At 35.9% G+C, this 72,089-nt stretch overlaps 2 non-coding genes across 2 annotated transcripts; one reads left to right on the top strand and one right to left on the bottom strand.

Moving 5' to 3' along the window:
• The first annotated feature begins 53,480 nt into the window (after positions 1-53,480).
• LOC141680165 (small nucleolar RNA R71) lies at positions 53,481-53,587 on the top strand. Its single transcript, XR_012558276.1, has one exon. It is a non-coding gene; the product is annotated as a small nucleolar RNA R71 (small nucleolar RNA).
• A 2,399-nt stretch (positions 53,588-55,986) lies between these two features.
• Positions 55,987-56,093, bottom strand: LOC141681572 (small nucleolar RNA R71). The gene has a single exon (XR_012559006.1). It is a non-coding gene; the product is annotated as a small nucleolar RNA R71 (small nucleolar RNA).
• Between the last annotated feature and the right edge of the window lie 15,996 nt (positions 56,094-72,089).

Raw genomic sequence — 72,089 nt, 5'->3', positions numbered from 1 at the left:
ACTTTAGCAAGTTCATAACGTGTTCCATGTATCAATGTTAAGGAAGTGTAATCCGGATGCCAGACAAATAGGGGCATATGAGCGCATAGACATGCAACCAGACGTAACCTATATGGAGCAACCAGGAAGGGTTATAGATCAAAAATGGACAAGTGCTTAGAAGAAGGGTTATCATGCTAGTCAGGGTTTGTGGCAGAACCACAATGTGGGAAAATTGACTTGAGAGTTAGAAAGTGCAATGCTAAGAAAATATCCCTATTCATTTTCTATCTGATTCCGGGACGGAATCCTTTTAAGGAGGGGAGACTGTAATAACCCTAGCTTTTCTTTCACTTAAAAACATATTGTTCTCTTTAATTTTAGTATTTTCTTTAGTGAGAGACTTTGTAATAACCCCAAAAATTTTGGACTTTTTGTAAACCTTATGAATAGTGATTTTGCTGATTATGCTGAATAAGAAAACTTTTCATGCCACAAAATGTAGCAGTTCTTTTATTGATATTCTGAGGTCTTATTAGTACTCTATATGGTATATAAGTGTTTGTAAAGATCGTCAGAATCCAAATCCAAACACTTTGATTTTTCCCAAAAATCCACCAGATACCGAAAGAATTGAGTATAAGGTAACATGATAAAAAGGATTTAAATTCAAGGATTTTTAGAGAGGATCATAAAAGGAATATAAAATATTGAGAAAGGTTTAGGGGGACCTAAGTAATAAGATCCCAGGTATGATCCGTCAAACGATAAACGCGAACGAAAGTTAAGCAAACCGTATAACAGATAAGCGGTCATTAGCCAAGTAATTAAGGGTTAATCAAAGAGGTTAGTGGATGATGATGTCATCACACCAACAAGAAGAAGAAAAGTGTAACAAGATGACCTAAGCATGGTGACATAAGCATGACAAGTGGAAAGGATGGTTGGTTGATTGTGAGCCATGCATTTTTCACCATGGTAAAAATCAATTAACAACAAAAGAGTATCAACCAAGTCAAGGAAAATCATAACACAAATTAGAAGTTGACTTTTGCATTCCAAGAACAAAAGCTCTCGGCCAAAACCAGAGTAACAACTTCAAACTACCATATCTCTTTCAATACTCACTCAAATGTTATGTTCTATAGCTCGTTGGAAAGGTATTGAGATGACCTACAACTCTTGTTCACAAGTATCGTCCAAATAAGCATATTAAGACCCTCATTTTTACAGTTCTTTAAATCGGTCTTTTAGAAACATCAAAACCTAACTTTGTGTTCTTGATTTCTTTGGAAAGATCAAACTTGTAGGAGGTTAGATTAAGGCTCCCTAAGACTTCCTAGCAACTTAAAACCTACCAAGGAAGGTATCAACTTCAAACCCTAGCTTTGATTTTATGATTCCATTAAGTTTTATTGAAGCATTGTTAGTATTAAGGTTTGATCTTTGATTATAAGTAGTTTTGGTGGATTTGTATTGGTTTTGAATATTGGGTGTTTGATTGGTTGGATAAATTGGTAAAACTTGGAGTTTGGGACTGAGTTTGTAGTATGATGGTTGAATATTGTTGTATTGGTGGTTGTGAGTGAATTGATGATAATTTAGAGTGTTAATTAAATTGGAAATCGCGTAAACATAAACGTCATAATGCCGGATTTTCCTTAACTGTTCTGTTCTTAATTTTAGGACCCGTGAACTCACTGAAAGATTCTAACCTTTGCCATTTTTAGATAGTTCATGTTACGAGCTTCGTTTTGATATGTGGTTCGCTTGAATCCGATGTACGGTTTAGGAGAAACGACCGTTTTAAGTAACGACATTTCGCGAACGAACCATTACCCCTCGCCTTACTTTGAATCCTTGGTTAAGGCCCTTAAATGACTAATTGGAGTATGAATCAATTATGTAAAGTGGATTAGGCAGTTGGTAGAGTACTCGCGAAAGAATTGCCTTAAAATTCTTAATGGTTAATTTATTAAAAATGGTGGAGCCTAGGGTACTCGAACGACTTATGTGATTCGTTAAGCGTAGAAGTGACCATAAGTAAACATTAGAGTTCAATTGGTTAAAGTCTAGTTTCTTAAGCGACCGTGGTTTAATTCCGACTTATGTTGTTGTTCATAGGTTATCGGACCCACTCTAAGTTTAAGTCTAACCGGGAACACTCAGGCAAGTTTTCTACCCGTTATACTGTTGTTGTGATGTAAATATATGTATATGCATTATCTTGTGATAATGCATGATTGTTATTAGCAAATTTTGCGATATATTGGAGCATGCTGATATGGTATATATGCATGTCTGTTTCATAATCTTCATATCCAATTGTTGATTCAAATGCTTATAAGTTGCATAATACCTATGCTAGAGATAAGCAGTAGTTGCGTATACCCTTAGTATAGGGGACCCAAAGGTGAACATTTTCTAAACCAGGAGTCGATGTTCCCGAGTATAATATATATATTTATTTATATATACATAGATATAGTTTTCAAAACTATTAATCGAATAAGGTTTATTCGATAACTTTATTTTATTTAATGAAAATTATTTTGAATATTCATTCGAGGACTTATAACTCCGCTTATTTTATTAAATGAATATTATTTTGAATATTCATTCGAGGACTTATGACTCCGCTACTTTTATTAAATAATATTTTTTATTTTATTAAAGAATAATGTTTCGATAATCAAACTTATTTTCGATTATTCAAATAAAGATCGTACTTTCGTATAAGTATATCTTTGGTTATTTATTATTCATTTCAAGTATAAGTTTTAAAACTTCTACTTCAATTATTTTTATAAGGATTATCCTTGTGGGAATATTATTTAAATAATAATATTCAGATATTTTCTAATATATCGGGACTGATTTATTTCATTAAATCAGCATTACTCCAAACATTCTTAAAAATGTTTTCGAGTCTTCAAAATGATTTTAAAAGTTAGAGCGGATCCCAAAACTCGTTTTCAAATTTAAGATCTTCCTTTCGAAGGGGATTTAAATACTCGCTTTTAAATTAAGGGATCCGGCTCTGTGGTGTATTTTATATTCACAACGAGGTTGCTGTTTTGATAAATGAATTGATTACTTACCCAACGTTCGGGAAGTAAGTCCATCTAATTGAGTCGGCATAAGCGACAGGCCGGGGTTGTGATGCCCTCCAAACCCGGGTCAGCCAAAACACTCAACCTCTCGACGTTCTATCTTTGATACGGGGATAAAAGAGTCGGCACGATCAACATCAGTAGTCCTGATGATATGCTGTAACTCTCTGATCTGGGCCAACAAGGAAAAATGCTCCAATAGAAGAGCCCCATACCGGTAATAAGGAACTGGGGGCAATGTAGACTGGAATGGGGCACTCGCAACTGAATACCCAGTAGAATCTGAATCAGCTGGTGGGGGTCCTCTGATAGGTGGCCTCATGCCTGGAGGTGGAATAGCCTGCAGTGGTACGGGCTGCAACACAGGTGGAGGTAGAATAGCCAATGCTGGTGGAACAACAGGACGTGGATCCGATGATGGCGCTCCAACTGAAGGATCTAAGTGATCAGCTGATACGGGGATAAAAGAGTCGGCCATCGCTTCTATCTGAAATCATATCGCGATATAAGAATCTTGAACCATAACGCGAATTATACTAATACCTGTTATACCAAAACACTCAACCTCTTGACGTTCTATCTTTCTATTCCTTACTTCTAATCCTAACCCTCTACCCATTCCCGTCAACCTAGGCTTGTGTCAGTGACTTATAACCTGTAGCTCTGATACCAAACCTGTGGCGCCCTCCAAACCCGGGTCAGAAGTTTGGGGTCCACACACATACCTTATTTATAACCTACTTATAACAATAATAAAGATAATAATAATATGCAGTGACCCTACTTACATACCGATCAAATCCCCACCATTCAAACTCAAACTGAGTATTAACATTAATACAAACTTTTACAAACTTAAATTATTCCAAAAGAAGCCTGCTAGCTTAACTCGATCAACCTGAACCCCTAGCTCTCGCGCTGGACTGGGGATCCTCGCTACCAACTTGTTCCTTTTTAACTGGAAAGAATATAAACAATATTGCACAAATGAGCTAACTAGCTCAGTAAGTCACAATGACAAAACTGAGAATAATGATCATCAGGTAAATATGGTTATGATATCAAGTGAACAACGGATTATGATTTAGAATTGGATATTATATTTTCATTTTAAAAACCAAGATTAGGCTGCTGATCAGTCACGCACTAACCCCTAGCAAAGCACACAGCATTGCTCTAACTACTGGATCCAAGGCACACATTGGCCTAACTTGACCATTATATGGCCTGACCACGAATCTGGTCCACAATTTTATAAAAACAATCCAATTCTAGCATAATAACAGAATAAAAAATAATAAACAATAAACAGAATCATTAACAACATTAGATGTTTCATAATGAAAATGGTTTCAGAGTTCATGAGGATCAATATGGCATTTTCAAAGCTTGGTTGTTGGGTAATGAAAGAATTGGAAAACAAAGGAATCAGTGTTTCAAGGTTTCAAGGATTTTGCCTTTTAAAGCATAGGATACAATGGTTTTAGTGTGTTGGTAATTTGATTCAGTGCTCGGTATTTGGTTTGTATGTATTTGTGGAGTAGTATCGTATACTTGAGGTTCATATTTAGGTATGCAATAATCAATGGCTTAGAAAGAATAAGGTTTACGGCTCAAGAGCAATAACTGGAATCAGGGTTTAGGTTTCAGTGCTTCAAAGCACTTGCAATATCAACAAGACTACCAAGTACTACGATATCTCGAGAAAGTTCAGAACACTTGCCTGGTATTAGCTTACTACACTGTACTCGCTTCCAGTCTCAACCGTCTTACTCCTCAACTACCTGTTTCCCTTTCCTACGTCTTGACTCTTCTGCTCACATATCATAAGCATCTATCATTATTCAACTTATATGATTCTATTCAACACATACTTATATCTACCCTTCGTTCACCCAAATATGATTAACGGATTGAAAGTTACGCAATAAACAAGTACACATCGAATATACAGACCGACAGTCAATCAAAAAGTCACATATAACACATAATACGTCATATAATCAATGACATATCATTTATAAAGAAGTTTCGGGTCATAAATAGGCTTTCTGGTAATTAAAATGATTTTAAAACATTTTTCGGAATTAAAATGGGTCGTTGGATCAATTTTGAAGTAATAAACAGGGTTCGGTTGGCCAATTCTGGCTCCAAAATAATTTTATAATAATCATCGAGCCTTGAAAATAATTTAGAATAATATTTTAAAGCTCGAAACTATTTTTCGGAATTTTTAAATCATTTTTAAATAATTAAATCTAATTAAATAATTAATTAAAATCAATCAATAATTAATTAAATCAATTAATCAATTAATTTTCGAATTAATTGACCAATTAATCAATTAAAAATTAACTAAAATTAATAAACTAATTAATTCAGATTTATTTTTGAATTTAAAATAATTTTCAGAATTAAAATAATAATTTTTAGAATTTTCGGAAATTAAAAACGAATTTTTATAATAAAAATAAATAGGAAATATGATTTTTAAATAAATTGTAAACAGGAATCCTAAATTTGCAAGTTTTGGAAACCTGGGGGACCAAACTGTATCATTTTCAAAACTACAGGTACTAAACTGTAATTTTCCAGGGGGTCGCCGGAAAATAATCGGGGGTGGCCGGAGAACTCGCCTCCGGCATCCTCCCACCACCATCACCTCCAGATTTACTCTACACGACACCAGGAACTTGTTCATGCAATCAAATCATTCAAATAACCCCAGACTTGGCCGGAAATTGGCCAAGAACATCACCGGTTTCCGGCGAACATCGAAAAACTTCAAAACACAACTCCCTTCGTTTCACTAATCCTCTGTTAACGAGCTATATACCAATCGATTGCGAATTTCATAAGGAACACAACCCACTATAAATCAACAGCTAATAACCCCTGAATCAAAAACCCCCAAATTTCAATTAAGAACATTCATACGGGTTATAAACCCTAATTTTAAAATTCGAAAATCAAACTCAAATTTGAACATGTTATTGAACTGCAAATCAGACGTATAATATATCAAAATCATCAGGAAAACAAGCTCTACAACATGCAATCATCAAATCATACAAACAATCATCCGAACAAAAATTCATATTTTTAATAAAATTAATTCGAAAATAAATAAAAATATAGAAAATAAACCTTGATTTCTGCAGTAAAACGAAGCTCAGAATCTGGTAGAACACTTCAAATCCTTCATTTTGGTTACTCAAGCTTTGAAAACAGAGATCGGTAACGCCTTCGTTTTGCTGTTTGATTCTTAGAACAGTTTATGAAATTAGGGGTTTTCTCTGAAAATTATATAATTATCTGTCTGCAAATGATTTTGATACGAAATAAAATACAGTAAAAGGCTATTTATATTTACGAAAAATTAGTATCCCGTTGGATCATTCCGGATATAAAACGGTACGTTTATTTATAAAGACTGATCCAAACGGTATCGGTTTTCAGGATAATTATCCAAATCAGTACAATTTGTACTGCGGTCTTGGTCTCAGCGCCTGGTTACACGTATTACGAAGTGATAATTGTGATAGTTTAATAAAAAGCTCCCGTTTACCGAAAATACGAGTTTTATTGATTTACCGAAACGATTATTGTATCGAAAATGTTGCGCCGGGACCCGCGCAGGACAAACCGTACGCCGGATCGAAAAAGTCAAAACATGGAAAATGCTCGGAATACTACAATTAAGTTAGGAAGGAGTTCTCGAAAGAGTTTCAGGTTCCAAAAACGTAACAACGGATAAAGTCGGTTGGTTCCCGTTTTTATAAAATAGATTTTAAATACTCGGAAAAAGATTTTATAAATTTCATATGATTCTTATAAATTCATAAATCAACATAAAAATAATTAAGAAGATATGACAATTATCTACATTTTATTTTGGACATATAAAAATTAAAATACTCAATTAATATTATTTTTGAATATCCAAATACAGATAACACTTAACAATTAATTCACAGAATAGATACTGAACACAGATAATAATTATTTAATAGCAAAAATAATTACACGATATATCCCGAATATTACATCCTTCCCCCCTTAAAAGGACTTTGTCCTCAGAATCTCCTAAGAAAACAAGTAAGGGTACTTTTCTCTCATATCACTTTCTAACTCCCAGGTTGACTCTTCAACCTTTGGGTTTCTCCACAATACTCTTACTAATTTTACCACTTCATTTCTCAATACTTTCTCTCTTTCTTCTAGAATTTCTATCGGACTCTCTATATTTGACAAATCTGCCTGAAGCTCTATTGGCTCATATTCTATTACATGCCTGGAGTCTGGATTGTACTTCTTAAGCATTGATATGTGAAAAACATTATGAATGTGCTCCATGTGCGGTGGTAATGCCAACTCGTAAGCTACTCTGCCAACGCGCTTTAGGATCTCAAAAGGTCCGACATATCTTGGACTTAGCTTCCCTTTCTTTCCAAACCTCGTTAGTCCTTTCCATGGTGATACTTTTAGTAATACCAAGCTTCCTTCTTCAAATTCCATGTCTTTCCTTGACTGGTCCGCATATTTCCTCTGATGATCTTGTGTGGCTATTAATCTTTTCTGGATAATTTTAACAATTTCCTTTGTCTGCTGTACCAATTCAGGTCCAAGTATTTTGCGTTCTCCTACTTCGTCCCAATGCACTGGAGATCTACATTTACGTCCATAAAGGGCTTCATAGGGTGGCATCCCAATGCTGGCATGATAACTGTTGTTATAAGCAAACTCTACCAGAGGTAAATGCTCGTCCCAACTTCCTTTGAAATCAATAGCACAAACACGTAACATGTCCTCGATTGTCTGGATCGTTCTTTCACTTTGGTCGTCCGTATGGGGATGATAGACCGTACTCATATTCAATGTTGTTCCCAAACATTCTTGAAAACTTTTCCAAAATCTTGAATTAAATCTTGGATCTCAATCAGATACGATAGACACAGGAACTCCATGACGAACTACGATTTCCTTTAGGTACATATGGACCAACTTGTCGAGCGAAAATCTTTCATTTATAGGCAGAAAATTAGATGACTTGGTAAGTCTATCTACTATAACCCAAATGGTATCATGATTAGCCCTTGTCCTTGGTAATCCAACTATAAAATCCATGGCAATATGTTCCCACTTCCATTCTGGAATCTCCAATGGCTGTAGCAATCCGCTTGGTCTCTGATGCTCTGCTTTAACTCTCTGACAGGTATAACATTTGCTAACCCATTCCATAATTTCCCTCTTCATATCTGGCCACCAATAATTTTCCTTTAAATCCCTATACATTTTGGTACTCCCCGGATGGATGGAATATCTTGAACTATGCGCTTCCTGTAAAATTTCATTCTTCAGCTCCGTTACTGGTGGAATCCAAATTCTGGAAGAAAACCTCAGAATACCTTGATCATCCTTTTGTGTACATAATTCTTCACCTACCAAACGATTTAGATCTTGATCCATTACATCTTCCTGACATTTCTTTATTTTGTCCAATAACTCCGGTTGGAAAGTCATACTGTACATTTTCGCTTCCTCAGGCTTGCAAACTCTAATCTCCAATTCCAATTTCTGAAATTCCTTATATATCTCTTCAGGTATTGATAACTCATTTAACCTTTCCTTCCGACTTAACGCGTCTGCTACAACGTTCGCTTTACCGGGATGATAATTAATCGAGCAATCATAATCTTTGATCAACTCTAACCATCTCCTTTGCCTCATATTAAGTTCCTTCTGGGTAAATATATACTTTAAACTTTTGTGATCCGTATAAATCTCACACTTCTCTCCATAAAGGTAATGTCTCCAAATCTTCAAAGCAAACACAATGGCTGCTAGCTCCAAATCATGAGTAGGATACTTCTGTTCGTGTGGTTTCAATTGCCTTGACGCATCGCAATCACCTTATCGTGATGTATTAGAACACATCCTAATCCTTTATGAGAAGCATCGCTATAAATTACGAAATTCCCTCGATCATCTGGAAGTGACAAAACAGGTGCCGTGATTAATCTTCGCTTCAACTCCTGAAAACTTTCTTCGCACTTGTCATTCCATATAAACTTTTCATTTTTTCGTGTAAGTTTTGTCAATGGTGTTGCAATCCTTGAGAAATTTTGGACGAATCGTCGGTAATATCCCACCAATCCCAAGAAACTTCTTACCTCGGTGGGTGTTCTCGGTCTCTCCCAATTCGTAATTGCTTCGATCTTTGCCGGGTCCACTTTGATCCCTTCATTACTGACTATGTGTCCTAAGAACTGAACCTCCTGTAACCAAAACTCACACTTCGAGAATTTAGCATATAACTTCTTTTTCCTTAAAATCTCCAAAGTTGTCCTCAAATGTTCCGCATGATCCTCTTCCGTCTTTGAATAAATTAAAATATCGTCTATAAACACAATAACAAACTTATTCAAATACTCCTTGAAAATTCTGTTCATCAGGTCCATAAACGCTGCCGGGGCATTGGTCAATCCAAAAGACATTACTAAAAATTCATAATGTCCATACCTTGTTCGATAAGTCGTCTTTGGTATATCTTCTGGCTTGATCTTCAGTTGATGATATCCCGATCTTAAATCAATTTTGGAGAAGTACTTGGCTCCCTTCAATTGGTCAAACAAATCGTCAATTCTAGGTAACAGATACTTGTTCTTGATTGTAAGCTTATCGAGCTTCCTGTAGTCGATGCATAGTCTCATGCTTCCATCTTTCTTCTTGACAAATAATACCGGTGCTCCCCACGGGGACACACTGGGTCTGATTACTCCTTTCTCTAACAGCTCTTGCAATTGCTTCGCTAACTCTTTCATCTCAACAGGCGCCATTCTATACGGGGCCTTGGATACTGGTTCGGTTCCAGGTGCTAAGTCGATCGCAAATTCAATCTCTCTATCTGGAGGAAGTCCTGGTAATTCATCGGGAAACACGTCTGAAAATTCATTCACTACTGGAATATCTTCAAGTTTTGCTGGCTCCTGACTTCTTTCGATCACATATGCTACGAAATGCTCGCATCCTTGCCGTAATAACTTCTTGGCTTGAATCATTGTTAAGAACTTCTTTACTTGCTTCTGGCCCTTGAACGTTACTATTCTTTCGTCTGGCGTCTTCACCATTACCTTCTTATTTCGACAATCTATCTGGGCATCATGCTTAGATAACCAATCCATCCCTAATATAATGTCAAATTCTCCTAACTTAAATGGTATCAAGTCTACACAAAATTTACTACCTGAAATCTCAATCTCACAATTCCCACAAACTCGGTTAATAGATACACGCTCTTGATTTGCTAATTCCACAGTCATTATTTCATTTAAATACTCAACTGGACAATTTAACTTACTAACAAAATCTTGTGAAACAAACGATCGAGTTGCTCCCAAATCTATTAACACTTTGGCACATAAAGAATTCACATTAAGCGTACCTGCCACGACATCCGTATCCTGGATATCATCCTTCACAGTCATGTCAAAAACTCTAGCCCTTGGAGTCTCATTCACTGTTGGGGTAGATCCCATAATCCTCAATGCGTTACTAACTGGGGCTGGTGTCTTGCAATCCCTGGCCATATGTCCTGGCTTTCCATATTTGAAACATGTAAATCCAATGGCTGAAACCTTTACTGCTGGATTCCGGATAGACTGATTCTTATTTGCTGGCTCTCTTGCTGGCTGATTTCGGCACTCCCTCGAATAGTGCCCTTTCTGGTTACATTTGAAACATACCACATTTAACTTATTACAAACTCCTCCATGCTTCTTTCTACATACTTGACAATCTGGAAAAGTTAGTCTCAACGGATTTGGCTGATTCGCATTAACTGGACGGTTGCTCTGGCCTCCGTCTCCTGCATTTTGTCTCCTGAAATTAAAATTTCTCCAGAGCTGAAACTTGCCTTTCTTAAAATTTGGAAACTTCCCTGGTTGTGACTGGCCCTCATTCCCTTCAAATTTCCTTTTCTTGCTTTCCTTCTCCTTCTGTGACATCTCACTCTCTGTTTCCGCGATCATGGCCTTCTGTACCACTCCTGCATAGGTCTTCAATTCAAAAATAGCTACCTTCCCTCTGATCCATGGTTTCAAACCTTGCTGGAATCTTTTAGCCTTTTTCCTGTCAGTATCCACATACGACGGCACATACCTTGACAATTCCTCAAACTTACTCTCATAATCTGTTACCGACATGTTCCCTTGCTTTAATTCTAAAAACTTTAGCTCCATTTGATCTTGGACAAACTGAGGAAAATACTTTTCTAAAAACAATTCCTTAAACCTCTCCCAAGTAATAACATCTGTACCTTCCAATTTCTTCACCATTTCCCACCAATAGGTGGCCTCATTCTTCAGATAGTAACTCGCAAACTCAACCTTTTGTTCCTCCTTCACTCTTACTAAGGCAAATGCCTTTTCTATTTCCTTTAACCAAACATTTGATTCAATCGGCTCGAAGGAACCCTTAAATTCTGGTGGGTTTATTGCCTGAAAAGTTTTGAAAGTTACCTGGGGATTGGTCTGTCTTTGTTGTTGTTGTGCCAGGTGAATTGTTTGTTGGGCCAAGATTTGAAGAATCTGGGCTATTGCTGGGTCCATGGGTCCTGGGTTCACATTTGGATTTGTATCATCTTGGTTGTTATTGTTGTTGGCTTCTTCATTCTAGGTGTTGGTGCGGGTATTTCTTCTAGGAGGCATTTTTCTGTAAAGAATCAAACAACTTATTTAGCTTTTAAACCAAATTCTTTGTAGAAAAGAAAAGTTTTGTAAAACAAAAATATCTCCTTTTTGAAAACAGTTATAACTAAGTAAATTGCATGCTTCTTTACAGAATATAAACAGTTATGAAAAACAGGGTACATGGTATCACAGGGGTATAACTGGTGCAATAAATAAGGTAAGGTAAAACAGGTGCAATAAAGTAAATGACAGTGCTGGAAAGGAAAAGGTACTGATATATATAGATCAAAAGTTATGGGTAGTACAAGCATAAAGACGCTTCAGAAGTAAAAGCAAAAGGGTACAACAACCTACTCACTAGTCAGCATAACTAGTCTTATAAATACAACTCAAAAGTCTACTGATACACACTACACACTACTGTACATATTATATAACCATAACAACACTGCTCAACATCTCCATCTCTGAATCTCTGACTCAACTCCAAGGAAACTCTGGTCCTACCAGCCTCTCAAAGTCCTCTATCACCTCAGTAGCCTAGCCCATCAGTGCATCAGGGCCTCTGCCAGGTAGTGTAGCTCCACGTAGCCTAGCCTCAAGAACCCTCCGTGTCACATGAATCTCCTCTCGAAGCTCCCTCACACCACGATCAACATCAGTAGTCCTGATGATATGCTGTAACTCTCTGATCTAGGCCAACAAGGAAAAATGCTCCAATAGAAGAGCCTCATACCGGTAATAAGGAACTGGGGGCAATGTAGACTGGAATGGGGCACTCGCAACTGAATGCCCAGTAGAATCTGAATCAGCTGGTGGGGGTCCTCTGATAGGTGGCCTCATGCCTGGAGGTGGAATAGCCTGCAGTGGTACGGGCTGCAACACAGGTGGAGGTAGAATAGCCAATGCTGGTGGAACAACAGGACGTGGATCCGATGATGGCGCTCCAACTGAAGGATCTGAGTGATCAGCTGATACGGGGATAAAAGAGTCGGCCATCGCTGCTATCTAAAATCATATCGCGATATAAGAATCTTGAACCATAACGCGAATTATACTAATACCTGTTATACCAAAACACTCAACCTCTCGATGTTCTATCTTTCTATTCCTTACTTCTAATCCTAACCCTCTACCCATTCCCGTCAACCTAGGCTTGTGTCAGTGACTTATAACCTGTAGCTCTAATACCAAACCTGTGGCGCCCTCCAAACCCGGGTCAGAAGTTTGGGGTCCACACACATACCTTATTTATAACCTGCTTATAACAATAATAAAGATAATAATAATATGCAGTGACCCTACTTACCAACTACCACGGATCGCAACAGGTTTAAGTATGCACACAAGCCAAACACACTAATATATTACATACCGATCAAATCCCCACCATTCAAACTCAAACTGAGTATTAACATTAATACAAACTTTTACAAACTTAAATTATTCCAAAAGAAGCCTTCTAGCTTAACTCGATCAACCTGAACCCCTAGCTCTCGCGTTGGACTGGGGATCCTCGTTACCAACTTGTTCCATTTTAACTGGAAAGAATATAAACAACATCGCACAAATGAGCTAACTAGCTCAGCAAGTCACAATGACAAAACTGAGAATAATGATCATCAGGTAAATATGGTTATGATATCAAGTGAACAACAGATTATGATTTAGAATTGGATATTATATTTTCATTTTAAAAACCAAGGTTAGGCTGTTGATCAGTCACGCACTAACCCCGAGCAAAGCACACAGCATTGCTCTAACTACTGGATCCAAGGCACACATTGGCCTAACTTGACCATTATATGGTCTGACCACGAATCTGGTCCACAATTTTATAAAAACAATCCAATTCTAGCATAATAACAGAATAAACAATAATAAACAATAAACATATTCATTAACAACATTAGATGTTTCATAATGAAAATGGTTTCAGAGTTCATGAGGATCAATATGGCATTTTCAAAGCTTGGCTGTTGGGTAATGAAAGAATTGGATAATAAAGGAATCAGTGTTTCAAGGTTTCAAGGATTTTTCCTTTCAAAGCATAGGATACAATGGTTTGAGTGTGTAGGTAATTCAATTCAGTGCTCGGTATTTGGTTTGTATGTATTTGTGGAGTAGTATCATATACTTGAGGTTCGTATTTGGGTATGCAATAATCAATGGCTTAGAAAGAATAAGGTTTACGGCTCAAGAGCAATAACTGGAATCAGGGTTTAGGTTTCAGTGCTTCAAAGCACTTGCAATATCAACAAGACTACCAAGTACTACAATATCTCGAGAAAGTTCAGAACACTTGCCTGGTATTAGCTTACTACACTGTACTCGCTTCCAGTCTCAACCGTCTTACTCCTCAACTACCTGTTTCCCTTTCCTACGTCTTGCCTCTGCTGCTCACATATCATAAGCATCTATCATTATTCAACTTATATGATTCTATTCAACACATACTTCTATCTACCCTTCGTTCACCCAAATCCGATTAACGGATTGAAAGTTACGCAATAAACAAGTACACCTCGAATATACAGACCGACAGTCAACCAACAAGTCACATATAACACATAATACGTCACATAATCAATGATATATCATTTATAGAGAAGTTTCGGGTCATAAATAGGCTTTCTGGTAATTAAAATGATTTTTAAAACATTTTTCGGAATTAAAATGGGTCGTTGGATCAATTTTGAAGTAATAAACAGGGTTCGGTTGGCCAATTCTTGCTCCGAAACAATTTTATAATAATCATCGAGCCTTGAAAATAATTTAGAATAATATTTTAAAGCTCGAAACTATTTTTTGGAATTTTTAAATCATTTTTAAATAATTAATTAAAATCAATTAATAATTAATTAATTAATCAATTAATTTTCGAATTAATTGACCAATTAATCAATTAAAAATTAACTAAAATTAATTAACTAATTAATTCAGATTTATTTTTGAATTAAAAATAATTTTCGGAATTAAAAAAAATTTAGAATTTTCAGAAATTAAAAACGAATTTTTATAATAAAAATAAATAGGAAATATGATTTTTAAATAAATTGTAAACATGAATCCTAAATTTGCAAGTTTTGGAAACCTGGGGGACCAAACTGTATCATTTTCAAAACTACAGGTACTAAACTGTAATTTTCCAGGGGGTCGCTGGAAAATAATTGGGGGTGGCCGGAGAACTCGCCTCCGGCATCCTCCCACCACCATCACCTCCAGATTTACTCTACACAACACCAGGAACTTGTTCATGCAATCAAATCATTCAAATAACCCCAGACTTGGCCGGAAATTGGCCAAGAACATCGCCGGTTTCCGGCGAACATCGGAAAACTTCAAAACACAACTCCCTTCGTTTCACTAATCCTCTGTTAACGAGCTATATACCAATCGATTGCAAATTTCATAAGGAACACAACCCACTATAAATCAACAGCTAATAACCCTTGAATCAAAAACCCCCATATTTCAATTAAGAACATTCATACGGGTTATAAACCCTAATTTTAAAATTCGAAAATCAAACTCAAATTTGAACATGTTATTGAACTCCAAATCAGACGTATAATATATCAAAATCATCAGGAAAACAAGCTCTATAACATGCAATTATCAAATCATACAAACAATCATCCGAACAAAAATTTATATTTTTAATAAAATTAATTCGAAAATAAATTAAAATATAGAAAATAAACCTTGATTTCTGCAGTAAAACGAAGCTCAGAATCTGGTAGAACACTTCAAATCCTTCGTTTTGGTTACTCAAGCTTTGAAAACAGAGATCGGTAATGCCTTCGTTTTGCTGTTTGATTCTTAGAACAGTTTATGAAATTAGGGTTTTTCTCTGAAAATTATATAATTATCTGTCCGGATATAAAACGGTACGTTTATTTATAAAGACTGATCCAAACGGTATCGGTTTTCGGGATAATTATCCAAATCAGTACAATTTGTACTACGGTCTTGGTCTCAACGCCTGGTTACACGTATTACGAAGTGACAATTGTGATAGTTTAATAAAAAGCTCCCGTTTATCGAAAATACGAGTTTTATTGATTTACCGAAACGAATATTGTATCGAAAATGTTGCATCGGGACCCGCGCAGGAAAAACCGTACGCCGGATCGAAAAAGTCAAAACATGGAAAATGCTCGAAATATTACAATTAGGTTAGGAAGGAGTTCTCGGAAGAGTTTCGGGTTCCAAAAATGTAACAACGGATAACGTCGATTGGTTCCCATTTTTATAAAATAGATTTTAAATACTCAGAAAAAGATTTTATAAATTTCATATGATTCTTATAAATTCATAAATCAACATAAAAATAATTAGGAAGATATGACAATTATCTACATTTTATTTTGGACATATAAAAATTAAAATACTCAATTAATATTATTTTTAAATATCCAAATACAGATAACACTTAACAATTAATTCACAGAATAGATACTGAACACAGATAATAATTATTTAATAGCAAAAATAAGTACACGATATATCCCGAAAATTACAGGGGTACGGTCTATCAAAGTGTAAGTGACTGGGTGGCAGCCCATCAACGCGTAAAAGGCCGGGTGGCGGTCCAGCATAAGGTCCCAATGAGGCCAGGGTGATGACCGGTGGGGGATTCATCCATCTACTAGTAGAAAAGGTTACTTATTGGTATCTTTGCCTGATCAGCAAGATATCGGGTTTAAGCCAAAATTCTTTTCTTTCCAAATTCATTGGATATTGCAACTCTGTTCATACTTTACATGACAGAGGTTTTCAGGAAATGTATGAGAGATATATATGGATATATATATATCGGGACTTAATGAAGTATCTCGTAACTTCATTTTATTCAATAATATTTCAAAGATTGAATCTATTCAAGTCTTATCTTGTAGTCTCATCTGTGTGATGAACTTTTGAAACTAATTATAACTTGAACGGTGGTAGTTCAAGTAGTATTCGGAAAAGATATAAGTATATTGGAGTATCTTGTAACTTCTTCTTTTCAACTTATATCTAGTAAATGATTATCTTATGTATGACAAAGATTTTCAGAAAAATGTTGAGACAAGGTTAGATATATGAGATCACCTTGCAACGATATTTTATACAGTTATAAACTGGAACTCTGTGTATATTATACATGTCAGAGGATTTTAAAGATTTGAGAAGTATATATATATATATACTGAATATTTTGCGACTTCGTCACATTAAAATAACAAACTTGGTTCATATCTGCTTGACCAAGACTTTCATGAGTACTATGAGAATGCTCATATATTGTTAATTATAATACATATTATTTCGGTGGGCTTGTTGCTCACCCTTGCTTTCTTCTTTCATCACATAACAATAGATAGACAAGATGAACAGGATCAAGCTCCCAATTCATGAGCGGTTAGGAAACATTCCACAGTTTCCTGTAGGCATTGATGCCGTTGTAGCTGAGGTAGGAACTACCAATAGGCTAGGCTTTCAACTTTTGTTGTACCAGACTTATGTATATTTATGAATTGTAATAATGGCAAAGAATATGTAAATTTATTTAGAAACCCTTTTGAGGTGTAATGACTTATAATTGTGGAATAAAATGACTTGTATTATTTTTGGTATTCATCTCTGAGACTATAACTTGTGGTGTGTGTGTGTATATTGTGGGGTCACGGTACGCAGTGGTTGGTTGTTTATTAAGATTAAGAGTTGTTAAGGGAATTGGAACTCGTGACAACCCGGATCCCCGACCCTGGATTTGGGGGTGTTACAGACTTGAGTATAACACACAGATGATATAATTTAGTAGAAATATCATTTATAGCATCATTGCACTCAGCTTTAGATAAATGTGCTAGATTAGTGGTGATTACCTGATTGCTGGATGAACTGACTTCTGTTTCATCTGATTTGTCTATGAGTGCTAGATTTAGATAGCTTGTATCTTCGTCCTCTTCTAATCCATCTACAGCCCAGTCATTTTCTTGTGTGATGAAAGCCCTTTCCTTTTATTTGAGCAACTCAAAATATTTCTGCTTATAATCAACAGGCTCAAACTTCTTTTTACTAGAATCAGACTTTCTGCATTCACTAGCAAAATGACCAGCCAAGCCATACTTGAAAATATTGAATTTAGAAATATCAACCATGTTTCTGTTTGACTTAGTTGCACCAAAATTCTTCTTGAATTTGAACTTGGCAAATTTCCTGGATAGAAAATCAAGATGCTCATCTATGTCATCCATGTCATCTTGACTAAGATGGTCTTTATGTTCAGCTTCTAGCCCTTTTCCTTTGCCTTCATAAACTTTAGGGTTTGGTGCAGATTCAACAGCTTCAACCTTTATCCCCTTCTCCTTTCCTTTCTCAGCAACCAATGCAATGGATCCTCCTTTCTTTCTTCCTTTCTCCAGCTTCTCATTTTACTTTATTTCAAGCTCATAGGTCTTTAGAATCCCATACAGTCTGTTCAAGGTAAATTCCTTGTAGTCTTGAGAGTTTCTTAATGGGACTGTCATAGGCTTCCATTCATTTGGCAGGGATCTAAGGAATTTGAGATTTGAGTCCTTTGTTTGGTTGACCCTTCCATGCAACTTTAGAGCATTTAGTAGTTTTTGAAATCTACTGAAAATGTTAATGAATGACTCACTTTCTTCACTATAAAAATGCTCATATTGCTGAATCAAGAGTTGCATTTTTTTTCCCTTACCAGCTCAGTTCCATCACAAATAATTTGTATTGTATCCCAGACCTCTTTGACAGTTTTGCAGTTAATGATTTTATCAAAAATGTCACCATCAACACCATTGAACAAAATGTTCATGGCCTTCGTATCCTTATGAACTTGTTCAATATCAGGATCAGACCATTCTGCTCTAGGCTTTGGGATGGATGGTTCATTTCCTGTAGCAGCTCTCATAGGGACATGTGGACCTTTTTCAATGCCGTCCATATATTCTTCATCTTGAGATAGGAGATGCAGGTGCATCTTCACCTTCCAATGGTGATATTTGTCTTTGTCCAGAAATGGAATCTTTACTCCAACATCTTTTCTGCTCATCTTGCTAGTTATTGTGATCTTTAAACTCTTTGTTCTTCAAGATCTTGCTCTGATACCAATTGTTATTCCCTAACAATCTAACAAAGAATTACAGAATGGGGATTGCATGTAATTCTGGATACTTTTTCAATTTTAAGAACAGTTCTACTGTGAATATATAACTATATTTCATTTGGCTAAGGTGCGGAATGAAAGTATTGATGAAATCGAAAAACAAAGTAATTAAATACAAGTATTTAAAAACTTTCTAGTGGATTGAACTTTTCCACCAGAGATATATATTAGTATGAGAACTCTGTGATGCAAAGTTTGCACACAGCTGCTTACAAGTTGAACTTACAAAGAATAGATAAATTCTTTTCAGATTTAGCTTCATCTATTTCTCTGGTAATTGCTTACTCACTTAGTTGCAATTCAACTTGCTACACTTGGTTTATATATTACCAAGATACATGATAAAAAGACAAGTAAATAAGACAAAACATTTGTAGTCTAATTTCATGCTCCTTCATTTCTCTTTCCGGCATCTTTGAATATCTTCAGTTTAGCATGGAAATGTTTCTTTGTTCTCTAAACCCTGCAAATAGGCTGCCACATTCCATTTGCATACAATCAATGCATGTGACTGTCAAATCACTATCAACTGCTCTTTTGAATTTGAACATCCTTTGAAACTCAGATTGATCATCCGTTGAATATCTAGTTGATCATCCGTTGAAAATCTGGTTGATCATCCGTCGAGACTTAAGTTGATCATCCGTTGAAGCTTAGTGAAACATCCGTTGAGACTGTCTTCATGGAAGTTAACTCCATTTCATTTATACAAGATTACAAGGCATCTAATATTACAATTAACCAACATATCTTCCATATCAAGCTAGTAGTCAACATGACTTAAACATTCTGCAACATCTAGTTCACTAAGACATTATAATAAGAAGAATGTGCTACTGATCTTATTATTACATAAGCTACTCTTTCAACGGATGCTGAAATGATTATCTGTTGAAAGCTACAATTTCACTTAAATACAATCTACTAAATGTTTTGTTCAAGTTATCATCAAGTACACAACATATTCCTAACATCTACGAAGAACTGACAAAGTACCCATGTAGAACTATGGATAACGTACAAGCAAAGGCTATGGCTCAAGTGAGACTAGAGGAGGATATGAGAGAAGATGATGAGAAATATTACAGACCTTGGAGAAAGATTACGACACCAAGGTCTAGGGAATACAAACCCTATTTAAGGCCTTCTAGGGAAAAAGTCTATGTCAACACAACACAAGAAGGAAATGATTGGAGAAAGGAAGAATATATGAATTGGAGAAAGGACCCTAATTTTCCACCAACATACGACAACTACGGTTTCACAATAACACCGTCAACCATGATGAAGGAGTTCACTAAGCTGGGAGATATAGTTAAATGGCCAATAAAGAGCAACAAGCCTAAGGCAAATCCAGACTTCAAATTATGGTGTGACTATCATGGAGATTATGGACACAAAGCTTATGACTGTGTGGCTTTATGAAAGGAGCTGCAATTTTTAACCAAGAAAGGGTACTTAACCGAGTTCATGACATCCAACACTACGCCATAGATGACTTATTTGCACATTTTTATCTAGTGTTGCCTTAGAAAATGTTGCAATAGATATAAAATGTTAGATATATTTATGATGTCATGGCTAATTTGATTTGTGTTTAAGTTTTCAAATCTTACTTAACAGGACAAATCAGTACTTAACTTGAAATCAGCACTTATACTGAAGACAGAACTTAAGATATCAGAACTTAAGTTATCAGAACTTTAGTTATCAGAACTTAAGTTATCAGAAGATATTTATCAGGAGATAATATGAGGACTTAAGATGACTTTCAGATAAGGCAGGCATGAAGAAGATCGAGAATACTTGGAAGAAAAGATAACTAGTTGATATATTTTAGGAATATATGAAAGGAAAGAAGATCGAGACTAAGACGGAAAGAAATATGCATGAAGAAAGAATTCTATGAAAAATAGAATACTTGGAAGAAAAGATAACTAGTTGATATATTTTAGGAAGCAGAATTATATTCCATATCAATTAGAACATTATCATGTAACTGTGTAGTATATAAATATAGGCATAGGGTTTACACTATAAGTGTTATCATTATCGAAGTTATTATTCATTGTAACCCTAACAGCTCTCGTGATAATTTGTTCATCACTGAGAGAGGACAGTTCCATATTGTAACAGAGTTTATTGTGTTGAATAAAATCTGTTTTCTGTTACTTGAGTTCTTATATTCGATTTTATTGTAGTAAACACTGTATTCAACCCCCTTCTACAGTGTGTGTGACCTAACAAGTGGTATCATAGCCGATCTGTTAACACACATACAGTTTAAGATCCAAAAACAATCATGTCTGAAACAGAAACTCCAACCAAGCCCTCCAAAACTGAAGAACCTCCAAAAACCATAACCCATAGTCGATATGAGACTATAAGAGTTCCCATGTTGAAACCTTCTGAGTATTCCAAATGGAAAGTGAAGATGGCTATGTTTCTGGAAGCTACAGATCCAGAATATCTCGACAGGATTAATGAAGGACCATATATGCCAACCAAACTCTCTGTGGATGTTGCAGGTTAGCCAACAAAGTCTGTACCAAAGGAGAAAAGTGATTACACTGCTGAAGATATCTCATCGATTGCAAAGGATGCAAAGGTAAGACACTTGCTGCATAGTGCCATTGATAATGTCATGTCAAACAGGGTAATTCAATGCAAGACTGCAAAAGAGATATGGGATGTTTTGGAAACAAGGTGTCAGGGAACTAATTCAATCAAGAAGAACAGGAACACTATACTCACTCAAGAGTATGAGCACTTTCACTCAAAGCCTGATGAGTCATTGACTGATTTATATGACAGATTTGTCAAACTCTTGAATGATTTATCACTAGTTGACAAAGAGTATGATATTGAAGATTCAAATCTTAAATTCCTGTTAGCTCTTCCTGAAAGATGGGATTTGAAGGCCACAATAATAAGAGACAACTATAATCTTGATGAAACAACTCTTGATGAAATTTATAGGATGCTCAAGACTCATGAACTTGAGATGGAACAAAGAAGCAAGAGGAATGGAAGAAAGTCAAGGAAATTTGTCTTTGTGGCTGAGGAGGAAAGTCCCAAAGTTGCTGCCTCAAAGAAAGGCAAGGGAAATGCTCTCATCACAAAGTCTGATACTGAGTCATCAAGTTCTGATAGTGATGATGACTCAGAAACTGAAAGTTTACCTGAGATAGACCCTGATGAAGAGATGATGAAGCTGTGTGCTCTTATGGTAAAAGGAATGACAAAGATTGCATAAAGGAAATTCAGGAGAGGAAATAAGTTTTCCAGGAAAGGTGCAAGTTCTGATAAGAAAGGTTTCAGAAAATCTGAAGGAAAAGGAGGAAAGTCTGACAGAGGAGATTACTCAAATGTTAAATGCTACAACTGTGGTGAGAAAGGCCACATATCTCCTGATTGCAGATAAGGGAAAAGTGACAAAGGAAAGGCTCTTGTCATAAAGAAGAAAAGCTGGTCAGATGCTTCAGATTCTGATGATGAGGAAAACTATGCCTTGATGGCAAATGCTGATAGCAGTTCTGATACTGCTGACTTATAGGTACCTCAAACTACTTATGCCTTTACATACTAATGATATTACTGAGTTGAGAAGATATCTTAAAACCATGTTCATTAGTTATAAAGATCAAACTTTAACATGTGAAAGATTAACTTCTGAAAATCTTGCTTATAAAAAGAGGAATGATAATTTAGAAAAAGAGTTAGTCATGTTCCATCAAACTCAGAAAGATAGAGATGATGCCTTTTATGTTAGGGATGAAGTGCTAAAAATGAATGAATCTCTAAAAACTGAGTTAAAAAGGAAAGAGAGATTATCAGGACTTGGACTAACTCTGGTAAAGCAGAAACTAAGCCTATAGTTGTTAAACAAAAACCAAAGGTAAATCCTGTTAAGTTTGTAACTGCAAAGACTGATATTGAGAAATCAGAAGTTAAGGAGAAATTAACTTCTGACAAACCTAAACAGGATAAGCCAACTGAAGTTAACATAGGCTTAATGACTAAGAAGCAGCTTAAGCATAAGCTGAAATAGGTTAAAAATGTAAATAAGGTAAAGCCACCTAGGAAAAATAGAAATGGAAAGGAAGGTGTGAACAAAAGTAACAATTATAAGCCTGTTCCTAATGCTCCTAGAAAAACATGTCATAACTGTGGAAACTCTAACCATCTGGCTTCTTTTTGCAGGAAGAATAAGAACATAAACTCCTTACCTTCAAAATTAGAAGTTAAGAGTCAGTCTGTTAGATATAAGCCACAAAATCCTTGTTTTCATTGTGGTAGTTTATGGCATTCCATTTATACTTGTAAGGAATATCATAGTTTGTACTATGATTATTATCAAATAAAACCTTCTGTAAAGAAAGTTAGCATTATTCCTTCTAGTGTAAGTTTTGATGCAAAGTCTGATATTGCAAATTCTGATAAGAAAACTGTTAACATAAACTCTGATGCTAAATCCGCTGCAAATGTTAACTAACTTAATAAGGCCAAAGGATCCAATTAAGTCTGGGTCCTTAAAACTAATCATTAGTGGTCTTTGTGATTACAGGGCAACAGGAAGAACATCCTAGTTCTGGACAGTGGATGTTCAGGACATATGACTGGAAATAAAGCCCTGCTATCAGACTTTGTGGAAAAAGCTGGCCCAGGGGTTTCTTATGGAGATGGCAATATGGGAAAAACTCTGGGATATGGCAATATCAATCTTGGGAATGTCATCATTGAAAAAGTAGCTATGGTCTCAGGACTTAAACACAATCTGCTGAGTGTTAGTCAAATCTGTTACAGAGGTTATCATGTGGATTTCTTTGAAGAACACTGTGAAGTTGTAAACAAATCTATAGGCAAAGTTGTTCTGAAGGGATACATGCATGGTAACATTTATGAAGCCAAGCTTTTAACAAGTACTGATGGTTCTGCAATCTGTCTGTTAAGTAGAGCATCAATTGAAGAAAGCTGGAATTGGCACAAAAAACTCTCTCATTTAAATTTCAACAATAAAAATGAACTAGTCAAGAAAGATCTTGTGATAGGACTGCCAAAATCAATATTTGCTCCTGATGGCCTTTGTGATTCTTGTCAGAAGGCAAAACAGAGAAAATCTTCATTCAAGAGCAAGACTGAATCATCAATTATTGAGCCTTATCACCTACTACATGTTGATCTATTTGGTCCAGTGAATGTCATGTCTATTGCAAAGAAGAAATATGCTATGGTCATAGTGGATGAGTTCACCAGATACACATGGGTGTATTTCTTGCACACAAAAAGTGAAATTGCATCTATCTTGATTGATCATGTCAAATAACTGGATAAATTGCTCAAAGACTCTGTGAAAATCATAAGGAGTGATAATGGCACTGAGTTCAAGAATTTGATTATGGAAGAGTTCTGCAAAAACCATGGAATAAAGCAGGAATTTTCTGCTCCTGGAACTCCACAGCAAAATGGAGTTGTTGAAAGAAAGAATAGAACTCTTATTGAAGCTGCACGAACTATGCTTGATGAAGCAAAGTTACCAACCTATTTTTGGGCTGAAGTTGTGCAGACTGCTTGTTTTACTCAGAATGCAACACTTATCAACAAGCATGGAAAAACACCATATGAGATGGTCAAGAAAAAGAAGCCAAATCTGAAGTATTTTCATGTATCTGGATGCAAGTGTTTTGTTCTTAAGACTCATCCTGAACAGCTATCCAAATTTGATCTAAAAGCTGATGAAGGAATTTTTGTTGGATATCCACTTTCTACAAAAGCCTTCAGAGTCTACAATTTAAGAACAAGGGTTGTCATGGAATCTATCAATGTCACTTTTGATGATTAGAAGATTACTGGACTTAAGATTTCAATGATCATGATCAGCTGAGATTCGAAAATGAAGTTTTAAATTCTGATTCTGTAAATCCTGACAGTCTAAATCCTGATACTGCAAACTCTGATGGATTAAACTCTGATGTTATTGAAACGGTGGTGACTACACCAAAGGAAATTGCATATGTGCAGGGGGAGCATACTGAAGATCCAACTACATCTCAAGAAGCATCAGAACCTACAACAGGCTCTTCAAGTTCTGATGGGCCAAGTTCTGATAATTATGGAAACTCAGATTCTGATATTTCTGGAAACTCAAATTCTGAAGGATCCAACTCAGAGAGCATAATTTCCGGGGGATCATCAGAAAATGTTGATGGAGACAGCATGGATCATAGGGGAGCATCCAGTTCTAGAGATAACCTTCCATCTGCAAGGAAGTGGACTAAAGCACATACACCTGACTTAATTATTAGAAATCCTGATGCAGGTGTCAGAACTAGAACAGCTACATCAAATGAATATCTCTATCATTCTTTTCTATCTCATACTGCACCAAAGAAAGTGGAAGAAGCTCTTCAAGATGCTGATTGGGTGCAAGCAAAGCAGGAAGAGTTAAATGAATTTGAAAGAAATAAAGTCTGGACCCTAGTGCCAAGACCAAAGAATAGGTCTGTTGTTAGTACAAAGTGGGTGTTCAGAAACAAAACTAACAGTGATGGCATAATTACAAGGAATAAAGCAAGGTTGGTTGCAAAAGGATACTCTCAACAGGAGGGAATTGATTATGATGAAACATTTGCACCAGTTGCTAGATTGGAAGCCATAAGGATATTTTTGGCTTTTACTGCTCACAAGAAGTTTAAAGTCTTTCAAATGGATGTGAAAAGTGCTTTTCTCAATGGAGAATTGGAAGAAGAGGTATATGTTGAACAACCTCCAGGCTTTGTAGATCCCAAATTTCCCAATCATGTCTACAGGCTTGATAAAGCACTTTATGGCCTTAAGCAAGCTCCAAGAGCATGGTATGAGACTTTAGCTCAGTTTCTTCTGGAAAGAGGATTTAACAGAGGGACTATTGACAAAACTTTATTCTATCTCAACCATAGAAAGGACTTACTTTTGGTGAAAATATATGTTGATGATATCATTTTTGGTTCTACAAATGACAGACTTTGTAAGAAGTGTGCCAAGCTGATGCAGTCAAGATATCAAATGAGTATGATGGGAGAACTTAGCTATTTTCTAGGCCTTCAAGTCAAGCAGAATGAAGAAGGAACTTTTATTTGTCAATCTAAGTACACCAGAAATTTGTTGAAGAAATTTGGAATGCAAGATTGTTCAAGTGCATCCACTCCTATGGCCACTGCAACAAAATTGGATAAGGATACTGGTAAATCAGTAGATATTACTGATTACAGAGGTATGATTGGCTCACTACTCTATCTAACTGCAAGTATACCTGATATCATGTATGCTACCTGTCTCTGTGCAAGATTTCAAGCAGATCCAAGAGAACCTCACTTGACAGCTGTGAAAAGAATTTTCAAGTACCTTAAGGGTATAGCTGATCTGGGATTGTGGTATCCTAGAGAATCAGACTTTAAGCTAATAGGTTACTCAGATGCAGATTTTGCATGATCCAAAATTGACAGGAAAAGCACAAGTGGAAGCTACCAATTTCTTGGAGGCAGATTGGTTTCTTGGTTTAGCAAGAAACAGAGGTCAATTTCCATATCAACTGCAGAAGCAGAATACATTGTTGCAGGAAGTTGTTGTGCACAGATTCTTTGGATGAAGAGTCAGTTACTGGATTATGGGTTAGAAATTCTAAAATCCCTATTTACTGTGATAATCAAAGTGCTATTGCTATGACAGGTAATCCAGTTCAACACTCAATGACAAAGCACATCAGCATTAGGTACCACTTCATAAGGGAACATGTGGATGAAGGTACAGTGGAATTGCATTTTGTTCCAATAGATCAACAACTAGCAGATATCTTCACAAAACCACTGTGTGAAGCTACTTTTACAAGATTGGTAAATGAACTTGGAATGGTTTCAGGTTCTTTCTCTAAATCTGCCTAGTTTATGTTCTGATACATCAGACTTTATGATCAGTATATACAGATATTACTATCTTTTTGTATTCTGTGCATAAATTAAAATTTGCTTAAGTCCTGATTGTTGTCTGATGTGAATTTTTAAACTCTGATAGTGATATGAATGTTTATGTGACTATTCAATCCAATGAGGATAACTGTGCTAGATGCTGACCTAGTAGTCTTTACTATACTAAAGATCCCATGTTTGAAGTAATTTTTTATGTGGACATCATTTAACACAAGCAAATTCTGATATTGAGCTTAGTTGAAGTTTAGTTTGTGTATCTTATTACTAAGTCAAAAACTAGAATAGTGCTTCTTATCTGTTAAGCTCTGATGTTAGTAAATCTGATGGATGTACTAAGTGTCATGCCCCCAACTTAAACAGCAAATTAAATATAACTATTACAACATTTTAAAAGAAGAATACACAACCAACTCCAAGATCTTACAGTTTAGGGTTTGGAACAGCCCAACACTACCAACTATTACATCTGATTTTAAATACCGAGTCCTCACACAAACTATTATTACTTATTCTACCTGAGCTCGAACATAAGCATCAGCATCATAGGTCTTACGGGCAGTCTGCTTGAATCTAACCATAGCTGCTAGCTGTAATATCAGGGTAAAGTAAGAAGTGAGCCAAATGCTCAACAAGTGCTAACAGTACGATACAAAATATAAATCGAGATATAAATTAAAGAATATCAATAGGAAGACATAATCTGAGATAACGAGAGATAAAACATTGGGTAATGGCATCATTTTTACTTGTATCAAAACAAATTTCAAAAATCATGTCTTAATCAAAATCATTTTAGGATGCTACGGATTACAGCCGGTGATCAGCCGCGAAGTAATCCCGAACCTCGCTAGGTTCTAAAACATTAATGGGAATCCCTAGGAAACTTTTAAGCCTAATATAAGTGTGGAAAGGACTCGCGTCTCAGTCCAGATCCACCATTCAAAGAAAACATTTATCCCCCTTTGGGACTGAAAACCCACATTTTATTTATTTCAAAAAAAACTGATGCCGAATTAAGACAAAATCTCTTTTTCCAGTAAACATCTTTATCAAGGGATTATATATCAACTCGAAATACGGGAAATATGGTATTAAATCTCAGGGCCACGATTCACAAAACTATACTCTATTAAAGTAACTGAATGGTTTTCATATATCAAAGTTTGGACAAGGGAATTTAGTGAGGCTATTGGATATCATGAAGGGAAATGCCAAATTGGGCTTAAAGCAATGGTTTCTCATCAAGGTTCAAGTGTTGGATCTTCAATGATGTAAGCTTTATGAATACTAAGGGTGTTAAGGTATGAATATATGATTTTTAGCTCAGGATATATCAGAATTGTCAAGCTTTAGGATAGGAAAGAGGGGTATCAATCAATGAGGGATCACTTTGATAAGTATCTGACTTTCAGGGTTCAAGGTAAGGTTCTATAGGGGTTCAAGTATCAGGATGAGATATCAATACTTAGGAATCATCAGCATGTTAATAAAGATAATCAACTAAGAATGGTAACTACCCTTTCCTTTATCATGGCATTCAAATTAGTTTAGTATACTATCATGAATAAGACTTTTGAACTACTTGCAATACGTACTCGAGGGTTCATGGCATTTCTATATGATTCAAAGATAAACGTAAGATACGCTTGATTTAATATATCAAATGACAAGGATAGTTGTAGCAATGTATGAATTATTAGCAGTAAATATGAAGGTCAAGTTGAATCACTTGCCTTGAGAAAGGCTGGTCTGGTCTGACTGGTAGGAGCAACTGGAGCTTCACTCGACCTTTATGGCAAGTTTTCCCTCGTCTCGAGATCCTACATAAATAATAATCCTCATTATAATATATTCTCACTAACTTAACCTATTTACAACCCGAAATTAAACACGAATGGCACTTAGGCCTATATGCAGCTAATTTTATATTCACTTTTAAATTACAAAAGTACACACATAGCCACATAATCACATATCATATATTAATACCAAATAACACCATATACACCATAATGCAACACTAGGCTTGGATGATCTCGACTCACAACTTAAGTCACTTGGTCGCTAAACTAGACAAGGTCTTCTAATTTTGGCTTCCTAACTCGATGTGCCTTTCCTAAATTATCCAACACCTATTGACCCTCACTTGTGCCTTTTGCTCTACTGACCTTATACTATCTTACAACTATGGTGGTCGACCTAATACTCACTTCTAAGTGTTCTAAAACTATGCGATAAGTGAAAGTACTCACTGGTGCAAATTTCAGAATGACAACTATGGTTTCTTGAGTGCATTAGACACTCTTAAACTACAAGTTTTCCTTCAAAACTTTTACAAAAGACTCTCCTGACCTAAGGGCATCTCACAAACTTGATGTGGCTCAAGGGCCTGGCTTGGGCCTTCTTGGGCCTAAGCTAAAAGTCCAAGGTTCCCCTTTTTTTCTGGGCAGAAAACACCCTGACTTGAATTAACTTGTGACACATGGTTCTAACTCATATTGTGGCGCCCTCCAAACCCGGGTCAGAAGTTTGGGGTCCACAACACATACACAATATATAAACCTGTATAAGATATATTATTTGCAATGACCCTTCTTTACATAACCACGGATCGCAACAGGTTAAAGTATAAAAACAAGCCACAATCTTAACTTTTCTTATATCATACCAAATCCCGACTAATTTAACTTACAACAGATAATAAAAATTTTCTTAAAATCTTACTATCTCACTACCGCTATAAGCTCCTGCTAGCTTGATCCAACTCAATCTGGAATCCTAGCTCGTACATTGAACTGGAAAACCTCGTTATCAACCGTATATCCTTCTTAACTGTAGAATACATAAAAAGATTCGCAAGAGTGAGCTAACTAGCTCAGCAAGTCACAATGACAATAATTGAGATTAACCAATGATCAAACGAGATGATTCAGAGGAATCAAGTTTATTGCTAAACAATCATTAGAATTGGACATTCATTTTAAGTTTTTAAAACCAAGGTTAGGTTGCTGATCAGTCACGCACTAACCCCGAGCAAAGCACACAGCACTGCTCTAACTACTGGATCCAAGGCACAAATTGGCCTAAATTGACCATAGATATGGTCTGACCACGAATCTGGTCCACATATATATAAAAACTATCCAATTCTAAAGTAGTTCAATATGACAAGCAATATAATTCGATAAACAAGATCATAATCCATGATGGTTAAACACTTGAATAAAAACATAAAGAAACTCATGGATACCTCAAGGGTATATCAAGGTATGTATAAGAAACGGTTTCCAGTCTGTAAAATGATCAGGTATTGGACGAGTACTGATTTTTCAAGGTATAGTTCTTTGAGGTTATAAAGAATGAATGGGGTATAAAAGTTTCTATGTTTTCAAACAATTTTTGTTCCAATGTTTGGTGTTTGGTGGTTACACATTTGGGGAGTAGTATCACATTTGTGTGATTTGGTATCTGAGGATCAACAAAGGATAGTTTACAAAGAACAAGACTTACGGCTCAAGATTAAGAAAATCAGGGTTCAAGGGTAAATAGTTTAAAGCATTTGAAATATAAACAAGAGTTATTTTGAATAGGAACGACATGTTATGAACTAGTTCGAAAATAATTGCTCAGGCTCTAACGTTCAACCACTAGATCCCATTGGATTTGACTTCTACACTCAGATCTTTCTGTTGAAACTCTACTGAGCTCATTGACTGACCACTAGGTTATCTTTAGTCCATCGTCCATTTTCAGGTTCCTGACTATAACCTACAGGGTCGAAATACCCTACGTTAGACGTCTAGGTATGCTTGACATATCCTCGCTATTAATCATACCGAGACAATAACAATCCTGACTCGCACTTATTCGTATTACTATAATACACATAATAGATCAGGTTCGTATTCATAACTTGGTTCAATAACCTTTTTCGATAAGTATATACAACTATCGATTCAGAAGATAGAGTTGACGAATATTTACAATACATTTATCACAACACGCAAGCACTATTGTAAAATAGTTATATTTATAATTATATAGTCATATACACTTGACTGGTATTCCCGATATCTTATAGGATATGTTCCCGAATTTTTTTTGGAATAAATTTCCTGAAAATCAGGCAGCGCTTCCTCTATTTATCGGACTACCAGTCGATTTCCAAATCGACGCAACAATCTCAACAATCACATTTCACAATCTATTTACCGACAGCTAACCTGAACTAAAAGTCTGAACAACCAAGCAGAAATCCTTATTTAGTTACAATACCCAGTTTGATTTATACACACAAACCCAATTCAACATCCACACAAAACAAAAATATAAACCAACGAACAATCATACAAACACTTTGCTTATTTTGCAAAACAAAACATAACAAGAACGAAATTTTAGAAACCCGACTAAAAACCGCACAAAACTAAAATCTATTCAAATATTAATAAACCGGAATCAACAAGTTACTCAAACCCAGTTTCAATTCGCATATAAGCACCACTGAAATATCCCCTGGTTTGTTACACATTCGTCTATTCATAAAACTCAAAACCGAAACCAACAATCACAGTTCAACGAAACCAACTTCGCTACTTAATTTCTTTCAACAAAAACGCCACCCAACAGCATCAAACACGAGCACGTGCTTGCTGGGTTCATCGTTGGTGGCCGGCTGACCTCCGATCGACCCCAAATCACGGGTGTCTGATCGAGGTCGAGCCCTCTGTCTACCTCGCAACATCACAACACTCGCATAACAGCAATAATCTTCCAATTTCTAACATCAACCTTGAATTTAAATCGAAGCCGAATTATATATATATACATATGTATCTATACATGTTCAAGAGAAGGAATTCATGGGTAATTTAAAAGGAAAAAAAAAAGAAAAGAAAGAAAGAGAAGAAGAGGGAACACAGGGGTCGATGGAGGGGAGCTGCGGGAGAGTTTAGCAGGAGAAGGAAATAAAACGAGTGGATGAAGTGAAAAGAAGAGGAAGACAGGGATGTTTGTAAAAAAAACTTGACTGCAATTATTTTGTTTTTTTTTGTTTTTTTATATATATACTAAAAATTGTCACGTACAGGAAATAGGCAGATAATTTGATAAGTATCGGTTACCAATTCTCAGGAGCAGACACGTAGCTTATAAGATAATTACGAGGGTTCTGAGTCTCGGGTTGCCCTGAAACTCGCAATTAACGAATCGAGGTGCACTTGAAAACAAATTTAGAAATTCACAAAAATAGTCTTAAAATATTAGAAATATCCCGAAATAAATGAAAACATAAATTTTTAAATAATTTCTAAAACGCGATTTATACCCGCTTTTATCAATTAAATGAAACAACGTGCGGGTGAAATTAATCCCGAAAATTTCCAAAAAAAATTTAAAATCTCAGAATATTCCGAACTTAAATAAATATGAGTTTCATAATTTTTAAAGAATTTTAGAATTAAATATGGATTTTACCATTAAACATACTCAGAAAATCATTTAAAGATAAATAACTAATGAAATATTGATTTCTCAATTTTACAAAATCTTAAAAATAATTATTGTAATTATAAAATCATAAAAACAATTTTAGAAACATTCCCAATATTTATGTAAATAAATTTGCATTAAATCCACTTTTGAAAGTGAAAACAATTCAATAGATCCCATAATTAATCGCGCGGACAACCCGGTTCACTATAAATCACATATGGATACTAATCAAACAACACATAGCGGTCGAAAGCAACACACATATCTTATTTATTTAATAATTTCCATAATTGCACAATTAAATAATTCAAAAAGAATACACGAGTCGTTATATCCTTCCCCCCCTTAAAAAGATTCTGTCCTCAGAATCTGGTCTAGTTACACAAGTGAGGATATTTGTCAAGCATATCTGACTCTAATTCCCAAGTAGACCCTTCTACTCGAGGGTTCGAACGTACTCACAATAGGTATGCACTTATTCCCAAGGACTTGCCTTTAACGGTCCAGAATTTGGATTGATCACTATATGCAGAACAATTTGGACAAGAGCCCCATTGGCTCCTGATCAATCACTTAATTCAAACCTAATACTTATCCTTTTAACACTGACAAGTAAAATATATTAGGTGTACACACTGATGTGACGGTCATATTATTTATGAACAATCTTATCTATATTTATCAATACCTCGAATGGTTCACTAATTTTAGGACTTAGCTTGTCCCTTATATTCAAATTTATCCAATCTTTTTCAAGACGACACTTTTACTAACACTACTGAGCCTATTTCTATACTCATACTTTCTCTCAATATAATTTTTCCTTCTTTCTTTGTCTACTCCGAGCTGCTTCAACCAATAGCACTACGCTCTTGGTGTGTCGAATTAACTTTGAATTTAACAACTTCCTTTCTCTCACTTCATCTCAATAAAATGGGGACCTACACTCGCGTTCACATGAAGCTTGGTAAAGTAGCATTCCAAAGTTAACATCGATGATAAATAATCATTCCAGTGTTTTTCTAAAAAACTCAATCTTTCAATATATCTTACAGTTCCTGAATCACTTTCGTACTTTGACCCTCCGTTTAAGGATGATAGGCGGTGCTCATTTTTAACTTGGTTTCCAAACATTTGAACATCTCTTACTCTTTTTCATCAGTTAAGGCTGCAAAGTAATCTCATGTTTTAGGTACTATTATTTTTAAATATTTGAACTTCAGATTTCACTCTGTCCAATTTGTTTATTAACTCCTTGGTGATCTTAATTATATCCAATCCTTTTTGTCGGCCTAAAACACCCGTTACCATACGGTTTTGCTTAGGTGGTTGTTAATGGATTAATTCAGAATCTTTTGTTAACCTTAGTCAAAATTTCATTCTTGAAGACTCAGCATATAGTTGCTTTCCTTCTGATCTTTGGAGAAAAAATCCTTGGGCATCCCACGCAGACTTTCTTATTCCTTGGGTAGCTGAAGATGTTATCAATAAATACAGTTTGCTTATCCAAGTACTCCTTTTATACCACGTTCCTTAATTCCTTATAGCCACCTGATACACTCGTCATTTCACATAATATTACCAGAGCTTGCAATGCTCTTAACTCACTTTAATCATAATCTCTGATATTTTCTCAGGTTGGATCTAAAGTTAATCCTCGAGATATAATATATTGCTTGAATTAGGTCTCGTAGGAAATTAATTCTTTATAGGGGTCACTTATTCTTATTCGTTGTTTTACTAAACTCCCACTTCACGATATGCCTCTTGTAAAGTCACTTCCTGGATCTGCCTTATCCACTAATACTTCGTCTTAACTCTTTGACATGTCCAACACCTCCTGATCTATCTTGAAATTTCCTTCTTATACTTGGTTATCACCATTTTTCTTTAAATTTCCATATATATTGGCGTCTCTTCTCTAATTAAATACTTAATATTGTGAATTCCATGTGGGATCTTATTTCTTGATTCTTCTACTTGTAGCATCCAAGTGCTGGAATAAAATCTGGAGATATCGTGATCGTTTTCCTAGGCGCATAAATTTCCTTTTTCTAACTACTAACATCGTGAGCCATTATCTTCTCTTGATATTTTATCTTTCCCTTCACAACTTCAACTGAAAGGTCACACTATCCATCTTTCTTCCTTTTGGATTATGAATTTAGCTTCCAATTCCAACTTCAAGAATCCTAAAGTTAATCCTTCTGGTATAGTCTCTATGTTCATTCTCTCCTTTTTGTTTATCGCTTGCCACTACATTTGTTTTTCTCGTGAATACTTATTTCAAACTCTTATGGTCCGTAGCTCTTACACCTTTCTCCATACATATCATGTCTCCCCATTTTCAAAACAAATATTATTATTGTTAGCCCTAATGATGAGTAGGATACTTCTGCTCATAAGATTTCGGTTGTCTGGGTGCATATACAATAACTTTATTATACCGCATCAACACACATCCTACTCCCTTATGAGAAACATCACTATAAACTACCAAATCTCCTTGATATCTTCAAAGTGATAAAGCAGGTACTATAACCATTCTTTCATTTAATCTCTACAAAAATTTCTTCACCCTTCTCTATTTTATACTCACTTATTGCTTTTTCATAATTAGCTTCATCAAAGGCATTGCAACTTTCAAGAAACCTTGTACAAATTTTTAGTATAGCCGGCCCATGGTAAAACTTCTTACTTTTGTTGGTGCTTTTGACCTTTCTTTATTCATGGTGACTTTAATTTCTACTGGATTCCTCTAATCTCCTCCTCACTAATTATTTACGCTTTCTATCATCAAAACTTTCACCTTGCAACTTTACATACAACTTCTTTCTTCTCTAACCCTCCGTTGTCATTAAATACTTCGCATGGTCCTCCATTGACTTTAAGTAACACAAATACACCTTATCCAGATATTCCTTAAAGATTGTGTCCATAGGTTCAATCTCCAATTGGTAACACCCAAATCTTAAATCAATTTTAGAAAATACTTTGCTCCTTCTATTTGATTAACAAATCAGTAGTTCGAGGTAACATATACTTTTTCTTGATAGTAAATTGTTGAGCTGGCTTTAGTTGATGCATAATCTCATACTTCCATTTTCTTATTAACAAATAGTACTAGTACACTTTATGGGATACGCTGGGTTTAATTGCTTCTTCTTCTAGCACTTCTTGCATCCGTTTTGCTAACTTCCTCGTTCTAACTGGTGCCATTTTGTGTAAGGCCCTAGTCAATGGATTTTGTTTCAGGTTCTAAGTCAATCGTGAACTTCACTTCTCTATCTGGAGAAATATTGATAACCCATTTGAAAACATATCTTGAAACTCTTTAATCGTTATAAAATCTTCAAATTTTGTTTGCTTCTGACTTTTATTTATCTCATGACTACCATAATGCTCACATCTTGATCACCGTAATCATCGTTAACAAATTCTATCTCTCCTTCTTCCTTTTTATCTCATCATATCTCACTTAACGTCTTTAGGACTATTTTTTTTCATCACGACGGTTTGTCTGGGCATCATGCTTTCATAGTTAATCTATTCTCAGAATAATATCAAAACCTCTTATCTTCCATGATATCAATTCTTCACAACTTATTTCCAGAAACCTCAATTCCCCATTAGTACTTACTTATTTAACAACTACACGTTCTTGACTTGCTAATCTTTTTTTTTTAACCATAATCTTATCAATTCAACAGGGTAATTCATCTTATTAACAAAACCTTGAGAGATAAAATTAAGTTCTCTCGCATCTTTTAATACTTTAACGCATAAGGTACTTACTATCGTCATCCATGTTGTCACGTCCATAATCTGAACAACATATTTCACAGGAAAGTCGCATATTCTCGTTCTCGAAGACGTATCCTACTTGGAGTAGATTCCCTTGATTCTTAATGCATCCCTAACTGGGTCAGTGATTTGCAATTCTCGCCATATGCCCTTGTTTGTTTTCTATGCGTGAGAAGTAGATGGAACTTTGCCCGCTCGGTCCATAATTCGTTGATTTCTATTTGAAAAACTCTACAACGAATGACAGTACAAGAAGCAACTAGAAGAATTCACAATTCAACAAAATTAGAGTTGAAAAGAAGAAGAAACAAGGATTGAATATAAAATGAGACAGCCACACTGGTAGCTTAAGATGGCCAGTCTTTCATACGCATTTGGCATACAACGCATGATTAGGTGGCGTTCCACCCGACTCTTCGTCATCTTGACAAAGTGTCTCACCATAACACTGTTTGTCCCAATCAGAAAGCAAAACTTGAGGGAAACAATTAAATTTGAAAGGAATGTGATATCCTCCTTTTCGATATCATAGCAAAGAGTTTATTTAAGAAAAAAAGTTCATACATTTTTAGGAATTGAATAGGAATATATGCTGTAATATTGAAAACTAGAGCGATACCATTGGTCACCATCCACATTTCACTTGTATTCATCTTTCGAGCTTATTCGATCACATCCCAATTGCATCATATAGAAACTTTAGAGGGTACACCTGAAATGCTTTTGAAAATTAAGCATTATGGTAGATTCCTACTTGTCACGTCTTGCGTCTTTAATATCGCACCCACACAGGATAATACTTTAACAATTCGATCATAATGGCGTTCCTTACCAGGTAACTTCAAGATTCTTCTTTTAATTTAGAATAACCACGTACCATTCGACAGTCATTACGATCCTTTGTTAATAATATTCTGCTTTTGAGAGGTCCTGGAATCTTTCCAATCTTCTGCGATCACGCATCCGACCTTCTGCTAAATCAATGAATTCTTCGAACTCTGATAGTCCTAGTAATTGAATGTATAGTTACGTTCGTACGCTGATTCTGTTGTAAATTTATCAAACAATACTTGCACTTTACTGTTAGGAATAATCAACTTCTTCATAATCATAGGTTACTTCGTTCTCGAAATTAGCAATACTAAGTCTTAAAACAGCATCCTTCCAGGTAATCCGGGCTTCTCTAACAAACAAGAAACTCAAATAGTAACTTGACAACCAATGTTTTAAAAATCATTTTATTCGAGAGGCTTTTAGAAATTTGTAAAGGAAAATCTGTTTTCGAAAACTTGTTTAAAAGTTTGGAAAATCACAACCTGGTTGTCCTTACTATATGAGTTGGTTGTTGTCCTTCTGACCGAGTAACAAGGTACCAAATTAATGGATACGACCATTATAATGGTCCATTTGTAATAACCCCAATTTTTGGAAAATTTTTGAAACCCTTATGAATAGTGTTTTTGCTGAATGAGGAAAACTTTTCATGCCTCATTATGTTGGGGTTCTGTTATGGATATTCTGAGATTTTATTAGTACTCTATATGGTATATAAGTGTATGTAAAGATCGTCAGAATCCAATTCCGAACACTTTGATTTTTCCCGAAAATCTACCAGATACAGAAAGAATTGAGTATAAGGTAACAGAATAAAAAGGATTTAAATTCAGGATTATAAGAGAGGATCATGAAAGGAATTATAATGTATTGAGAAAAGTTTAAAGAAACCTAAGTAATAAGATCCCGGGTATGATCCCTCAAACGATAAACGAAAATGAAGTTAAGCGAACCGGATACAGGGATCAGCGGTCATTAGGCAAGTCAATTCGTGAGTTAATCAAGGAGGTTAGGGATGATGATGTCATCAAACCAACAAGGTGTGGACAAGTGGAAGCATTATGACATGTGCAAGATGACATAAGCATGACAAGGGGTTTTGTTTGTTGGTTGATTTTGGTCCATGTAAAATTTACCATGGTAAAAAGCTAAAACATTTTCCAAGGCCAAAAAGGAGAAGCAACCAAGCAAATATCATAAAAACACAAAAATTAGAAGTTGACTTTCCCATTTCAAGAAAAAGCTCTCGGCTAAAACAAACCCAGCAACTTCAAACTGCCATATCTCCTTCAATACTCACTCAAATGTTGTGTTCTATAGCTCGTTGGAAAGGTATTGAGATGTCCTACCAACTCTTGTTCACAAGTATCTTCTAAATCAAGCATGGTAAGACCCTCATTTTTACAGTTCTTTAAATCGACTTTTAGAAACTTTCAAAGCCTAACTTTGTGTTCTTGATTTCTTTGGAAAGATCAAGCTTGTAGGAGGCTCCCTAAGGCTTCCTAGAAACTTAACACCTCCCAAGAAGGTATAAATCTTCACACCCTTTAGTAATAAGTTTGAATGTTGAAGTTTGGAGATGGTTTGGATGGATGAGTAGTAATTTGAATGATAAGCATGATTCGAGCTTAATTGTTAAGTAGTTTAGTTGAATTTGGAGATGTTATAATATATGATTGGATTGAGATCCTTGAGCTTATTATGACTGAAATCAGTAGAATTGATGTGTATCTTGAGTTGTTGTTGATTGGTAGTTGGATTGATATGATTGGAATGGTAAAAATTTGGGAAATCGCGTAACCATAGCCGTCGTAATGTCTAATTACTTTGGACTGCTTTTGTTCATAACATAGGACCCGAGAACTCCCTGCTAATTTTGACCATTGCCATTTTTAGATAGTTCATGTTATGAGCTTCGTTTTGATATGTAGTTCGTTTGATTCCGATGTACGGTTTAGGAGAAACGACCGTTTAAGTAACGGCGTTTCGCGACCGAACCATTACCCCTCGCCTTACTTTGAAACCTGGTTAAGGATCTTAAAGGGTTAATTAGTGTATGAAACAATTATGTTAAGTGTGTTAGGCAGTTGGTAAGACACTCGCGAAGGAATCGCCTTAAAACTCGTAATGGTTAAATTATTAAAAATGGTGGAGCCGAGGGTACTCGAGTGACTTAAGAGAATCAGTAAGCGCAAAACAAGCGTTAGAGTCTAAGTTGGTTAAAGTATAGATTTACAAGTGACTTTGGTTTAATTCCAACTTACTTATTGTTTATAGGTTACCAGACTCGTCCCGAGCCATTTGTAACCCCCAGTCGCTCAGGCAAGTTTTCTACCCGTTATACTGTTGTTGTGATGTATATGTGTATATGCATGATCTTGTGATAAATGCATATTTATTATTAGCAAATTCTTGCGATATATTGTAGCATGTGATATGGTATATATGCATGCCTGTTTCGTATTCTTGATTTATATATTGTTGGTTCAAATGCTTATTCGTTGCATAATACCTATGCTAGAGATAAGCGGTATTTGCGTATACCCTTATATAGGGGATCAAAATGTGAACTTTTTCTAAAACCGGGAGGCGAGACTCCCGAGTATAATATATATTTATATATATATTGATATAGTTTTTAAAACTATTAATCGAATAAGGTTTATTCGATAACTTTATTTTATTTAATGAATATTATTACGAATATTCATTCGAGGGCTTATGACTCCTTTATTTTATTTAATGAATATTATTTTGAATATTCATTCGAGGGCTTATGACTTCTTTATTTTATTAAATGAATATTATTTTGAATATTCATTCGAGGACTTATGACTCCTTTTATTTTATTATTTATATTATTTGAATATTCATTCGAGTGCTTATGACTCCTTTATATTATTTATTGAATATTATTTGAATATTCATTCGAGGGCTTATGACTCAGTTTATATTATTTAATGAATATTATTGAATATTATTTGAGGATCTATGACTCCGATTATTTGCTGAGATATATTCTTTATTTTATTAAAGAATAAGGTGTCGATAATCAAACTTATCTTTGATTATTCAAATAAAGATAGTACTTTCGTATAAGTATATCTTGGTTATTTAATACTCATTTCAAGTATAAGTTTTAAAACTTCTACTTCAATTATTTTTATAAAGATTATTCTTTATGGGAATATTATTTAAATAATAATATTCAGATATTTTCTAATATATTGGGACTGATTTATTTCATTAAATCAGCATTACTCCAAACACTCTTTAAAGTGTTTTCGAGTCTTCAAAATGATTTTTAAAAGTTAGAGCGGATCCCAAAACTCATTTTTATATTTAAGATCTTCCTTTTAAAGGGGATTTAAATACTCGTTCAAAACTTGAGGGATCCGGCTCAGTGGTGTATTTTACATTCGCAACGAGGTTGCTGTTTTGAGAAAACATCTTGATTACTTGCCCATCAGTTCGGGAAGTAAGTTCATCTATTTGAGTCGGCATAAGCAACATGGGCTCAGTGGGCGTCCATGAAAGTGTAAGTGGCTCAGTGGGAGTCCATCAAATGCGTAAGTGGCTGAGTGGCAGTCCAGCATAAGGTCCTATTGCGGCCAGGGTGATGACCAGTGGGGAATTTTCCATCTACTAGTAGAAAAGGTTACTTATTGGTATCTTTGCCTGATCAGCAAGATATCAGGTTTATGCCAAGGTTTTCTCCTTTCCAAATTCATTGGATATTGCAACTCTGTTTATAATTTTCATAACAGAGGTTTTCAAGGAGTGTATGAAATGTATATATATAGGTGTATATATATATCGGGATTTAATGAAGTATCTCGTAACTTCATTATTTACAATGATATTCAAAGATTGAATCTATTTAAATCTTGTCTTGTAGTCTCATCTATGTGATGAACTTTTGAACTGATTATAACTTGAACGGTGGTAGTTCAAGTAATATTTGGAAAAGATATAAGTATATTGGGGTATCTTGTAACTTCATATTTTCAACTTATATCTAGTTAATGATTATCTTATGCATATCAAAGATTTTCAGAAAAACGTTGAGACAAGGGTAGATATATGAGATCACCTTGCAACGATATTTTTATACAGTTATAAACTGGAACTCTGTGTATATTATGCATGGAAGAGGACTTCCAAGATTTTGAAAAGTATATATGTATATATACTGAATATTTTGCGACTTCATCGCATTAAGATATCAAACTTGGTTCATTTCTTTTGACCAAGACTTTCATGAGTACTATGAGAAGGCTCATATATTGTTAATCATTATACATATTATTTTGGTGGGCTTGCTGCTCACCCTTGCTTTCTTCTTTCATCACACAACAATAGATAGAAAAGATGAACAGGACCAAGCTCCCTATTCGCAAGCGGTTAGAAAACGTTCTGCAGTCTTCTGAAAGCGTTGATGCCGCCGTAGCTGAGGTAGGAGCTACCAATAAGCTAGGTTTTCAACTATTGATTAACCAGACTTATGTATAATATGAATTTTAATAATGGCAAGGAATATGTAAATTTATTCAGAACCTTTTTAAGGTGTAACGGTTTATAATTGTGGAATATAAGGACTTGTGTTATTTTTGAGTGTTCATCTCTGAGACTATAACGTGTGGTGTGTGTGTTTATTGTGGGGTCACAGTACAGAGTAGTTGATTATTTATTAAGATTGGGTGTTATTAAGGGAAATTGAACTCGTGACAACCCGGATCCCCGACCCCGGATTTGGGGGTGTTACAGAAGTGGTATCAGAGCTAAGCGTTATAAACCTCAGAGATGATGTGACGTTAAGATAATAAGTTCACTAAGATAATAAGAACTCTTGCCAAGTTCCTAGTCGGGCTACCTAACGTAGTACTGACAGTTAAAACCCTTATGGGAACCCTTATAAATATCGTGATAGAAGCGTAGTTCGTTATCGTATATGGTAGCGGGACTTCGAACCCTGAGGTTGAGGAACAACAACGTGATGATGTTTTATTACTTATTGGAGATCAGATTATGGATCCGATAGAGCGTCCTAACGCGGGATCGGATGATGTTCATATTGACGATGTTGTCCTAGAAGGGATAGTTGCTGAGGAGGATCCCATGGAGGATCCTGATAAGAATGAATAAAGGACCACTGATGAATTGATGACCATGGTTAGGTCGACTACCAGAGGTAGAATTGGTCGGTCACTATCGGAGGTTCGTTCAAGTTTGTAAAGATAGTAGCCCCCTTTAACGCGGCTTACTCGTAAGACTGAGAAGTTTGAATGGACAGAGAAATACGAGAACAACTTTCAAGAACTGAAGCAAAGATTGGTGACGACCCCTATGATGGCGTTGCCGGATGGAAAAGGAGATTTTGTGATGTGTAGTGACGCTTCGCATAAAGAATTAGGGTGCTTCTTATACAGCACAAGAAGGTAATCGCGTACGCATCAAGATAATTAAGGGAATATAAAATTCGATATCCCCATCCATGAGCTTGGGCTCGTGGCAATAGTTTTGCCCTAAATATTGGAGGCACTACTTGTATGGAGAGAAGTACGAGATTTACACAAGCCATAAGTGCTCTAGTGCATTTTCACGCAGAAAGAGCTCAACATGCGCCAAATGAGGTGGTTAGAGATAATCAAGGATTACGATTATGAGATTCTTTATCATTCGGGGAAAGCCAATGTGGTGGCTGATGCCCTTAGTAAAAAGGAGAGACTCAAGATGATAATGTCTTTGAGAGAGTTTATAAGAGATTTTGAGAAAATGGAAATAAAAGTGAAGGTAACCGCAGCCGGTACCGAAAAGCTGTTTGAGATTGCAAGACAGACCGAATTATTGGAAAAGAACATATTGTGCCAGAAAAAGTGATGAATGAAGGCAGAGAGCCAACAAATAGATATGAGATTAATTCCGAGAAAGATGATAAGGGAATAATGAGGTATTCCTATAGAATTTGGGTTCCAAATGTTTAAGAGCTTAAAGATGAGATCCTAGATGAAAGTCATGGTTCAAGGAATAAGATTTAGGGCAAACCCTGAATGTGATAGTCAGGGAGGACGCCATCAAGATAGAAGGAACCCGTAACATAATGAAGTGGAAAATGAGGATTTTAACGTATAAGATAACCCCAAGTATGGGAGAAGGATGAAACATTTCATACTGAGAAAATAGAAGTCGAGCAAGATAAGGAGACCCGAGATGGTACTCCTATATGGAAATTCATGGACCTGTCTAAACAGAACTTATACTTTTATTCCCAACCACCACCTTAAGGAAGCAATGCGGTAGGAAATCCTTTCATGACCTTTAAGTCGCTAAGCTCTCAGAGTTCGAAGGAACAGTTTGACCCAGTCGAGGCAAGAGCCTGGCTAAAGGAAATATAGGAATTATTTGAGATTCTAAATGATTGACGAAGCACAAAAGACTATTTTTGTCACTTACCCCCGTAAGAGAGAGGCCACCCGTTGGTGAAAGGCCAAGAAAGGCACGGAGCCAGAGGTTTTAATAAACTGATTAAAGTTCAGACAATTGTTTTCGGGAAAGTACTTCCCAAGGTTATGGAGGTAGTGTAAAAGCTTTAGAGCCAGAACAAAAGCGGACGAGTATGATGAATTATGAATCTAAGTTGTAAAAGTTGTCAAGATTCGTTCTGAGGACACGAATCCAGAATGACAGGATGTTTGAAATCAATGCTTATGTTGTGTTGGTTCATGTAATGGTTGTAATGGAAACGAAAATAAAAGACTGAAAAGGGAAGGAGTATAAAGGGATATAAAGGAAATAGAGTTGAGAAGTGATAAGGGAGTTAGGTATGGGAAACCCTAAGAAACCCTTGCAATAAATATAGAGAAGTGTGTCATCATCAGCGCGATGGTGACTGATCATGAGATAAATTCAAGGTTTGAAGGCGTAAGCGATATGTAAAGTTAATTCCCTTGAAGTTGACAGTATTCGATGAAATTTGAGATAGATCGATTGATTAATAAGGAAACACGGATGGACTGAGGAGACAAGAAAGTAAGAAATTAGGAAAATTGGATGAAGGAAGTGACCTTCAAGAATGTGAAGTGTAAGACCGGGGGCATGATACCCAGAAAGGGAGACGCCAGGTATGAAAGATATCCCAACATTGAGATGACTGTTGAGATAAATAAAAGAGGTAAATGAGTAGTTAGAACTAAAAGGTTCACGTTGAACACGAAAAACATCTTCTAGAACATCCCTGTTATCATTACTGAATCAGGTTAGAAAAGCGGATAACCGTTCTTATCTTTTGGAGGCCATATTGATTGACCTCATTTTGAATACAGATGTTATTGTGAAATTAGGCATATACTATCGAGGTGGGAATGATTGAATAAGATACCCTTATCAGGGATATATGACTTGATTTATCCATGGAAGGATGCATGTACCTTTTAAAGGTGGAATTAAGGATAGAACATCGGTAACTTAAAATGAATCCTCGGGGAATGCATAAAGGTTGGAATTTCACCCTTAATAGGGATAGTATGAGTTTTGACAGTATGAATTGGAAAGGATTAAGGTAATAACAACCTTTAAGAATCAGTGGAGAAATTTTTCAGAAGTATATAGACAATGATTCTGGTATTAATAAATGGTATCTTGATATGCCCTGTATCTAGGGAATACAGGAGGAACGATTCGAGGATAACCTTAGAGGTTTTACAAGGAGAAAGGTAATATTCAAAATTCTCAAGAATAAAAATGTTGATAAAGGAAATATGTTATAATTATAATGATGCCAAGTGGGGCACGTGTTAAACCACTAGAAAGTATGGATCGAACAAGTAAAGGTCGAAATTGTTCAGGGCAATTAGGGCCTAGGATAAAAGATGTTCTAAGTATGATTGAGAGTCATTCGTGACAGTGATTAACCTCTAAAGACTGAGGGAATAACTTATGGAAAAATGGTGATATTTTTTTTTACTCATCAGATTTTAAGGAAAACATCTTCACACAAGCAGTGATTGGAAATGAGGTAGAAAATTTAGTGAAGGTGGTTAAAATGACATTGATTGTAAGGAAATATTACTATCAAGAAAGGCAAAAGAGGTGGTCGACACTTTAAGTGTAAGAGGACAATTATAGGCGCTCGTGCCAGAGGAATATAGTGATAATGGTTAAGGCTGTGAAGGTTGTATTATGGTGTGGAAGATTGACATTCCTTCTGATGATTGTGCGATACTGAACCGTGATAGTAGTTGGGTAATGATTAATTTTTGTAATCACCGTGAGCGGGCTATCTATCTTAGAGGGTCATATCTTAATATAAGCCAGGACCATGTTACGAAAGGACTAAATGAACCTTTGAGCTTCATGTCTCCTAATAAAGACATATGGTTAATAATGGTATTAACCTGCTATCGTTGCTTTCATTGAAACTCTTCTGCAATTTTATCTGCTTCATGTCATATGTACGTCAGGTTTAGGAGTGTTCTTCATGAATCATAAACGGTGATCATGTTACCTCCTTAGAAGAATTCGATACGAGATGTATGGACTCCGTATGGTTAGCTATTAAGACTTCATGGAAAATGAATGACTACAGTAGGTCAACGATGGACCCTAGTAGTGTAGGAATGATTCTGCGGGTAATGAGCCAATTAATTACAACCGTAAGAGTTGTATTGGAATGGATGTTGAGATTAAGTATCACTAATCGGGTTGTGGTGATGTATAAGTTATCATTAATAGACTAATTAAGTCGATTATCTACCTATTGAATACTTATTCCTTCTTATCAATTGAGAGTCGTATTACTATACGAGGAAGGTTGCAGTGCAAGCATAGAATTTTAGTAACGGTGATGTCTAGAATGAAAACCCAGATTCGATTTTCGATGTCGAGGGAGTTTCCAAGGTGATTGTGTATAAGCTCGAGCAAGAGCATGGGTCCATAGAATGATGGATGGAATAGTAAATATTTAAGCATGTAAAATGCGATGCTATAATACTTGATGTTGATATAAATACACATATGTTTTGTTCTCCTATATCAAACCTCTATAGTTCAGAGGTAGGTTCCAAGCCAGATATTTGGTGGCAGTATATTTTTTTTTCACATATACAATTCTCTTCAATTCGTTCTTTTCTCTTCTTTTCATTTCATATAAGCTGAGAAGAACAACCCTTCCAGAAGGGGAGGTATTGCCGAATGACTATCTATCTGTATGATAGAAGCCGAGTAGGATACCATATATTGTTTAATTGCTTGTCAAGTACTAAAGGCTGGCCACCTTCTGTACTAACTATGCAATGTAACAAGTGTTCATCATCATAGTGATCTCTCAATAAATTCTTTTACTTCTATATGAAGGACTAAGCTTTCGAAGATAGAAGCAGCTGAAAAAGGAGTAGTAAAGTTGTGGTGGTATGCGGAATGGAAACACATTCATGATACTAAGGTTGACGAGGTTATTAAAAGGTTATAGAACGCTAACGAGCAAAAGTATAACCAGTATAATATTAGGAACAAAAGGTAGTAGCGATTACGAACTGGAAAAGAATGGGTATTGAGAGGCAAAAGCTCTAATGCTAAAAGCTATAATGAGAGTCTGTGCAATAGACTTGAAAGAAATTGGAATGATCACTTAACACGGATTGAGTTTTCTTACGATAATAGATCTTATGTCATTATCGAGTTGTCGCCTTATGAGATCCTTGAGGGAAGACAATGTCGATCTCCCTTATGTTAGGATGAAGTTGTAGAGCGCAAGATGCTCGGACCCGCAGTAGTCCAAAGGACTAAGGATATAATAGATCTAATCAGAGGACGGCTGGTAGTAACCCAAGATGGACATAAGAAGTATGTTGATTTGACACGAAAGGATAAAGAATAGGAAGTAGGGGACCTAGTGTTGTTAAAGGTATCCCCTTGGAAACCCTTGGAAAGGATTGATGAGATTCGGAAAGAAAGGAAAGCTAAGTCCACAATTTGCCGGACCCTTGGATATATTAAGAAGTATTGGGAAGTTAGCATATGAGCTAGCCTTACCCCAGAACATGTAGCAAGTCATAACGTGTTTCACGTATCAATGTTAAGGAAGTGTAATTCGGATGCCAGATAAATAGGGGCATATGAGCGCATATACATGCAACCAGACATAACCTATATGGAGCAACCAGGAAGGGTTATAGATTGAAAAAGGAACAATTGCTTAGGAAAAGGGTTATCAAACTAGTCAGAGTTTGATGGTAGAACCACAATGTGGGAAAATTTACTCGAGAGTTAGAAAGTGCAATGTTAAGAGAGTATCCCTATTCATTTTCTATTTGATTCCGGGACGGAATCCTTTTAAGGAGGGGAGACTGTAATAACCCCAATTTTTGGAAATTTTTGAAACCCTTATGAATAGTGTTTTTGCTGAATGAGAAAACTTTTCATGCCACACTATGTAGGGGTTTTGTTATGGATATTCTGAGATTTTAATAGTACTCTATATGGTATATAAGTGTATGTAAAGATTGTCAGAATCCAATTCCGAGCACTTTGATTTTTCCCGAAAATCTACCAGATACAGAAAGAATTGAGTATAAGGTAACAGAATAAAAAGGATTTAAATTCAAGAATTATAAGAGAGGATCATGAAAGGAATATAATGTATTGAGAAAGGTTAAAGAAACCTAAGTAATAAGATCCCGGGTATGATCCCTCAAACGATAAACGAAAACAAAAGTTAAGTGAACCGGATAACAGATCAGCGGTCATTAGGCAAGCAATTAGGAGTTAATCAAGGAGGTTAGGGATGATGATGTCATCAAACCAACAAGGTGTGGACAAGTGGAAGCATTATGACATGTGCAAGATGACATAAGCATGACAAGGGGTTTTGTTTTGTTGGTTGATTTTGGGCCATGTAAAATTTACCATGGTAAAAAGCTAAAACATTTTCCAAGGCCAAAAAGGAGAAGCAACCAAGCAAATATCATAAAACACAAAAATTAGAAGTTGACTTTCCCATTTCAAGAAGAAAGCTCTCGGCTAAAACAAACCCAGCAACTTCAAACTGCCATATATCCTTCAATACTCACTCAAATTTTGTGTTCTATAGCTCGTTGGAAAGGTATTGAGATGTCCTACAACTCTTGTTCATAAGTATCTTCCAAATAAGCAAGGTAAGATCCTCATTTTTACAGTTCTTTAAATAGGACTTTTAGAAACTTCAAAGCCTAACTTTGTGTTCTTGATTTCTTTGGAAAGATCAAGCTTGTAGGAGGCTCCCTAAGGCTTCCTAGCAACTTAACACCTCCCAAGGAAGGTATAAATCTTCACACCCTTTAGTAATAAGTTTGAATGTTGAAGTTTGGAGATGGTTTGGATGGATGAGTAGTAATTTGAATGATAAGCATGATTCGAGCTTAATTGTTAAGTAGTTTAGTTGAATTTGGAGATGTTATAATATATGATTGGATTGAGATCCTTGAGCTTATTATGACTGAAATCAGTAGCATTGATGTGTATCTTGAGTTGTTATTGATTGGTAGTTGGATTGATATGATTTGGAATGGTAAAAATTTGGTAAATCGCGTAAATATAGCCGTCGTAATGTCCAATATACTTTAGACTGCTTTTGTTCATAACATTAGGACCCGAGAACTCCCTGATATATTTTGAACATTGCTATGTTTAGATAGTTCATATTACGAGCTTCGTTTTGATATGTAGTTCGTTTGATTCCGATGTACGGTTTAGGAGAAACGACCATTTTAAGTAACGGCGTTTCGCGACCGAACCATTACCCCTCGCCTTACTTTGAAACCTTGGTTAAGGATCTTAAAAGGTTAATTAGTGTATGAAACAATTATGTTAAGTGTGTTAGGCAGTTGGTAAGACACTCGCGAAGGAATCGCCTTAAAACTCGTAATGGTTAAATTATTAAAAATGGTGGAGCCAAGGGTACTCGAGTGACTTAAGAGAATCAGTAAGCGCAAAGCAAGCGTTAGAGTCTAAGTTGGTTAAAGTATATATTTACAAGTGACTTTGGTTTAATTCCAACTTACTTGTTGTTTATAGGTTACCAGACTCGTCCCGAGCCATTTGTAACCCCCAGTCGCTCAGGCAAGTTTTCTACCCGTTATACTGTTGTTGTGATGTATATGTGTATATGCATGATCTTGTGATAAATGCATATTTGTTATTAGCAAATTCTTGCGATATATTGTAGCATGTGATATGGTATATATGCATGCCTGTTTCGTATTCTTGATTTATATATTTGTTGGTTCAAATGCTTATTCGTTGCATAATACCTATGCTAGAGATAAGCGGTATTTGCGTATACCCTTAGTATAGGGGATCAAAATGTGAACTTTTTCTAAAACCGGGAGGTGAGACTCCCGAGTATAATATATATTTATATATATATATATTGATATAGTTTTTAAAACTATTAATCGAATAAGGTTTATTCGATAACTTTATTTTATTTAATGAATATTATTACGAATATTCATTCGAGGGCTTATGACTCCTTTATTTTATTTAATGAATATTATTTTGAATATTCATTCGAGGGCTTATGACTTCTTTATTTTATTAAATGAATATTATTTTGAATATTCATTCGAGGACTTATGACTCCTTTTATTTTATTATTTGAATATTATTTGAATATTCATTCGAGTGCTTATGACTCATTTATATTATTTATTGAATATTATTTGAATATTCATTCGAGGGCTTATGACTCAGTTTATATTATTTAATGAATATTATTTGAATATTCATTTGAGGATCTATGACTCCGATTATTTGCTGAGATATATTCTTTATTTTATTAAAGAATAAGGTGTCGATAATCAAACTTATCTTTGATTATTCAAATAAAGATAGTACTTTCGTATAAGTATATCTTTGGTTATTTAATACTCATTTCAAGTATAAGTTTTAAAACTTCTACTTCAATTATTTTTATAAAGATTATTCTTTATGGGAATATTATTTAAATAATAATATTCAGATATTTTCTAATATATTGGGACTAATTTATTTCATTAAATCAGCATTACTCCAAACACTCTTTAAAGTGTTTTCGAGTCTTCAAAATGATTTTTAAAAGTTAGAGCGGATCCCAAAACTCATTTTTATATTTAAGATATTCCTTTTAAAGGGGATTTAAATACTCGTTCAAAACTTGAGGGATCCGGCTCAGTGGTGTATTTTACATTCGCAACGAGGTTGCTGTTTTGAGAAAACATCTTGATTACTTGCCCATCGTTCGGGAAGTAAGTTCATCTATTTGAGTCGGCATAAGCAACATGGGCTCAATGGGCGTCCATGAAAGTGTAAGTGGCTCAGTGGGAGTCCATCAAATGCGTAAGTGGCTGAGTGCAGTCCAGCATAAGGTCCTATTGCGGCCAGGGTGATGACCAGTGGGAAATTCGTCCATCTACTAGTAGAAAAGGTTACTTATTGGTATCTTTGCCTGATCAGCAAGATATCAGGTTTATGCCAAGGTTTTCTCCTTTCCAAATTCATTGGATATTGCAACTCTGTTTATAATTTTCATAACAGAGGTTTTCAAGGAGTGTATGAAATGTATATATATAGGTGTATATATATATCGGGATTTAATGAAGTATCTCGTAACTTCATTATTTATAATGATATTCAAAGATTGAATCTATTTAAATCTTGTCTTGTAGTCTCATCTATGTGATGCACTTTGGAACTGATTATAACTTGAACGGTGGTAGTTCAAGTAATATTTGGAAAAGATATAAGTATATTGGGGTATCTTGTAACTTCATATTTTCAACTTATACCTAGTTAATGATTATCTTATGCATATCAAAGATTTTAAGAAAAACGTTGAGACAAGGGTAGATATATGAGATCACCTTGCAATGATATTTTTATACAGTTATAAACTGGAACTCTGTGTATATTATGCTTGGAAGTGGACTTCCAAGATTTTGAAAAGTATATATGTATATATACTGAATATTTTGCGACTTCATCGCATTAAGATATCAAACTTGGTTCATTTCTTTTGACCAAGACTTTCATGAGTACTATGAGAAGGCTCATATATTGTTAATCATTATACATATTATTTTGGTGGGCTTGCTGCTCACCCTTGCTTTCTTCTTTCATCACACAACAACAGATAGAAAAGATGAACAGGACCAAGCTCCCGATTCGCAAGCGGTTAGAAAACGTTCCGCAGTCTTCTGAAAGCGTTGATGCCGCCATAGCTGAGGTAGGAGCTACCAATAGGCTAGGTTTTCAACTATTGATGAACCAGACTTATGTATAATATGAATTGTAATAATGGCAAGGAATATATAAATTTATTCAGAACCTTTTTAAGGTGTAACAGTTTATAATTGTGGAATATAAGGACTTGTGTTATTTTTGAGTGTTCATCTCTGAGACTATAACGTGTGGTGTGTGTGTTTATTGTGGGGTCACAGTACAGAGTAGTTAATTATTTATTAAGATTGGGTGTTATTAAGGGAAATGGAACTCGTGACAACCCGGATCCCCGACCCCGGATTTGGGGGTGTTACAGTAGATGCATCACCTAAAAAGCATACCTCAAATGTTCAGGTAAAGGCTGAAGCTCAAGAGTAGGAGCTTCCTCAATAGAAGGCTTGAGGCATTTAGGAGCCTTGCTCAATTCTTCCATTCCAAGAGATTCAAAAGGCATATCGATATTCCTTTTCCAGGGAGAAGCATTCAAATACTGTAGTTGCTCATCACCTTCATCATCTTCACTATCTGAATTTCCCAACAAGGGTTTTTCCAAAGCATCAGACCTTAGCGTTTGATCAAGTTCCGATGTGATCACAGAATCGACCAACTTGACTTTTAAGCACTCCTCATTATCAGTAGGAAATTTCATAGCATTGAACACATTGAAAGTCATATCCTGATCCAACACTCGCATTGTAAGCTCACCCTTCTGCACATCAATCAAGGTTCGGCCAGTTGCCAAGAAAGGCCTTCCCAAGATTATGGGAATATTCTTATCCTCCTCGAAATCAAGAATGACAAAATCAGTAGGGAAGATGAGTTTCTCTACCTTGACCAAGACATCCTCCACAATACTCTCGGATATATAATAGAACGGTCGGCCAACTGCAAGGTCATGTAAGTTGGTTTGGGATCAGGTAAGTCCAGCTGTTTGAAAATTGACAAAGGCATCAGATTGATGATAGCTCCCAAGTCACACAAGCATCTGTCGAAAGATACTTTTCTAATAGTACATGGAATAGTGAAGCTTCCTGGATCTTTAAGCTTCAGAGGTAACTTCTGCTACAGCACAACACTGCATTCCTCCGTGAGAGTGATAGTCTCTAGATCATCTAGCTTCACCTTCCGAGAGAGAATACCTTTCATAAACTTTGCATAACTAGGCATCTGCTCGAGAGCCTCAAGCAAAGGTATGTTGATATAAAGTTTCTTGAACACCTCCAGAAACTTCTCGAATTGCTTATCCAGCTTTTTCTTCTGCAGTCTCCTAGGAAAAGGCGGTGGAGGATTGATATGTTTCTCCCCTGTATTACCCTCAGGTGGAGTGTGCTCAACAGTAGTCTTCCTTGGTTCCACTTCTTCATCCTGTTGCTCTACTTCTTTCTCAGCTCCTGCTTTTTCAGTCAACTCTTAAGTTTGTTCGGAATTCACAACCTTTCCACACCTCAAAGTGATTGCCTTTACCTGCTCCTTAGCTTCCTTCTTCCCTGGGACCTCAGTGTCACTTGGAAATGTACCAGGTTGATGATTTAGCATGGTATTGGCAATTTTCCCAATTTGATTTTCCAAGGTCTTGATAGAAACCGCTTGGCTCTTGCACATAAGCTTCAACTCCTCTAATTCAGATTTTTCATTAACTGGTTGCAGCTGGAGTTATTATTTTGGTGCATACCGCGGTTGCTGAAAACCAGGGGGGTTGTATTGCTTAGCTGGATACTGATGATAAGGTTGTTGAACCGCATTCTGAGCATTGCTTCAACTGAAATTAGGATGATTGCGGTTGTTTGGATGATAGGTGGCTGGCACAGGTTGCTACGATCGCTGGAAGTTGCTCACGAACTAAGCTAATTTATTAGAAATTGCACATTGATCAGTCTCATGTACATCAGCACAAAGCTCACATACACTAGAGATTTGATTAACTCCATAATTAGCCAAAGTGTCCACCTTCATTGTCAAAGCCTTAAGTTGGGCAGCTATAGCAGTTGCTGCATCCAACTCTAGAATTCCTGCTACTTTTCCCTGAGTCAGTCTCTGGGTAGGATTCTGGTACTCATTAGCAACCATCAGTTTAATAAGTTCATAAGCTTCATCGTAGCTCTTAACCCATAAGGCTCCTCCTGATGTTCCATCAAGCATGGTCCGAGAAGTAGGACCCAATCGATTATAGAAATAGTTGATAATCATCCAATCAGGCATGCCATTGTGTGGGCACTTCCTTAGCATCTCCTTATATCGATCACAAGCCACACACAGAGATTCTCCAGTTTGCTGTACGAACTGGGTAAGGACATTCCTGCTTGCTGCAGTCTTCACCATGGGAAAAAATTTAGTGAGAAACTTTTGAGCAAGATCTTCCCAAGTTGTGATAGATCTTGTCGGTAGAGAGTGTAACCAGCACTTAGCTTTGTCCCTCAAAGAGAATGAGAAGAGTAGCAGCTTGATAGTATCTTTAGTCATACCATGGAACTTGAAAGTGTTGCAGATCTCGATGAAATCCCTGATGTGCATGTTGGGGTCTTCGGTAGGAGAACCCCCAAACTGAACTGAGTTCTCTATCATCTGGATCGTGCTTGACTTGATCTCAAAAGTGTTAGCTGCGATGGATGTTCTAATGATGCTAGACTGAATGTCATTAATCTTGGGCTTATAATGGTCCATCAAAGCCTTCGGATTTTCTGCTTGATCACCCATAGCTACTACAATTGGCTCTTCAACTTTCTCTTCTTCTTCTATCTTCTTTTCTTCCTCAAAAACTTCCCTCGAACAACCACAAGTTCTTCCTCGGCTTTATCCAGTGTTCTCTTACGAGTACGCGAACGCATATGCATACACCCTCGCTAGATCACCTAAAATAAAATAAGGAAACAAATAAGTAACAATGTCCGAGTCAATGAACTTTAACGACCACTGATGGAAAGCACATAAACTAGTAATTAACAATGCAGTCCCAGGCAGTGGCGCCAAAAACTTGTTAGTCGCTAAACACGCGTTAATATTCACGCAAGTATACGCGTTCGCTAGTAGTATAAGATAAAAATCAGATTCGATCCCACAGAGATTGTATTGGTTCAACTATCGAAATTACGCACCTAAGCAACAATGTATGGTTATTATTCAATGCTAAGACTTTAACAAAGTGAGAATGTTTATAACTAAGAATTACACTAACTATTATAACTACGAGAATAAAATAGACTGAGTTAATATATATGACAGACATGGGATTCTAATTTCATCAATTACTTCACTCAATAGCCTTATTATTCTCAACTTTAGCATGGAATGGTGATGACACTAATCAGATAACACGAAACTGATAAACGCCAACTTTCGTTGTACGAGTACCATTTTACCAGACATCCACAAAAGAGATAGAAGCTGAATAGACACCAATTATATTGAGACCCTATATGTCTATAGAATTTGACAACATAACAGTTTAAGTACAAGTTATCTATCTTGATTACATAGGGCAAGTAAGAGTTATCTATCGATGAATCATGCATAACAAATACATGAACCTATTCTAGCATGGCAAGTTCTAAACATCTATATTCACTATCACTTCAATAGAGATTAACACGCTATCTTATATGTTAGCTACGCACATAAGACGAATAAGCACAACCAATACTAGGATATCATACAATCACCACACACCAAGATGAAACTTGCCCTATGTAATCACGATAGATAACTTACGCATTAAACCGTTATGTTTTCAATTCTTATAGACATATAAGGACTAAGCATAATTGGTATCTATTCAAATTCTATCTCTTTTGTGGATGCTTGGTAGTAGGGTATTCGTACAACGAAAGTTGGCGTTTACTAGTTTCGTGTTATCTGATTAGTGTCATCACCGTTACATGCTAAGGTTAAGAACAATAAGGCTATCAAATGAAATATTTAATGAAGTTAGAATCCCATTTTTGTCATATATAGTAACAACCTCAATTCTCTTAGTTAATGATATTTAGTATAATCTCTTAGTTTAATAAAAACCCAATTTATTATTTGTTTTAGCATTGAGCGATAACCATATATTGTTGAATAGGTGCATAAATTGAACTTAACCTAAACCAGTCTCTATGGGAACGAATCTGATTTATATCTTACACTACTTGCGAACGCGTATACTTGCGTGAATATTAGCGCACGTTTTCGCCCTAACAAGTTTTTGGCACCACTGCCAGGGACTCGGTGTTAATTTTTAGTTTATGTGCTTCTCATCAGTGGTCGTTAAAGTTCACTGACTCAGACTCTTTTACTTTCACGGTTTACTTGTTGTGGTGCAGGTACTCATTATAATGGGAGATCCAACAACATGAATGAAAGCCGTGATGGATTTTTCTCAACCCAAGATCAATGGCATTCAATCTAGCATTTCCAGGCTAGCTATCACAGCTAATACCTTTGAGATCAAGCCTGGCATAATTCAATGGGTGCAGAATTCAATCCAGTTTGGGGGTTCTCCAACGGAAGATCCCAATATGCATATTAGGGATTTCATTGAGATCTGCGACACCTTCAAGTTCAACGGTGTTTCTGAAGATGCTATGAAGCTGAGACTATTCCCATTCTCTCTGAGGGACAAGGCTAAGAGCTGGTTACACTCTCAGCTAGCTGGTTCGATTACTACTTGGGAAGATCTTGCTCAAAAGTTTCTCACTAAATTCTTCCCTATGGGGAAGATAGCTGCAATCAGAAACGCTATTACTCAATTTGTGCAGTAATTGGAAGAATCTCTATGCGAAGCTTGAGAGCGCTACAAGGACATGCTTATGAAGTGTCCTCATCATGGAATGCCTGATTGGATGATCATCAACTATTTTTATAATGGTTTGGGTGCACAGTCCAGACCCATGCTCGATGCACCATCAGGTGGAGCCTTATGGGCGAAGAGCTATGAGGAAGCTTATAATTTAATTGAACTGATGGCTGCTAATGAATATCAGTATCCAGCCCAGAGATTGCCACAGAGCAAGGTAGCAGGAGTTCTTGAGGTGGATACAACTATGGTTATCACTGCTCAACTAAAGGAGTTGTCTATGAAGATCGATTCTCTGGCTAACTTGGGTGTTAATTAGATAACCAGTGTTTGTGAGCTATGTGCAGGTTCGCATGCGACGGAGAAATGTGCTATATCTAGTGAATCAGCTCAATTTGTGAGCAACTTTCAGAGATCGCAGCAACCAGTTCCATAAACTTATCATCTGGACAACTGGAATCATCCTAACTTCAGATGGAACAATAATCAGAATGCGATGCAACAGCCGTTCCATCAGTTTGGAGCAAAATAATTCAACCCTCCTGGTTTTCAGCAACAATTTGCACCAAGACAAAAACTCCAACTTCAACAATAAACTCATGATGCAGGTCTATCTTCAAATGAAAAATCTGAATTGGAGGATTTGAGGCTTATGTGCAAAAACCAGGCTCTTATATGCCAAAGCCAGGTTGTTTCTATCCAGAATCTGGAGAACCAGATAGGACAAATTGCTAACGCCTTATTGAATTGACTACCAGAAATGCTTTCTAGTGATACAGAAGTTCTAGGCAAGAGGGAAGCAGAAAAGCAGGTTAAGGCAATTATATTGAGGTCTGGGAAGGTTGCAAGCCCTGAAACATCTCAAGTTTTGAAATCTGAAGTTTTGGCTGAAGAAGATGTGCAGAAGGAAGCAGAAGTGGAATCAAGGAAGAAAATAATGGAACACACTCCTCCTGAGGGTAGTACAGGGGAGAAACAGGTCTATCCTCCACCTCCTTTTCCTAAAAGGCTGCAGAAGCAGAAGTTGGATAATCAATTTACTAAGTTTCTGGACGTGTTCAAGAAACTTCACATCAACATACCTTTCGATGAAGCTCTTGAACAGATGCCTAGCTATGCAAGGTTTATGAAAGGTATTCTCTCTTGGAAAGTGAAGCTGGATGACTTAGAGACCGTTGCTCTTACGGAGGAATGTAGTGATGTGCTGTAACAGAAGTTGCCTCCAAAACTTAAAGATCCTGGAAGCTTCACTATTCCTTGGACCATTGGAAACTTGTCTTTCGACAAGTGTTTATATGATTTGGGAGCTAGCATCAATCTGTTGCCCTTATCTATCTTCAAGAAGCTTGGTCTACCTGATCCGAAACCAACATACATGTCATTACAACTAGCTGATCGTTCCATCGCTTATCCACGAGGTATAGTGGAGGATGTTTTGGTCAAGGTGGACAAACTTATCTTTCCTACTGATTTTGTAATTCTTGATTTTCATAAGGATACGAAGATTCCCATTATCTCGGGGAGACCATTCTTAGCTACTGGCCGAACTATGATCGATATGCAAAAAGGAGAGCTTACGATGAAGGTTCACGATCAAAAGGTCACTTTTAATGTGTTCAAGGCAATAAAGTTACCCACAGCGAAGGAGGAGTGCTTTAAAGTAGAGTGGGTAGACTCTGTCGTGAATTTAGAACTTGAGCAATTGCCAAAATCAGAGACCTTAGAGAGATCCTTAATGGGGAAATCAATTATTGATGACAAGGAAGGAGCAGAGGAAGAGGAAGTTGGATATGCCATTCGATTCTCTTGGGTTAGCAGAGCTGAAAATTTCTCAGGAGCGTCTCGAGCCTTCTATTGAAGATGTTTCCACACTTGAGCTTCACCCACTACCAGATCACTTGAGTTATGCATTCTTAGGTGCACTACATGATAAGGGCTTGGGATATATCTTTGATGATGTAGAGGGTAGCCGAATGAATCCTCCAGTGCTTGTAGAGGGTTCTTCTCATATGAAGCAGTTAGTTGATAGGACTGGTGTGGGTGATGAGCAGTATAGGCGAGTAATTAGGCGTATGGAGGCCATGCACGATATTCACCGTCGTTTTGCTGCAGATTTGACACAGGCTTTGGGCACTATTTTCCGAGCCACTGGTATCGAGGTTGATTGGCCACCTAATCCTCCACCCGAAAAGGGTGATCTTTCTGACGACTAGGTATGCCTGAAATCCTTATTATTGCCTTCAATGAGGACATTGAAAATTTTAAGTTTGGGGGTGATAATGTAAGGATTAGTTTATGTGTGTCCATATAGTTTATATAGATTAATGTTGTATATAGTTGTATTTCATTCGTAGTGTTACATTATTGTTCATATAGGACATATTTGTTTGTTTTTTATGTGATTTCATATATTTGCATTTGCATGCATATTTAGCATGATCCCTTAAGATGAACTATGCTATTTGATAAGTTGATGTTGATTTGAGTGTGGTGATAACGAATAGAGGGATGTTTAAGTCTTAATGAATTAATTTGCGTGCCAAAAAAAATAAAACAATTCATAAAGTCCTATAGGTTTGCTTTTGAACTAGATCATGATCATACTTGTTTATTTGTTGAGATTTAATCACTTTTTTATATTTAGAATTTTTTCTATTCTTGTAATGACGTAAAGACACTGATTTTTAAATTGGAGAAAAGCTTTGATTTCATTTCTAGTTGTTGTAAGGCTAGGCGTCAAATGGCTAGTAGCCGGCTCATAGTTTTATGAGTAGTCTAGGGTTGAATGAGATGGAGCGAAACACACTCATTCAGAAACTGTTGAAAAAAAAGAAAATAAGAAAAAAAAAGAAAATAAGAAAAGAAAAGAAAGTATGTGTTTATGCATAATTGATCAAGAGTGAGCTCTTTAATACTCAAGTTATTAAGTTCTTAGGGGACTTTGTGCCTAGTGACCTAAGGCTTTTTATAGTCTGGGATCCGCTAACCTAACATTTGCTATATGGGTATTATTGTATAAGTCTTTTGGGACCTCATTCATTGCACGGTCAAATAAGCATCTTTGTTATGTGTTCAATAATAGCATGAATCCTTGTATAACTTTAGTAGGAAGGAGGTATTGTGAGTCATTATGGGTTTAATATCTATTCTTTTTATAAACTTGTGATTGTTTTCATGATAGATAAGTTATGGTTATTGATCTAGTTTCAAGAGTATATCTATTAAGCATCCACATATGCACGTTTCTGGTTTGTGAGTTGGTTTGTGGGATTTACTCGAGCTCTATTTTGAGTCATTGCATTCTTAGAGGCATTGGCTTATTCATTAGGTTATGGTTATTCTGAGGGGATCTATTGCATTATTATTTAAATGTATTCACGTAGTTGCATTCATGCATTAGGTTGAACTCAAGTTGTTGGTATTTTGATGTGTTTTTATGTTATTGCATTTCAGGTATTAGTTAAATGATGAAAGGAGGTTTTAAAGGAAATATAATGAAAAGTTATCAGATTTGGAAGCCAAAGCCATTGTCAAGTTCTAGATAATCTCGTTAGCTTCACGTGGTCAGTTAAATCGCCTAATTCTGACGAGTAGAACTCAAGTTATGGCCAAAATAAGATTCATCAGAATTTTTCAGAAGCCGCCCACGCGGCCGCGTCAGAAGTGGACACGATCGCATGCTGACACATGGCCGCGTCAGACCCGCACGCGACCGCATGCTGATGCGCGGCTGATTTTGCTGAAAAAGCCTTTTTTGAGTGGAATTTGATAATTTTAAGGGTACAGGTCCACTAGGGGCTTATATATACTTAAAAAAAAGGGTTTTCATCATCCAGGAAGATTGGGAGATCAAGGAGAAGACCTAGAAGCACAAAATAACTCTGAAAAAGAAGATCTTGTTTTCTACTTGTGATTCTTTGAAAATAGTTGTAACTTTGGATGCTCGTTTTCATTCTTGTTGAACCTAGACCTTTTTTATTCATACTTTGATTATTATTCATTTATTAAGACCTTGTTTTATACCATGCTTTCATTGGAACTCATGATGACGATGAGTTAAATTATGGGCTAATCGTTATCATGGGATTCTAGCGGATTTACTTATGGATTTTAATAATTAATTTGTTACGATATCTTGGTGTGTGGTGATTGTATGATATCCTAGTATTGGTTGTGCTTATTCGTCCTATGTGTGTAGCTAACATATAAGATAGCGTGTTAATCTCTATTGAAGCGACAGTGAATATAGAGGTTTAGAACTTGCCATGCTAGCATAGGTTCATGTATTTATTATGCATGATTCGTAGGTAATTTTAACCATCTTACTTGCCCTATGTAATCACGATAGATAACTTGCGCATTAAACCGTTATGTTTTCAATTCTTATAGACATATAAGGACTAAGCATAATTTCAACTTCTATCTCTTTTGTGGATGCTTGGTAGTAGGGTATTCGTACAACGAAAGTTGGCGTTTACTAGTTTTGTGTTATCTGATTAGTGTCATCACCAATACATGCTAAGGTTAAGAAGAATAAGGCTATTAAATAAAGTATTTAATGAAGTTAGAATCCCGTGTTTGTCATATATAGTAATTCAACCTCAATTCTCTTAGTTAATGTTATTTAGTATAATCTCTTAGTTTAATAAAAACCCAATTTGTTATTTGTCTTAGCATTGAGCGATAACCATACATTGTTGCATAGGTGCATAAATTGAACTTAATCTAAACCAGTCTCTGTGGGAACGAATCTGATTTATATCTTATACTACTTGTGAACGCGTATAGTTGCGTGAATATTAGCGCGTGTTTTTGCCCTAACAATATGAGTAGTCTAGGGTTGAGCGAGATGGAGCGAAACGCACTCATTCAGAAATTTGTGAAAATATAAAAAAAAGATAGAAAAAAAAAGAAAAAAAAAGAGAAGAGTAAGTGTTATGTATAATTGATCACGAGTGGGCTCTTTAGTACTCGAGTTATTAAGTTCTTAGGGGACTTTGTGCCTAGTGACCTAAGGCTTTTATAGTCTGGGATTTACTAACCTAACGCTCGCTACATGGATACTATTGTATAAGTCTTTTGTGGACCTCACTCATTGCACTATCAAATAAGCATACTTGTGTTGTGTTATTGTGAATAAAAGCATGAATCCATAAAAAACTCTGATATAAGAATTGAAGTGTTATAAGTTATTTTGAGTCTAGATTTTATTCTATTTATAAACTTGCGATTATTTTGATAAGTAGTGAGTCATGGTTGTCGATCTAGTGGCAATAGTATATCTGTAAGCATTTGCACACATGCACGTCTCTTGTTTGTTGGTTGATTTGGGAGACTTGATTGATCTTTATGCGAATCATTGCATTTGCTGAGGTGTTGTTTTTTGGTTGGTTTAGTTATTCTATGGTGATCATTGCATTCATATTAGTTGCATTCATGCATTTTTATTTCTTGTTCTTTGAGTCTGTTTATGCTTGAGGACAAGCATCGATTCAATTTTGGGGGTATGTTAAGTGGCATTTATGACACTATGTAATGCTCTAATAAGCTTTGGATTGATGCATTTGTACTCAAGTTGTTAAGTGTTTTAACGTATTTTTGCATTTCAGGAATTATCTAGGTAATCAGGTGAATTAACATTGTTTTGGTGCTAATATAGTGTCTAGGTGGTGTTGGAATTCGCGAAGACCGGCTCGAATCTGCAAGAAAAATGGAAGAAGTCAATTTTGGCAGAAGGCCAGCACGCCCGCGCTGAACTAGCCCACACCCGCGCCGAAGTACAGGAAGCGAGCGCGCCCGCGCTGATGAAGCGCGCGCCCGCGCCGTGTCGGGATAATAAAATCCTGATTCTATTGCAATTCTGTTTTCTGGACTCCTGGGCTGATTGGACTGCTATATATGGATAACTCAAGATCATTTTTTAATAAGGAGACTTACCAGAGCACAAGGAGAAGTCGACAAGAGACCTATAACATAATTCAACAAAGGCGAAGACGGTCTAGTTTATTCTGGTGAATCTTTATTTTGAGTTGTATTCTTGGATGCTCGTTTCTTGTTTTGTTGAGCCTATACTCTTGTTTGTACTTGGTTTTATTTATTCGTTATAAAGACTACATTTTATATACCATGCTTTCATCGGAATCCACGTTGATGATGAGTCCAATTATGGGCTAATCGTTATCGTGAGGTTCTAGCGGATTTATTTATGGATTTCTTTAGTTAATTGTTTGATGCCTTAGTATGTGGTGATTGTATGATATCCTAGTAATGATTGTGCGTATTCGTCTTATGAGCATCGCAAATTCATAAGGTAGTGTGTTAATTCTTAATGAAGCGAAAGTGAATTTAAGGATTTAGAACTTGCCATGCTAGCATAGGTTCATGTATTGTCATGCATGATTCGTAGGTAATTTTAACCATCTTACTTGCCCTGTGTAATTAAGATAGATAACTTGTGCTTAAACCGTTATGTTGTCAAATTCTATAGACATATAGGGTCTCAATATAATTGGTGTCTATTCAGCTTCTATCTCTTTTGTGGATGTCTGGTAGTATGGTACTCGCGCAACAAAAGTTGGCGTTTATCAGTTTAGTGTTATCTGATTAGTGTCATCACTATTGCATGCTAAGGTTAAGATCAATAAGGCTATTGAATTAAGTATTGAATGAAGTTAAAATCCCATGTTTGTCATATTTATTAATTCAATCTTATTCTTGTAGTTATAATTATTAGTTTAATTCTTAATTATAAACAACCTCACTTTGTTATCGTCTTAGCATTGAATAATAACCATACATTGTTTCTTAAGTGCGTGAATTAATTAGTTAACCAATACAGCCTATATGGGAACGAACTAGAAAAGATTCTATACTACTTGCGAACTCGTATACTTGCGTGTATTATTAGCGTGTGTTTAACAACTAACAATGCTTACTTGACCATGCAATGAATGAGGTCCCAAAAGACTTATACAATAATACCCACGTAGCGAGCGTTAGGTTAGCGGATCCCAGACTATGAAAAGCCTTAGGTCACTAGGCACAAAGTCCCCTAGAACTTAATAACTCGAGTATTAAAGAGCTCACTCTTGATCAATTATGCATAAATACATTTTTTTTCTTTTCTTCTTTTCAATTCTTTTTATTTCTTTTTTTTTCCAACAATTTCTGAATGAGTGTGTTTCACTCCATCTCATTCAGCCCTAGACTACTCATAAAAATATGAGTCGGCTACTAGCCATTTGACGCCTAGCCTTACAACAACTAGCAATGAAATCCAAACTTTTATCTAATTTAAAAATTCGGTGTTCTTTTGTTATTACGAAAATAGAAAAAATTCTAAATATAAACCAGTGATTAAATCTCAACTAATAAACAAGCATAATTATGATCTAGATCAAAAGCAATCCTATAAGACTTTGTGAAAATATTTGTTTCTGGCATGTAAATCAATTCATTAGGACTTAAACATCCCTCTATTTGTCATCACTACACTCACATCAACATCAACCAATCAATCAGAAATAGCTCAACCTAAGGGATCATGTTATATGTATGCAAATGCAACTACATCGACTCACATAATAGCACAAACAAATATGTCCTATATGAACAATCATGCAAAAATATGAATGAAATACAACTAAATATGCAACATGAATCTATATGAATCTATATGAACTATATGGACACACATAAACTAATCCTTATATTATCACCCCCAAGCTTAAAATTTTCAATGTCCTCATTGAAGGTAATAATAAAGATTTCAGGAATAACTAGTCATTGGAAAGATCACCCTCCTCGGGTGGAGGATCAGGTGGCCAATCAACCTCAACACCAGTGGCTCGAAAAATAGTGCCCAAAGCCTGTGTCAAATCTGTAGCAAAATGATAGTAAATATCGTGCATGGCCTCCATATGCCTAGTCACTCGCCTGTACTGCTCATCACCAACACCAGTCCTATCAACTACCTGCTGCACATGAGAAGAACCCTCTGTAGGCATGAGAAGATCCATCCAGCCACTCTCTACATCATCAAAAATATATCCCAACCCCTTATCATGGGGTGCACCTAAGAATGAATAACTCAAGTGATTTGGCAGTCGGTTAAGCTCAAGTGTGGGAGCTTCTTCAATTGATGGTTCAAAATGCTCCTGAGAAATTTTCAGCTCTGCTAACCCAAGAGAATCGAATGACATATCCAACTTCCTCTTCTACAGAGGTGCATTCAAAACCTCCATTTGCTCTGCTCCTTCTTCATCTTCAATAACTGATTCCCCTATTAAGGATCTCTGACTTTGGCAATTGCTCAGGCTCTGAATTCATGACAGAGTCGACCCACTCTACTTTAAAGCACTCCTCTTTAGCTGTGGGTAACTTTATTGGCTTGAACACATGAAAAATGACCTTCTGAGCTTGAACCTTCATCGTAAGCTCTCCTTTTTATACATCGATCATAGTTCGTCCTGTAGCCAAGAATGGTGTTTCCAAAATGATGAGAATCTTCTTATCTTCCTCAAAATCAAGAATTACAAAGTCAGCAAGAAAGATAAGTTTGTCTACCTTGACCAACACATCCTCCATAATACCTCGTGAATAAGCGATTGAACGATTAGCTAGTTGCAATGACATGTATGTCGGTTTCGGATCAGGTAGACCAATCTTCTTGAAGATAGACAACGGCATGAGATTGATGCTAGCTCCCAAATTACACAAACACTTATCGAACTACAAGTTTCCGATGGTTCAAGGAATAATGAAGCTTCCAAGATATTTAAGCTTCGAAGGCGACTTCTGTTGCAGCATAACACTGGATTCCTCCGTAAGAGCAACGGTCTCTAAGTCACTGAGCTTCACTTTCAGAGAGAAAATACCTTTCATAAACCTGGCATAGCCAGGCATCTGTTCAAGAGCTTCAGCGAAAGGTATGTTGATATGAAGTTTCTTGAACACCTCCAGAAACTTAGCAATTGCTTATCCAACTTCTGCTTCTGCAACCTCTTAGGAAAAGGAGGTGGATGATAGACCTATTTCTCCCCTGTATTACCCTCAAGAGGAGTGTGTTCCACAGTTTTTTTCCTTAATTCCACTTTTGCTTCGTTCTGCACAAATTTTTTCAGCCAAAACTTCAGATTCTGGAACTTGAGATTTTTCAGGGCTTGCAACTTTCCTAGACCTCAATGTAATTGCCTTAACATGCTCTTCTACTTCCCTTTTTACTGGAACTTCCGTATCACTAGAAAGCATTCCTGGTAGTCGATTCAATAAGGTGTTAGCAATTTGTCCTATCTGGTTCTCCAGAGTCTTGATAGAAACAACTTGGCTTTGGCATATTAGAGCCTGGTTTTTGCACATAAGCCTCAACTCCTCCAATTCATATTTTTCATTTGAAGATAGACCTGCACCTGCATGAGTTTGCTGTTGAAGTTGGAGTTATTGTCTTGGTGCAAATTGTTGCTGAAAACCAGGAGGATTGAATTGCTTGTTTTCAAACTGCTGGAACGGCTGTTGCATCACATTCTGATTGTTGTTCCAGCTGAAGTTAAGATGATTCCAGTTGTCAGGATGATAAGTGTCTGGAACTGGTTGCTGCAATCTCTGAAAGTTGCTCACAAACTGAGCTGATTCACTAGATATAACACACTGATCCGTTGCATGCGAACCTGCACAAAGCTCACAAACACTCGTCCTCTGATGAACTCCATAGTTAGCCAGCGAATCGATCTTCATAGACAACGCCTTTAGTTGAGCAGTGATAGCCATAGCTGTATCCACTTCAAGAATTCCTGCTACCTTTCTCCCGATTGCTGTGCAAATTGAGTAAGAGCATTTCTGATTGCAGCTGTCTTCTCCATAGGGAAGAATTTAGTAAGAAACTTATGAGCAAGATCCTCCCTAGTGGTGATAGAACCTGCTAGTAGAGAATGTAACCAGCACTTAGCTTTATCCCTCAGAGAGAATGGGAAAAGCCTCAGCTTTATAGCATCTTCAGAAACTCCGTTGAACTTGAAGGTGTCGCAGATCTTAATGAAATACCTAATGTGCATATTGGGATCTTCCGTTGGAGCACCCCCAAACTGAACTGAATTCTGTACCATATGAATTATACCAGGCTTGATCTCAAAGGTATTAGCTGTGATAGCTGGCCTGACAATGCTAGATTAAATGTCATTGATCTTGGGTTGAGAAAAATCCATCAAGGTTTTCATTCGTGCTGCTGGATCTCCCATTGTAATGAGTACCTGAAACACAACAAGTAAACCGTGAAAGTAAAAGAGTCTGAGTCAGTGAACTTTAACGACCACTGATGACAAGCACATAAAATAAAAATTAACACCGAGGCCGCGGCAGTAGCACCAAAAACTTGTTAGGACGTTAACACGCGCTAATAATACACGCAAATATACGCGTTCATAGGTAGTATACGATTTAGATCAAATTCATTCCCACATAGACTCTTTGGTTAATTTAAGAATATGCACCTGGGCAACAATGATATGGTTATTATCCAATGCTAAGACAAATAGCAAGTTGAGATTATTTATAACTAAGAATTAAACTAACAATTATAACTAGGAGAACAAGAATGGTTGAATTATTATATATGACAAACATGGGATCCTAACTTCATTAAATACTTCATTCAATGCCCTTTTTGTTCTTAACCTTAGCATGTAATGGTGATGACACTAATCAGATAACACAAAACTAGTAAACGCGAACTTTCGTTGTACGAATACCCTACTACCAAGCATCCATAAAAGAGATAAAAGTTGAATAGACACCAATTATGCTTAGTCCTTATATGTCTATTAGAATTTAAAACATAATGGTTTAATGCGCAAGTTATCTATCGTGATTACATAGGGAAAGTAAGATGGTTAAAATTACCTACAAATCATTCATAACAATAACGAATGAACCTATGGTAGCATGACAAGTTCTAAACCTCTATATACATTGTCGCTTCAGTAGAGATTAACATGCTTTCTTATATGTTAGCACATAAGATGAATAAGCACAACCAATACTAGGATATCAATCAATCACCACACACCAAGATATTAAAATAAATTAACTATAGAAATCCATAAGTAAATCTGTTATAACCCCACGATAACGATTAGCTCATAATCGAACTCATTGTCAGCATGGGTTCCAATGAAAGCATGACAAGGACTCTCAAAATCTTCAATTTCAACTAAAATCAGGATTCTGGGGCAGAAACAGGGCGCGACCGCGCTGGAATAGTGTTTTCAGCGGTGCGGCCGCGCTAGTTCTGGCGCGGCCGCGCTGACATTCTGGAAAAATTCTGACAATTCTTCTTTTGGCCGTATCTTGAGTTCTGCTCGTCAGAATTAGGCGATTCAACTGCCCACGTGAAGCTAATGAGATTCTCTACAACTTAAGAATGGACTAATCTTCCAATTCTGATCTATTTTCAGCATATTTATTTGAAAAGGTCCTTTCTTCATTTAACGGATGCCTTAGATGCAATAACACAAAAACACATCAAAAATACCAAAAACTTGAGTCCAAAACACCAACTTAATCCTGTAATGAAGCGTTCCAAGTAGATATAAAATACACTTATTATAACCCCAGAAAGTAACTTAGGTCTCCCATCATACTCATTTGATAGCTGGACTACATTAGCTTTGCAAATCTCTCACAAAGTTTATCATTAGTAGATCCAAAAATGATAACATCAACATATATTTGTACCAATAACAAGTCCTTACCATGGTATTTATAAAAGAGACTTATGTCAATTATACCTCTTGTGAAACCACTCTCTAACATAAATAGAGCAAGTGTTTTATACCAGGCCCTTAGAGCTTGCTTTAGTCCATAGAGTGATTTATCTAGTAAGTAGACATGATGTGGATACTTTGGATCAATGAACCCTGGAGGATGTTCAACATAAACTTCCTGTTCGAGTTCTACATTTAAGAATGCACTCTTCACATACATTTGGAACACCTTAAACTTCTTGTGAGCAGCATAGGCAAGAAAGATTCTAATTACCTCAAGCCTGGCAACTGGAGAAAATGTCTCATCATAATCAATGCCTTCTTGTTGTGAGTAATCCTTTTCAACCAGTCTTGCTTTATTCCTTGTAATAATTCCCTCACTGTCAGTTTTGTTTCAGAACACCGATTTTGTGCCAATTACAAATTTGTTCTTTGGTCTTGGCACAAGAGTCCATACTTTGTTCCTTTTAAATTTATTGAGCTCATCTTGCATTGTTGTGACCCAGTCAGCATCTTGCAGAGCTTTTTCAACCTTCTTAGGTTCAGTTTGAGATAGAAAAGAATGGTACAGACATTCATTCTGAGTGGCTTTTCTTGTTTTTACACCACTATCAAGGTTTCCAATGATTAAGTCAGGTATGTGTGACTTAGACCATTTTCTTGCAGATGGAAGTTGACTCCTATAAGATGAACCTCCCTATTGATCCATGAACTCTATATTATTTCTTTTATTACGACCAGTATTATTTCTTGATGCTCCCCCTGAATCAGTATTCCCATTGTTATCAGTATTTGACTCATAAGAGTTTGAGGAAGATGAGTCTGATGATCTTTCTTCTGATGTTCCTTGAGTTGAATCACTTAAAGTAGTCTCTGGATTTTAATCATATTGCTCCCCCTCAACATATGCTTCAGTGTTAGAAGTATTTCCACTGTTCTATGGAACCTCAAAGCTCTGAGTGATATCAGAATTTACTATATCAGATTCAGGATTTAAAAGTTCAGCATAAGGTACTTCATTTTCAAATCTCAATTTTGTCATGGGCATCTGCATCTTCTAGACCTGTTATCTTCTTGTAATCAAAAGATATATGTATGGATTCCATGAATGTTCTTGTTCTCGGATTATAAACTCTGAAGGCTTTTGTGGATAATGAATATCCCACAAAAATTCCTTCTTTAGCTTTTAGATCAAACTTAGTCAGCTATTACGGATAGTTTTGAGAATAAAACACTTACAACCAAAAATATGAAAGTATTTCAAATTTGGCTTCTTTCCCTTTACCATTTCAAATGGTATTTTTCCATGCTTGTTGATCAATGTTGCATTTTATGTAAAGCAAGAAATTTGCACAACCTCAGCCCAAAAGTAGGTAGGAAATCTTTCTTCTTCTAGCATGGTTCTTGTAGCTTTTATCAGAGTTCTATTCTTTATTTCAACAACTCCATTTTGTTGTGGAGTTCCCGGAGCAGAAAACTCTTGTTTTGTCCCCTTGAGTTTGCAGAACTCTTCCATAGAGCTATTCTTGAATTCAGTTCCAATATCACTTCTGATGATCTTACTTTGTATGTTGATCCTTTTTCCAGCTCCCTCACATGATCAAGAAGAATAGATGAAGATTCATCCTTGGTGTGCAAAAAATATACCCATGTGTATCTTGTATATTCATCAACAATTACGAGTGCATACCTCTTCTTGGCAATTGACATAACATTCACTGGATCAAAGAGATCAATATGAAGTAGATGATATGGTTCTGTTAGGGTTTATACTGAACTATTCATTTGAAGTATATACTATTATAATAATCATTTGAGAATCTTGAATGCATGTTTTCACATGGTCTGTATATTATATATTTGTAGACAATATAGTATCAAATGGGATAACAGAAGATTAGATTGGCAAGCTCCTTATATAATATAATAAAGGTTCACAATCTAAGTGGTGTTAGACAAACCACTAGGAGGGCTGAAGTATTATTTAGAGATAATATATCTTTACTATTGAATAATGCTTTTATACTTTGTGTATATTGAATAGGATCAAAATAGTAGAATAATTCTTTGTTTAATTTTGACAATAAAGAAGAACTAAGATTCTATGATATTATTATTGCTTAGGTTCTTAATCCGGATATAGTGATTGAAACTTGTATTTAATGCACATGCCTTGATTCATATATTAAGTAATTTATTTTAAATTCCGAATTTATATATTGGGAAATGACATTATATATAGAGTGGGATATTGACTATAAAAGGAAACCGTGTCTGAAAAATATATTCGGGTGATGATGTCCTTTTGAAAGCTCATAAAGATAATTGTGCTTTAGTCCCGCGGGCAGATTTTAAAGGGTTTTTAGCACATAAGCGCAACGAAAATGTAAATTTAAATCTTAAAAAAAACTGAAACCCTCCGCAACATCCATGCGAAAAATAATATTTAATTCGTAGATCAGTATGTTTACCTTAAGAAGCTTTACGTTAATGGAAAGATGGAGGTCTTTAATAGCGATCCAAGAATGATGAACGGAGATCCCTAGCAGCTGCTCCTCAACTGTGAAGCACTCCACCGGTATCCACCAAGAGTACAATGTGATGGAGGAGGAAGAGGTTGAGAGAATTAGTTGCCTCCCTCTTGTTCTACTTTAGAATTAGGGTTAATTATTTGGGTTGAGGCAAATAGGGTTTATAATAGTATATTTATAGGCAAAATTTTCAGCTGAAAATTTTCCATAAAATATTATTATTATTAACCGTTTAATTAATTATTCTTATTAACCAATTAACTAATAATTAAAACACCTTTTAATCATTAATCCCTTTTCTAAACACTTTAGAAAAATAATTCTCTCACTTGATTTAATTTCCAAAATTAAATTCTTAATTAATAATATTAAGAATTAATTAAATCTCATTTAATCAATTATTAAATCTACTTATTAATTATTTATTTCACAAATAAATAATTACCAGAGATTATTAATTAATTCCTCCACCATTAAATTATTCTCTTTTATGGTGTGACCCTGTAGGTTCAATATTAAGCCGGTAGTAGAAATAAATAATAATAAAACTATTTTATCATTATTTATATAAATTCTCTAATTCATTAAATATGATTAATTAATAAATTAATCATATTTATTCTATATCGTGAGGGATACTTCTCAGCATATCGCGACTATCCGGATAATATGAATTCACTGCTTAGAATACCAAGAAACTATTCAGTGAGTAGTTACCGTACAATCAATTCCTTCTACCCTGCAATGTCACGATTAAATACAAGGCATGGAACTTGTGTCAAGCCTGTCTTATTTAATCATTTTCTTTCCCATTCACTATGCTTAGTTCTATTTAATGTAAATTAGAAACTCCTTTCTAATTTCATTCACTCTGGCCAGAGATTCCTGAACTAGCATAAGTGGATCAGCATTGAACATTCTCTTCCTTCACTGGAAGGGGTAGATCCTTTATTGATCATACACTATCTTCGTGTACAAATTTCTATACCCAGTAGAGCCCTTATAATTGTCCCTGGAGACTAAGAACTAAACCAAAGCATAGTTCAGTGTACACAAGATGACTATGATGACCTCAAGTCTTAGGATACTTGTACAACTATCACTATGTGAACAATTGCTGACACGTGAGTGAACTCCATCAGTTGTTCAGCTGTGTGAGTCATGTTCAGTGAACTTATTCAATAATAAGCACCTACATTCTAGCTATAGTGTCACCACACAAATGTCTATAAGAACAGACATCCTTCATAATGAAGCAAGCATAGTATGTACCGATCTTTGCGGATTACTAATTACCAGTTAGTAATCCTACGACCAGGAAATATTTAAGTTTAGAGTTATCATCTTTTAGGTCTCATTATTATGATCTCATGATAATCCATAAAAAGCTTTACTCGAAACTATGGTATATCTTATTTAAACACTTAAATAGATAAAACCCGTAATAAAACAAAAACAAGTCTTTTATTAATATCAATGAAATCAAAACAGATTACATAAAAGTTATTCCTAAATCATCATATATGAATGGACTTAGGACACATCTCTTTCAATCTCCCACTTGTACTAAAGCCAATCACTCTGGTATCTAATACCCATCTTGCCTTTATGACGATCAAAGTGACTTTGAGAAAGTGGCTTTGTGAGTGGGTCTGCTACGTTGTTATGTGTGTCAACTCTCTTGACGTCTCCTCTTTCAATATAATACAAGAAATGTTACCGCGCTCCACTAACCTTTTTGTAGA

The sequence above is a fragment of the Apium graveolens genome, chromosome 1 (genome assembly GCF_009905375.1).
Source record: "Apium graveolens cultivar Ventura chromosome 1, ASM990537v1, whole genome shotgun sequence".
In the NCBI taxonomy this organism is placed as follows: Eukaryota; Viridiplantae; Streptophyta; class Magnoliopsida; order Apiales; family Apiaceae; genus Apium; species Apium graveolens.
Note: the sequence above shows the minus strand (reverse complement) of the source record. Positions and strands in the feature narration are given on the sequence as shown.